The 72089-nt window shown below is 40.2% G+C and overlaps 1 protein-coding gene and 1 pseudogene across 1 annotated transcript; one reads left to right on the plus strand and one right to left on the minus strand.

Moving 5' to 3' along the window:
- Window positions 1-14318: 14318 nt before the first annotated feature.
- PGRMC2 (progesterone receptor membrane component 2) lies at window positions 14319-31025 on the minus strand. Its single transcript, XM_024745182.1, is given in 4 exon segments — window positions 14319-16466; window positions 17878-18033; window positions 30537-30977; window positions 30980-31025. Coding segments are annotated over 4 exon segments (741 nt in total). The 3' UTR covers window positions 14319-16368.
- Window positions 31026-46739: 15714 nt separating this feature from the next.
- LOC112399714 (14-3-3 protein zeta/delta pseudogene) lies at window positions 46740-48458 on the plus strand (annotated as a pseudogene).
- Window positions 48459-72089: the final 23631 nt, after the last annotated feature.

The following is a 72089-nucleotide window of genomic DNA, read 5'->3' on the forward strand; positions in this document are numbered from 1 at the left end:
CATTTATTTTTCTTGCTGAATAACAGTCCATTGTCTAGATATACCACAGTTTATTTGTCCACTCACCTACTGAAGGGCATCTTGTTTGCTTCCACGTCTTGGCAATTATGAATAAAGCTGCTACAAACATCCATGTGCAGGGTTTTGTGTGGACATAAGTTTTCAGCTCCTTTGGTTAAGTACCATAGAGGGTGACTGCTAGATTGTATAACAGTGTATTTATTTTTGTAACTTCCGAACTGTCTTCCAAGGTGAGGTGGCTATATCATTTTGCATTCCCACCACCAGTGAATGAGCATTCTTACTGCTCCACATCCTCACGTGCATTTGGTGTTGTCAGTGTTTTGCATTTGGTCATTCTAACACCACTAAGTGTTTGTGTCTAGAAGGAGTAATTGCAGTTTGACTTATCTGACCAGATTTGGTCAATCCCATTTCCCTTGAGAGGAGGGGCTTTCAAAATGATCTGATTTGTAATAAGATTAAGAACATTCTGGCGTCCTGAGAAGGAGGATTACTATGCTTTTGCAAGAGTGGTCCAGTGAAGTTGGGGGAGGGGCACGGGCCCCTTGGGGAGCAGCTGTCTTCCTTCCCAGCTGCCCCTCAGGTTGCCCCTGAAGGAATGGTTAACAGAGGTTGCAAGAAACACCTGATGTTAAGATGCCTGTCCTCTACCCAGTTGATAGCCTCCAGAGAGCCTGAGACTGGTCAGATAAGTCACTTTTGTGGATAACATTCTTATCCTGAAAACTGAAAAACACTAAATGGAGTGAAAATTATCTGTCAGATATAACTCACCAGCTTGGAAGACCATATGGTTATATTATATGAAGATTACATTCTAGTTCAAGAACTCCCCAAAATATCAATTTTTTTGGTATTTTAAAAATTTATATTTGCCTACTTCATTCTGTAAAGGAATTGAAGTAATTTACAAGAATTTTAACCTTATAATAAATGGAAATTTAAAAAAACAAAGGGTTTAAAGCTAGGATAGCATGAAGATTTATAGATCATAAAGTAGTTTATTGTTCTTAAAATTGGGCTGCCAATATTTTTTTGAGCTGCCTAATAGCCAAGGTAAAACGAGAAACATGATAGGTTAAAACTTCACATTTCACTAAAGCAATAATGATTCAGTTTCTTAGGAGAAAGGAAACTTTTATTGTTTCTTAGGTCCGTAAGACATTTGTGTGGGGTTTCATGTGTTGGCATCAAGTGCCACATGGACATCTTTAACAACATTCCTCAATAAACACAATGGTGGATCCTGTCAGAAGTTTCCTCTACCATTCCTCTGTGTAAACCAAAGATATAACAGTATGCATAATTCAAAAACGTGTTCTGAAGGAAGACAGTAGATTCCATATGCAACTCTGTGATAATCCAGGGAATAAAAGTGAGCCGTCTAAGGGGATGGAGTAACTGTATGTTCTTCAAGATGGATTCCTTACATATTTCCTTCAGTTGGACTTTTGATAACAGTTGAGCAGGAGCCTGGTGGATGTGTTAATTAACTAGATGTGGGAAATCCTTTCACCGTGATGACCATTTTAAATATCTTACAATTTTATATGTCAACTATACCTCAATAAAGGCTGCATTTTTTTTTTAAGTTGAGCAGGAGAGAATTCAATGCATAAAATTTTACATAGCCTGACATTCAAATATTCTCTGTAGTTGTCTAAGAGAAGATCCACAGACTTTCAGAATCAACCAAGAATGGGAGGATGGCAATCTTTATAAAAACTGAGGGCCTGGTGTCGTGAGCGCAATTTTGATTGCAACTTCCAGGAAACCAAAATAGCTTAAAGGCTTAGTTAATTTAATATTTATTTCCTAAAAATTTATTTAAAGTTATAAATTTCCTTTTAGTATTGCAAAGGTGAATCTCATAGATGTTTGGCATATACATAGTGTTTCCATTATAGGGCTATAAGTGTGACTCACATTTAGTAATATTTTTCAGTTTCTAAACACAAGAGATTTTAAAAAAGGTATCCTTTGGTAATTTCTAAGTTTATTATATTATGGCAAGATAATTAAGTCTGCATTGTAATCCTTCAGAATTATTTAGACTTCCATTTGACCTAATGCATGAAATATTTTTGTCAGTTTTTCATGTGTTCTTGAAAGTGTATTCTCTGTTGAATGTAGAGTTTTATATAATAGCTTGAGCTTATCAAATTTGTTCAGGTCTCAGATATAGGATTGTATGGAACTTTACATGCCACTTCAGAGAGAAGGCTGTGGATGAGGAAATTCTGAATTGATTGAATTTAAATCAAACTCACTTTTCTGGAATTGACTACAATTATGGTTTCAACCACCAGGGTTGTATCAGTTATCTATTGCTGCATAACAAGTCACCCCACACGTTAATGGCTTAAAAAGCCATCATTCATTTGCTCACGGTTTCTATGGGTTGGCAATGGACTGGGCTTAGCTGGAGTGGCTCTTTTGCCATTCTTGCCTGAGATCACTCTTGCAGCTGCAGTTATCTGGGGATTGCATGAGGCTGGACCATCCAACATGGCTTCACTCACAGGTGTGGTGCCTCAGATGGGATGGCTGTCTTCTCTCTCCAGTCTCTCTCCAGTCTTCTTCACAGAATGCTGGAAGCTTTCCAAGAGGATAAAAGCAGAAGCTGTGAGGTCTCTTGAGCCTGGGCTCAGAAGTCCCACGGCACTTCTACTACATTCTGTTGGTCAAAGAAAGTCACAGGGCCTTTCCAGATTCAGGGAGTGGGGAAATAGATTTCACCTCAGTGTGAGGTGCTACAAAGAATTTGGGGCTGCTTTACATCCATCACAAAGGGAAATGCAAGTTCCAAATAGAGTTTGAATTGGGTTATAGGGTTGTTGAAAGAGAGAAGTTCTATATATTGTATTCTTGAGTGCACGGTTTGAACATGTCACTGCTCCATATGGTTGCAAAGGGGCTGTGTTGAACAAAGTGTTCATGTCCTTGGGAGGCATGTTTCAACAGGACTGAGAGCTTGCAGAGAGGGTGTCTGCCTGACTCTTTCCAGTGAGTTATTTCTTGGCTGCTTCAGCTCCTGGCGGATGCCCAGGTAAGAAACCCATTTTTAGAGCCCCATAAACTTAGGCCCTGCTTTGTATGAGGTGATATATAAAGAGTATGACTTTTGAAAAGCCTAGGGCCATAATTTATCTAAGGCCTAAACGGGTAAAATTTTTGTGACATTATCTCTTCTTTATGTGAAGTTCACAGTATGTGATTTGTTTTAGCAAGATAAAGCCTGGCTGAAGGTAACTACAAGGGAAATCCTGGTGACTGCCAGGTTAATGTACAGGCATGAAGCTAGTGTAGAGGAAACTGTTGAATGCCCTTATTCTTTTTTTTAAGATTTATTTATTTTATTTATTTATTTGGCTGCACCAGGTCTTAGTTGCAGCTTGTGGAATCTTTAGTTACGGCATGTGAACTCAGTTGCAGCATGGGGGATCTAGCTCCCTGACCAGGGATCAAACCTGGGCCTCTTGCGTTGGGAGCACGGAGCCTTAGCCACTGAACTGCCAGGGAAGTCCCTGAATGCCCCTATTTAAATACCACATCCAGAATGACATGGGGCAGGATGGAATTGGAATTTGTAACATCCTCTGAAGAATCAATGCCAAAGAGTTTGGAATTTATACACTCAGCTCCTGTGATCTCACCAGGAAAGTAAAAGTTTCTGCTCCTAGGAATGAAGGTAGGGGAAGAATTCTTCATTTGAAAAATGCTGTTTTGGCCCTTTTCCTCTCTTTGAGTTGCCTTTCCTTCTACCCCAACAAATCAGATCAGCCCTGTCCTCCCCAGGAGTCTCTGGGAATTCATATCTGGTGTACGAAATGGATCTGGACCATCTAATCTACTGCTGACCTCCTTTCTGCCAACTGAGCTAGACAAATCTGAGCACTGCAAGGTGTGGTAAGCAAAAGAAGCAATCGTTTGCTAGCACACCTATTTAACTTTCATCCCATCTCTTAGCTCTCACATTCACAGTACCATCCGTAAAAGTGAAAAGTTCAGTGTCTTTGCTGGCCCCACTTGAATGTTCTGTCCTATTCCTTTACTGGCTACATTTGGATGAAGAAACATACTATTCATTTGGCCTTGGGATCCACTTGAAAACTCTCACCAGGACTCAGATTTCTGTTCTTCTTCTTTTAAGGCACAGTATATGTCTGTCAACCTCTGAGCACCCTGGCGAGTGTGCTGACGGTGATGTTATTCTCTAAGAGTGCAAACAGTGTTTTCCGCCTGCATGGCTTCACGCTCTGTCTCCCACTGGGGCCTGGTCATGCAAGCTGTGTGTATACTTCTTGAGAAGACTGATTGTTGTGAAAACCTTTGCCACAGAAACAGAAGTAAGGGATTAGGTCTTTCAGATGCGATCCCCAGCAACTTTTCTCTTATAACCTCTGGAACACCATTGCATCAGTTCAGACACGTGACTGGGAAGAAATATCAGCTCAGAGACCATCTGGTTAAAAATGAGGAGTACTTCCCAGCTTGGTGGATGGCAAAACAACAAAATGCCCCAGGTACATCTGCCTTGTTTCCCAATTCCTGCAGGATTCACAGACTGGCTAGTTTTGACCCAGCCTCACAAAGGTGGGTTTGCCTTGGAGGAAGCTGGAGTGACCCTCACCTCAGGTCTTATGCCTTTTGGAGCAGTCTCAGGGGCTTTTGTGTTTCTGGAGTTAACCTAAAGATTACTGTTGCTTTATGACAAACCTAATTTAGCCAGAATCATTCATTCACTTGTTCATTAATATTTATGAGCAGATACTGTCCTACAGCTAGAGACACAAAGATAGATGAGATTCAAGTTCTGCCCCTTAGAGTTCATGCAATAGGGTGAGGATCTAAGAGGGGAAGGGAGGAGAGACATCAAATACAGAATTCTTTCCCCCACCTTTTTAAAATGTGAACCACACTTTGTCCTGCTATGGCAAGTAAAGCTTTAATTGATTCATTTATTTAATCAGCAAACATTTGCCAAATGCCTGGTTTGTGCCAGGAGCTGTACCAGGTGCTGTGTCTACTTAAACAGCAGCCTGAGGATAATGTTAGGAAGATCAAAGCAGAAGCCTCCCTCATCTCCCTTTGCCCCTCTCCCTTGCCCTTTCACCTAGCCCTCTGAGGATGGAACCCAACAGCACCAGATGTGTGGCAGCAGTTCCTAATCCTTTTTTGGGTCGAAAGGAGGAGATGCCCTCAGAAGGGAACTTCAAAAGGAAGCAGAACTGCAGTGTAAACACCACCTCCAACCATGTCAATCATTTGTCCTCCCTTGCTTTTCTTTAAACACACATGCAGCTTCATTCAAGGCAATGAGGCAGCAACCCAACTGGAAGAAGGGAAAAATAGAACAGCCAGAGTATGGTAGCTTTGCCACTGACTGCTTACATCTCTGGTGAGTCACCATCTCTAGTAAATGGAAGCAAGCCTCAAAAATGAATGGAGGCTACCAAGGTTAGTAATGGGTATGACCCAGATAAGGCAGAGTCTTATCTCCTTCCCCATTTGATACCCAGTGAAGACATCTATACAAATATTTCCATAATGCTTTCTAGTTTACCAAACACTTAAAAAGAGAAAAACTATTTGGATAAATAAATGTAGATATTACTTCTAGGTACTGAGGTTGAAATCATTATATGGAAAATGAGACTTGAAATAGCTGAAAAAAGAAGCGGTAGATTTTATTTGTAATATTATGGAAATATTTCCATAATACATGAAGGGGTTAAACAAATTTTCAAAATAACATACAGTAGTAGGATGCCATTTATGATAAATAAAAGAGGTGAAAATGATAATAGCTAAGGGATTTCCCTGGTGGCACAGTGGTTCAGAATCCGCCTGCCAATGCAAGGGACACGGGTTCGATCCCTGGTCTGGGAAGATCCCACATGCCGCAGAGCAACTAAGCCCGTGTGCCACAGCTACTGAGCCTGCGCTCTAGAGCTCATGCTCTGCAACAAGAGAAGCCACTGCAACAAGAAGCCCACTCATGGCAACGAAGAGTAGCCCCCGCTTGCCGCAACTAGAGAAAGCCTGCGAGCAGAAACAAAGACCCAAGGCAGCCAAAAATAAATAAATTTATTTTTTTTAAAAAAGAATCTGCCTTCCAATGCAGGGAACCCAGGTTTGATCCCTGGTTGGGCAATTAAGCCTGCACGCCACAACTAGAGAGCCCGCATGCCGCAACTACTGAGCCTACACACTCTGGAGCCCACGTGTGCCACAACTAGAGAGAAGTCCACGGGCCACAACTAGAGAAGCCTGTGTGCTGCAACGAAGAGCCTGTGTGCCTCAACCAACGATCCCACATGCTGCAACTAAGACCTGAGGCAGCCAAATAAATAAGGTTTTAAAAAATGATAATAGCTAATACTTTATAGTGCATACTATATGCCAGACACTGTTCTCAGTGCTTTACATAGATGAACTCATTTGATCCTCAAAACGTCTCCATGAATTAGGTACTATAATTATCATCCCCGTATTACAGACTTGAAAACTGGGCATGGAGAAGTTGAGTGTCTTGCCCTAGGTCACACAGCTAGGATTTAAACTCAGGCAGTTCGCCTATAGATTCTGGAACCTAAGCTTTGCAGTATTTCCACAGGTACAGCTATATGAATGTAAATGCTTAGAGAAAAGTTTAGAAGGATATACACTAATCTGAAAATCATCGCTGTCTTTGGAGAGCAATCAGGAATTGGAGTTCAGGCAGGTCAAATATTCTAACAGCTGCAATGTGTTTTGTTTTCCCCCAAAGATAGTTCCCCCAAGATAATGATTTCTTGTTACTTCTGTTAAATTAATTAAAAATGATTTTAAAATATTAAAAAAAATCTTGGGGTCAATAGGAGTGATTATTTATTTTTGGCTGTGTTGGGTCTTTGTTTCTGTGTGCGGGCTTTCTCTAGTTGTGAAGAGCGGGGGTTACTCTTCGTTGTAGTGCACGGGCTTCTCATTCCGGTGGCTTCTCTTGTTGCAGACTGCGGGCTCTAGGTGAATGGGCTTCAGTAGTTGTGGCACATGGGCTCAGTAGTTGTGGCTCGTGGGCTCTAGAGCGCAGGCTCAGTAGTTGTGGCACACGGGCTTAGTTGCTCCGCGGCATGGGGGATCTTCTCAGACCAGAACTCGAACCCGTGTCCCCTGCATTGGCAGGCGGATTCTTAACCACTGCGCCACCAGGGAAGACCCAGTAGAAGTGATTTTGAGTCAGATTACTAGATTATGCTCTTCTCCTAAATTTCACATTGACTTTGGTATCTTTGGGAGCAGAAGGATTAATTGTGTTCATCTTTCCTCTTTGTCAGTCTCATGACCTTTGATGACCTCTATTTCAGAGATTAGATAAAATCCTATTTCAGATTTTATCTGGAACAATGGGAGACATATTGATAAAAGTAATATATTTCATGGCTGAAATGTCTTTCAGAATTAGAAACTGAAGCCCAGGTAGCCATGTCAGATCATTATTAAGTACTGAACTAAATCAAGAATGGATTTGTCATTTAATTACAAAAATGAAGTAAAACTTTTAAAGTCTCATATGTACTAATAATTAGAAAATAGTGTATTAGAGTTCTCCAGAGTAACAGACCAATAGGAGATACAAATAGATAGAGATATATGTAATCTTTGAACATAGATCTAAATCTATGGAGATTATGATAGATATTGAGAGAATATTTTATTTATTTGGCTGTGTCGGGCTTAGTTAAGGCACATGGGATCTTCGTTGTGGCACATGGGATCTTTCACTGTGGCATGTGAGCTTCTCACTAGTTGTGGCGTGTGGGCTTCTAGAGCGTGTGGACTCAGTAGTTGTGGCACGTAGGCACTCAAGTTGTGGCGTGCAGGCTCCAGAGCACATGGGCCTGGTAGTTATGGTGTGTGGGCTTAGTTGCCCTGTGGCATGTGAGATCTTAGTACCCCGGCCAGGGATCAAACCTGCGCCCCCTGCATTGGAAGGTGGATTCTTTTTTTTTTTTTTTACTTATTTATTTATTTTTGGCTGTGTTGGGTCTTAGTTGCAGCATGCGGGATCTTTGTTGCGGTGTGTGGGCTTCTCTCTAGTTGTGGCGTGTGGGCTCCGTAGAGCGCAGGCTCAGTATTTGCAGCACACAGGCTCTGGAGTTGTGGCATGCAGGTTCAAGAGCACGTGGGCTCTGTAGTTGTGCCACATGGGTGTGGTGCACAGGCTCAGTATTTGCGGCGTGTGGGCTTAGTTGCCTCGCGGCACATGGGATCTTAGTTCCCCGACCAGGGATCAAACCCACATCCCCTGCACTGGAAGGCAGATTCTTAACCACTGGACCACCAGGGAAGTCCAAGAATAATTTATCTTAAGGAATTAGCTTACACAATTGTGGGGGCTGGTAAGCCTGAAATCTGTATGGCTGCCCAACTGGAAACTCAGGTGAGAGTTGATGTTGACTCTTGAGTCTGAAATCTACAGGACAGGTCAGCAGGTTGAAAACTCAGGCAGGGTTTCTATGTTGCAGTTTTGAGGCAGAACTGCTTCTTTTTTGGAGAAATTAAGTCTTAACTGATTGTATGAGGCCTATCCACATTATGGAGGGTAATCTGTTTAACTTCAAGTCAACTGATTGTAAATGTTAATTACATATACAAATACCTTCACAGCAACATCTAGACTAGTGTTTGACCAAACAACTGGGCATCACAGATTAGCCAAGTTGACACATAGTTAACCATCATGAGTAAAGTCTAATTTGAACTTAATTCTGACTGCTCAAGAATGTACGTTAAGGGGCTTCCCTGGTGGCGCAGTGGTTGAGAGTCCGCCTGCCGATGCAGGGGACACGGGTTCGTGCCCCCGGTCCGGGAAGATCCCACATACCGTGGAGCGGCTGGGCCCGAGAGCCATGGCCGCTGAGCCTGCACGTCCGGAGCCTGTGCTCCGCAACGGGAGAGGCCACAGCAGTGAGAGGCCCGTGGACCGCAAAAAAAAAAAAAAAAGAATGTATGTTAGAGATACATGAGTCTAGTGATTTTTTCATTTAGGATGCCTGAAGTTCTAATTTGCTTTAAGAGATTCAATCATTTGAGGAAAATATTTGAACAGTACATTCACAATATATTTAGCCATTCTAATCACCAGTTTTGCTTAACACAAGCTAGGTTGTGAGATGATTCTGAATTATGTCCCAGCAGTTGAACTATAAGGTTAACTAAATGCACACAAATCTGTGAAGCTAAACAGCAAACACAATGAACTCATTGCTGTAATCTCACACTTTCAAATTTGCTCCTAAAGATAGTTAACTTAGACACAATGTGCATACTGTTGTACAATGAAGCTGGTCAGTAATGAGGTGTTTTCAACTTAACATAATCACTCAGTTCTGTCTCTGACATCTCATCTGCAAGTTACACAAATGGTTAACTAAGTTATGCAAATGATTTCAGGACAATCTCCACCGGAATGTAGATTCTAAATTATGAGCTGGGCATTTGAGAATATTAATAAATGTGGATCTATGACTCCTGGCATTACTGCTTTAGTATTGCCTTGATTCTCTATTACTAAACACATCAATACTTTGTTAATGATAAACTGAGGAAAAACTAGTAATCGTTTTTCAGATTTAGAACTATCTATTTAATTAACAAAAGATTGTTACCTTTAAAGAAGAAAATTATATACCACCGAAAAAGATATCTAAATGTCTTCCTACCACTGCAAAGGAGAGGAAGGAGGGAATAGTGTGTTGTATATGTCAGGGAATTGGTGGCCTTTATCTTATTTCTCACCTGTGTGGTAGGTATTATTAGTCTCTGAAAATTAGGCTCATAGAATTTCAGAAACTTGCTCAAGGTCACCAGAAAGCAGCAGATTCCCTTCAAGGCCTAAACTCTTTCTCTACAGACCCAGCTGAAACACAGAAGGAATTAAAATGCTTGCTCTTGGGACTTCCCTTGTGGTCCAGTGGCTAAGACTCCATGCTCCCAACACAGGCAGCCCAGGTTCGATCCCTGTTTGGGGAAATAGATCCCGCCTGCTTGCTGCAACTAAGAGTCCGTATGTCTCAGCTAAGAGCCCGCCTGCTGCAACTAAGACCTGGCGCAGCCTAAATAAGTATTTTAAGAAGACCGCTTGCTCTTGCATTTCTTATGTAACAAAGGTGATTTATTCCTATCTTATCTTGCTTTTGTCTCCTTTCTCACCATTAGCACAGCTGTAAGGACAAAGGTGTTCCCCCACAAATAAGGCATTTCTTTCCAGGCAAGTGCAGCAGGTGGGGCTGTTTTCATTATGCTTTTATTACATTGCAGTTTGTCTTTGGTAAGATCAAATTTAAACTTGCTTCTCACCTTAACTTGCCTTTTCCTAGTCCACCGGAGTAGACTTGGAACTGCAATCAGTGCCTGTGTGATGGCAGTGGTGGGGATGGAGACCGGGTTGGGGGGGGGGGTGCATAGAGGGAGGGAGCAAACGACTCCTTGGGTGGGATTTCAAAGGCATTGATGAGTGTTTTTAGTTATAAGAAAAAAAAAGAGGGAGTCTTCTCCTTCCCTCCGGTTTTCCTTTGGTCACGCCTTTGATGAAGCCTCTAAGCTGTCATTGCTGCGGAACAGTTTTGTTTAGATAGGCACTCAGGACAAGATTGCACGGTGGTGCTTTCATCTAGTTCTGTCATGAAGATGAATCTATATTTTGCACTCATATAGCATTGCTAGATATAAATAAGACTATATGGTTCTACCCTAGAATTGTATTCATAAACTGAAAGGGTACTAGAGATTATCTAGTCCAGTGGTTTTCCCACATTTTTTTTTTTAAATAGCACAAAACTCTCTTCAAACTTACTTGCAAGCCCAGAACCAAAACCAAGAGGTGCTGGTCCTAAGCTCTCTTCTCAGTTAACCTTTCCTTGGAGCCCTCACTTAAAATCTACTGATATTAGTCTATCCTCTCATTTTATGAACTTAACAAAAAGTTCTGAGCGAATACAATGTGTCTAGCTAGCACCGTACTAAGTTTAGGAAAAGCACTGGGCCTCAAATGCTCTGGTCCCTGGCTTATCAGGAAAGACAGATGATTACAACACAACATAGCGAACTCAGTGATTCAGAATTACCTGTGACCCTATGGAGGCATGGAACTGGGGCTCTCTAATCCAGTCTGGGGACGCTGAGTCTGAGCCTGAGGCTCTAAGACCGAGCAGATTAGCTAGGAGGGCATTTAACTTGGGAAGGTGTGGGGAAGAGTATAATACAGACCAAGAATGGAGAGGCTAAGTAGCTAGGGGTATATTCTGGAAGTTACAAGTCATTTTATGTAGCAGAGAGCTCTGTGGCAACTGGTGAAGAGGCCTAAGCCCTGTCTTGGAATAGGAAGTAGGGTGCCACTAAGGCCTTTAGGTAGGGAGACAAAGAGGTCAAATTTTTCGGATTGCCAACAGCGACTGTGAATTTGATGAGGACGAGAAGGGAGGTGGGAAGACAAGACAGGAGAGTATATAGCAGGCGCTCTCTGACGGAGAACGTGAGAGCAGGAGCAAGTCTGGCAGGAAAATGATGCATTCATGTTGCGCTTCCAGGCAGATGTCCAGCATGATTGGACGGGTATCTCATCTGAAGCCTCAGAGAATACACTATGATCCTACATAGAAAGGGACTCGAGCGAGATGTGGAGCGGGGGAATTCCCTGGCAGTCCAGTGGTTAGGACTCTGTGCTTTCACTGTCGAGGGTGTGGGTTCAATATCTGGTCAGAGAACTAAGATCCCGCACGCCGCGTAGTGTGGCCAGAAAAAGAGATGTGGGAAAAGGTTAACTTTGCTTAACTCTTAATTTGTGGTTAATTCTCACTTTCTTAAACTTTTTCTGTACACGTATATTACTTTTATAAATGGGTAAAAGCATAGTTGTTCTAAAGTCTGCCAACTCATCTTCCAAGCTTTGCTCTCTAACCCAACTGGCATCATACCATATATGCAATATCCTGCGTTTTCACGAACAGTACTATGTCGTCACTAAAAATCATGCTTTCAAAGGAAAAATGCAAATATTTACCCGCCTTCTTAGACAACTTCACAATCTGGTTTAGCTGGGCTCCATGCAGATATAGGAAGACAGAAAAATCTCTTGAGAATAAACCAGTGTTCACAGCACATTAAGTTCTCTCTTGAAGGAATAATCACGGGCAGCCCTAATGTTCTGTCACTAGTGATGGCAGAACAAATGCAAACCTGAAATGTAGCTCAGGGTCTTCTCAAAGTCTGACTCGCAGGACTGTGTGAGGAGGTACGGGCTTTTCTGACATGGCCTGGGGATGATGAGCCCCGCTGAAGAGCGGTAAGGAAAAGCGGGGTGGGTCCACTTGAACTTCCTTCCCACAACAAATGGGCCGTAACCTGTGATTCGCATCATCGACCAGATTGATGGCTGACTTTAATGGAGCACACTCAAAAGCTGTCATTGAGCATTTGCTACTTTTAATTCATTAGAGGAAAAGAACCATCAGTACAATATTCAATAACTTATTTCCACTGTGCTCAAAGCAACTTACACATTTTATAAATTCTTTAGTATAGTATCACCAGCTTATCCTATTTAATTTCTTTAAACCATTAAAAAAAATCAAAGTATAGTTAATTTACAATGTTGTGTTTCAGGTATACGGCAAACTGATTCAGTTATACATATACATGTATATCTATTCTTTCTCAAATTCTTTTCCATTCTAGGTTATTACAAGATATTGAATCTAGTTCCCTGTGCTATACAATAGGTCCTTGATGTTTACCTATTTTATATATGGTAGTATGTATATTGTTAATCTCAAACGCCTATTTAATCCCCCCTCCCTTCCCCTTTGGTAACCATAAGTTTGTTTTCTACGTCTGTGGGTCTATTTGTTTTGTAAATAAGTTCATTTATATCATCTTTTTAGTTTCCACATATGGTATTTTTGTCTGACTTAACTTCACTTAATATTACTGATAATCTCTAGGCATCCATGTTGCTGCAAATGGCATTATTTCATTCTTCTTTTAACTCTCAACCACTGCGCCACCAGGGAAGCCCCCACATCTTTATTCATTCATCTGTTGATAGACACTTAGGTTGCTTCCATGTCTTGGTTATTGTACATACTGCTGCAATGGACACTGGGGTGCATGTATCTTCTCGAATTAAAGTTTTCTCCTTACCAGCTTGTTCTAATCCATATAAACACTGTAAGGCTATACACTGTGTTTACATGCCAATGGCATCTATTTCTAGCAATGTGCTGCACTTCTCAGTTATCAGTAGAGGTAAATGGAATACTTGGGTGACGAGAGTCTGATTTACGCCAAGTTTTCAAGAGAATAATTTTCTCTAGTAATAGTTCAACATATTAACTTTTGCTTTCTAGATTGTAGGTGGGGGTAAAAGTGTCAGATTATGCAGATTTCAAAAAAGGCAGGTGGAATTACTGTCAGGAAAACGTAAGCACCATAGTCAAAGTTTTAAAAACGTGATCTGTAATCTAAATGGGCTCACTCCCTAACAGAGAAACTGGCTAGTACACACAGTATAGACTTTATTTGCGAAACATACTGCCAACTTGGAGAAGTTATCAAAAGACAAAAAAACTGAAGAGAATATTTGATATTAAAAAAAAAATCACATACTAGAATTTTATGTGAAATCTCCTAATTTTTAACTCAGAAATGCTACGGATGTTTAGGGAGTGAAAGAGAAAACCAAATACAGGGAATCAGACCAAAATTATCTAAGGTTAAGGTCCTTTTCAAGTAGATGACTAAGAAAGATAATACAGCTGACCCTTGAACATTATGCAGGGGTTCAGAGGTACCGACCTGTGCTGAGTGAAATTCCCCTTACGGCCCTCTGGATCTGCAGTTCCACATCCACAGATTCAACCAAATGTGGATCATGAAGTACTGTAATACTGAAGAAAATAAAGTGGACCCACACAGTTCAAACCGTTGTTGTTCAAGGGTAAATTGTATAACTTGAAAAGACTGGTGTGGTGTTTCTCACATTTGAAAATTCTGATCATAAGAATTACCCAAGGCACTTCTTACAAATAGAGTCCGAGACTCATTCTCTTTCCATTCTGGCTCAGTGGGTGGTAGGTTTTGACTGGGGACCAAGAATTTGTATTTTAAGCACCTCAAGTGGTTCTAATAATCAGGCAAGTTAGGGAAATAGTGGTTAAGGGAGAAACAACAGCAACAATGCCACCACAGGTCCCGTCCCCTTACTCAATGACTGACTGCCCACCAAACTTCCTGAGAATGAGAACACTCAATTGAAATTGAGGAATTGTCCATAGAACACTTTATTTCAAGTCCAAAGCACAACATTACTCATTTTTCTTAACAGACTACATAATTTTTACTGCATGAATATTTAGGGTTTCTCTATTCACAAGTGTAGATTTACTTCTTAAGTTTAGGCTCAAATGATTCATATATATCAGTTTACTCCAGAGGACACATACTAACAAATCTGTTCAGAAAATATTTTACATAAAAACACACAAACCATTTACCAACACTCTTCAGTTGTTACAACCAGTCTTCAGCAAAGATCTGGCTGAAGTTCATCATTTTCTACAAAACATTCCAAGACTGAACACAATAGAATGTAGTATTTTACATACTTTAGCTTATTACTGCAGTTAAAAGTTCCTCTTTCTTTGATGGCTTCTGCATATATTATACTCGTAAAGCAGGAGAATTCTTTTCTCTAACTGCTGACTTATTAAATAAAATTGTCTTTTTTGGTATAACTTGTCTCCAATTAAGAATCTAAATAGTCATGATGCAATCAAATAATGGACACACATCGGGCTTGTAGTAAGAGCTTTTTCAAACTAACAATAGAAGAATTTAATACCTATCAATCAGTACAATATCCTTTATTGTTTTGTGTTCAATAACTACCACCTGGAGTGCTATTACTTCTAGTATTATCAGTTGGCATCAAAATATAAAGAAAAAATATGTACATTTTAATATATCAATTCTTACCTGAATAATCTCAGATCTCTTGAGAATGTTCCACAAAGTGGAATTTCTTCCTAAAGTTACAGTGAATGTGGTACAATGTGTACAACTTGGTTAACCAGTGCCTGCCTTTCATTTCCAAGATTTTTCCTTATCTTGAATCAAATACACAATCTCAACTCCCATATGATAATGCACTGGCTTACAGTTTGTATATAAAGTCCAACTCAAGCTTATTTTGGTTTATTGTACATGCTTTATTAAAATGGTACGGGTATTTACAGTATCTGCAGATCCCTTCCAAGGCGCTCTCACACACACTCAGACACACCCACACGACATCCATACTACGGCCTCATGCACCCACACCAGTGAGTTGTGAGAGTCAAGACTCCTAAAATTAGGCAGCTGTTAGGGGATAGAGTTGTTGATTTGTTTTTCAATTTTTTTTTTGAAAAGAGAAAAGCATGGGGGAATGCATTTGGCCATGACAATGCTAATTAAGTTTGTGTATATTAACATATATGGCAGTAACACTGAATATTCCTTTTACATTCTATATACACAGAATGACATCAAGGTTTTGCGGTCAACAGAATATTCCAACTTCAGTCTCAATGCTGCTTGTAGTGACTTCTGAATTCACATAGGGGCTTTTCCTAAAAATAATTCAAGTCTATGTAAGTGAAATAAGGCACAATTAATATTGATTTGATCTAGGGGAAGGAAAGGGATAAAAACCAGTTTCAAATGATCTTACTGTTGGGGAATTAGCTTTGACTTAAATACACCTGAAACCCCTTTTTCTAATTTCCAAAAATTTCTTAGAAATAAAAGTTTTTTTCTTTTCTCTGACAAAACCCAAAAAGAAAAACTCGGGGAGTCACATCTTAGTGTTTCAGTAGCCTTAACTACTCAGACTGATGGGCACCAACCCCCCTCCCTCATTGCTAAAACAGACCCAGCGCATGAAGTAGGAATTCCTTGCTGTTTTTTTAAGGAGATCCGTACACTTAAGTAGCAAATACGTATCAGGTTGTCTTTGATTTAAAAAAAAAAGAGAAAAGGAAAAGTAATCTTGTGACTTTCTTGCTCTTTAAAAAAATCCCTGTCTCCTTCTTTTCAGGATGAAGAAGCCCCACCAGACATTACAAACAACTGCAACAAATGAGTCTGGCAGCATAATGTCTAGTATTCGAATCTTCATAGTGAGACTCATTTAGCTTGTACAAACAATCTGTTGAATGTTTTTTTGCAGCAGGTGAACCAAACCCAAAGACGCTGGACATTCTGTGAAAGGGAGTAAGAATTGCAGTTCTGAAGGCCCCTGACTTTGGTTGTTTACAAAGTTCAATCCTGTTTATTGTGATCCTTGGTATCTTCTTCATCTGTATATTCTGATGGTTCTTCCCCTGGTTTTAGGAGTCTGCCTACATAATCATATTTTTCTGAAAGATACATCAAAAGAAAATCAGTAGCGATCAAATTTGTCTCACTATTCCATTATACAGCAGGGAAGGTGTATGCTTCCTTTAGAGTCATATAGAACAAGGTAAGTTTTTCCTATTGTTTACCTTGTCCAGTCTTTGTACTCATGTAACACTTGAACAAAAGAAAACAAGGTCAGGGAACTCATAAAGCTTGGGAATTGTGCTTTTGCAGGAGAGTGTTCCATACAACCAGTTCCTAATCAAGGACACTGCATCAGAATCACTTGGAGACCTTTAAAAAAAATGTATGCACATCCAGGACCCATCTTGGAGTCACCCATGCCAGGCTCTTGGAATAGGTATGAGGACGTGTACTTTGAAACTGGTTTAACTCTAATGTGCACTGTGAGTCTCAGAATAGTTCTTTACATTTTAATAGCCCAAAGGATTGTCATTAGATAGACAATGTAGGGCATTTCCAACAGTTAGAAGACCATAAAAAAGTTAATGGTTACTTTCTTGGGGAGAAAGAGTACATGACGTGGAAAATCACATGGAAAGTAGATCCAACCAGGAAATATTATTGGGGAGAAGATGTGACACATGCTAGTAGTCCCTAAGAAAACAAACCAAATGAGAAGATGAAAATTCACTCGTTACTTATTATCCTGTGTTCTCTGAGTTCCCGATACGTGGTGCCTAGTACATTATTGTTCTTTCTCCTATCAAACTCTCTTCTTAGATCTCGGTTACATTGCTTGTTTTTATGTTACCAGGTGTTTAATTTAGAACATCGTTATGTCCAAGGTGATAACACGTTTAGTCATTTCTTGGTCAAGACTCTGAACCTAGTTTAAGCAAATTAACTGACAAACCGAGAGGATAAGACAGGAGGACTGCTTTGTATAGCAAAACCAGTATAAGTGCCAAGAAGCCAGAAGAAGTATTCCAAGGGATCCACAGGTCACATAAATAGCAGTCCAGAGTGTTCACAGAGGCGGTAAAAATTGATGTCATGAGCATGTAATGAAGGAGAATGACATTTTTCCTTTATGGTTTGAAGGTAAGATCAAGAAAATCATTTTAGAATAAACTAAAATTATAGTATCAATATCACTAATTAATTGTTTTAAATAATTGTTTTAAATTCTATATTTAAAAAACTATACCTTAATGAACAAGCCTTATAAGACTAAAGGTGTCACAATTTTTATAAATTTTATAGTTTGTAACAAGCCAATTTTTAAATATGGATTTTATAAATAATAAGCACATGTAACAATCATTTTGATAGTTAGCTATGTTTATCATCAAATAATGATGGCAGTGAAAACAGACAGCATCCTTAGGCTCTTTAGTAATGAAATAGTATGTACTTTCTTTGGCCATATAGTTAATATTTGCAAAGAACCCAACAAAATGAAGGTACCTTTAAACTGCATTTCCCATTCTCGAACACTCTCCATTTGTACGGCATTCAAATCTGAGAGATCATCATATTCATCTTTAAGTGCATCTTTATCTAGGCAAAATGTCGCCAGTCCTCTGGAGGCATCCCTACCAGCAAATATTCCATATGGACCCGCTGGGAAAAAAAAGAAATTATTTAGATTATCTAACCCTATGTTAGAATGTCTCAAATGAAAAAGTCAAATAAAGGAAACCTCATGACTCTTATGTGGTACACAGCCTTAATTTCAAAACATGCACAGACACTAAATAGGATAATGAGAAGAAATTTCTTAGAATAAGATAACTCTATATGTACAGGCGCAGAAAGAAGTCCATGATATAGTAATTGAAAAAAGCAATTCAGCAAATTATATAGTATGACTCACTTTGAATTTAAAAAAAGATATACATATATGCACATTTCACCCACGTTTGTATATGCACAAGAAAACACCAGGAAGAATACAGACCAAGCACTTTACAGTGGCAACATTTCTGGAGAATGGAGAGGAAAGTTTTACTTCACATATAACAGAATAAAGCATTTTCTAATGAGAAGTACACAAGTAGAAAAAAATGGAAATCCCCTGATTTTTAAATGAGCAAAATAATGATTATAGCCATATTCATATTTGAAATCATTTTCGAAATTGAAGGTTATGTGTCAGAAAAGCATCTATACTTTTAAGAATAGAATTCAAAAATTAAATAGACAAAAATCTAAACATTTATAAACATTAATTTGAATTACAGAAAGCACTGCACCATAAAGTTCATTGGATGTAGGAAAACTCATTTCTTTTTTAATTGCATGGAAAAAGTGGCCTTAATAAATTTAAAAAGTAGCATTATTAGGTATTAATATATTAACATGAAAATAAAGGCAATACTTCCAGTAAAGTACTTTTTCCTGCTTTCCTGTTCTTAAGTACTTTCCATATTGCTGCTTAATATTAGGTGACTATCACAATTATCATTTAAGGGTTATATATTTTCCCACTGAGTGGATACACCTATAATTTATTTAATCATTTCCCTATTAATATAAACTTAGGCTATCATTTTATACTTTTAAATTTGTCTTCTATATAAGAAAATGGGACACTATTTACAACTGGCCAACATTTGTAACTTTCAAACTTTGCCCATTATCTCAACTGACATTCAAAAAGGTATGACAACTGACATTCAAAAAGTGTTTGAGAGAAGGAAATCTAATACTGTTTCTATTTACAAAGTAAAATCTGAAGTTCTTTAATTGGATTTAATTATTTTGGAGAAACATTAACTTTTTTCTTTTTTTAAATTTAAGTCTGTTACAATGCTGTTAGTTTTAAGTGTACAGCAAAGTGATTCAGATATATATATATATTCTTTTTCATTATAGGTTATTACAAGATAATGAGTATAGTTCCCTGTGCTATACAGTAGGTCCTTGCTTACCTATTTTATATATAGTAGTGTGTATATGTTAAGCCCAAGCTACTAACTTATTCCCCGCCATCCTCTTTGGTAACCATAAGTTTGTTTTCTAAGTCCGTGAGTCTATTTGTTTTGTAAAAAAGTTCATTTGTATCATTTTTTAAGATTCCACATACAAGTGATATCATATATTTGTCTTTCTCTGTTTGACTGACTTCACTTATGATAATCTCTAGGTCCATCCATGTTGCTGCAAATGGCATTATTTCATTCTTTTTTATGAGAAACATTTAACTTTTTTTTTTTTTGGCTATGCCACCTGGCTTGCAGGTTCCCGACACCAGGGATTGAGCCCCAGCCCTGGCAGTGAAAGCACCAAGTTCTAACCAATGGATCGCCAGGGAATTCCCAATGTTAACTTTTAAAACTAAGCAAGAACAGTCCCTAGGGAAAGAAAAGCAGTCCACCTTAAAGCAGTTGTGTTTTTTTGTGGTATATAACTCCACATGCTTTGTGGCAATGGCTGTTTTCAGGAGATGGAGAAAAAAAAAAAAAAAAAAAAAAAAAATATATATACACACACACACACACATTTATGTATATACAGAGAGAACTAATGTGATTTTTTTCTTAAGAAGCAACAATGACAAAAAAAAATCTGTGAATAATATATAGGCTCTTTTTTTTTTGCAATACGCGGGCCTCTCACTGTTGCGGAGCACAGGCTCTGGACGCGCAGGCTCAGTGGCCATGGCTCACGGGCCCAGCCGCTCCGTGGCATGTGGGATCCTCCCAGACCGGGGCACTAACCTGTATCCCCTGCATTGGCAGGCGGACCCTCAACCACTGCGCCACCAGGGAAGCCCAATATATAGCCTCTTAATGCTAACTGGACCAATGCGTACAAACTTAAAACAGTGATTAGTCAAACACACAAAAGAAAAAAATAAAATTGATCAAGGCTATAAAAAACTACAAATGTAAAATGAGAATTTCAACTTTTTGGAGAATTTGCTAGCAATCTCACTTTCCTCTCTCATAGTATTGCAAAGTGGAAGGGACAGTTTTTTGCCCTCCCTATTTGGCAGACAAATAGAAACAGAGGCATTCAGTGCCTTGCCTAAAATTACTGACAGAACTGGGAAGTAACATTTCCACTTTTCTGACTACACCAAACACAGCACATCTTGAGAAAACACACAGAGGACCCACAAACCCAAAGATGGAGTGACAATCCTGAAAACTGGAGCATTTCACTAATCACAAAATTTCAGGGAAATGGCTATTTTAGAATACCTGTTAAATCAAAATGGAAGGGCATTAACAAAAGAAGCTTTTTTTTTAGAAATCATCAGCTTTTCTTAGCATTGTGTTATAATATTTACCTCCCTGGCCTACAAAAGTCAATCTACTTCAGGATACGTATCAACCTTAAAACATATCCAAATGGTAAACAGGAGAGAAGAAAAGATGATCACTATAAAAAATAGGAGTCATAAAACCCTCCATCTTTGAGTATATTAACGTATAACAGTGTATTCTTTAGTAAAATTGTCTGCCAACTTCCCTAAGAGGGAATGATGTTCTTTTTTTGGTTTGGCTAACTTAGAGTGAACTTGAGTCAACAGTTAATAACCCAAGCCTAATTCTAGACAAAATGATGTTTTGTTAACTCTTGAAAAGAATGATTCAGTGATTAACATATTTTCCCACTCTTTGTATTGCTGTCCTTTCCACATGTTTCCAATTTCCCCCAAGAAGCATTTAACTTCTGAAAAGGATTTTTTGAAAAGTTTTCTTTACTTTTTCCTGTAAGACCATAAAGAACGTAATATAAAGATTCAGAACTAGAGTTGGAAAAGGATGAGTTGCATAGAAAAAGGAGGATTTGAGGTCCAGTTAAAGTATATTTCTCTGCATCCCTAACACAATCAAAACCATATCTAAGAAGTCAGTAATACCTCCCTTTTCCACTACCTCCTTACATAACAGACCTAAATGTTACTGATTCTAATATTTTGATAACTACTCTTGGCTATCCATAATACAATAATAGCAGAGAGCTACCCAAGGAAAGCAAATTTTAAATGGTATTAGGTCTTCAGTATGGTATAATTTACACACACACACACTCAAATCTCGCTTAAATTAATCAGATTGTTTTGATTAAGGCTCATTTAGATATTAACATTTCAGTAATAACTAAGCAAATTATACTCTTGCTTTATCAAAGACTAAAATATAGTGCTAATACAAAACTAGATTTACAGTTTCAAGAAAATTCTTGCTACAAAAAATGTACCCAATTATTTAGCCAAGACAGATTCTCTTAAATGTACATATATAACAAATATCCTAGGACATCATTTTAATGATAAATCTTATTTCCACAATATTGTTAAATACACCGAAATGACATTATACTAGTTAGAATTCAGATTTCATTAACAGTTTTAAGAGTTAATACCACTTATGATACAGATTTTTAAAGTTCAAAAATCAGTAAATCTACTAGTTATTGTATCCTGAAACTGCTTACTTTAATACAATCAAGTGACAATGGGGTGACATATTTTTGAAGGCAACAACATATGGTCACTGTAAAACAATGTTTTAAAGAATAATTTAATGAATAAACAATTCCAGGAGGAAGTAAATAAAATATCTAAAATATGTAACACATAATTTTGTGACTATTAAGGTGATTATGTATCTACATTAGTATTTATGAAGAAGAGAAAATTCCAGAATGTTTTAGTTATTTCCATGGTATAAAAACCATAGCTCTCAGAGACAAACTTTAATTCATTAAAGTTTATAAACAGCCCAGTTTTCTGGCATGTTCTGACAATAGTCTTCTGTGATTATTAAAGTAAGTTAAAAAAAATCTAATAATACTTGGTATTGAGTAATTTATTCCAAATAAGGTTATAATGTGCCTAGGAACAAATGAAACAATATGTAAAAGTGACTAAATGAAATCCAACTAATAGATATTATTTTTTTATACTTAGCTCTAGGAACTCCCAGGACTTTTAGAGAGAAGGTAGCATGGTAAAACTGAAAGAATACCTCTTAAGAAGTTAAGATACCTGGGTTCGAGGCCGCACCCTACACTTGACCTTGGGCAAATTTTACATGCCTAAAATTGGAGGTCAAACCAGATAATCTCTTGACTACTATAATTCTAAGAGGAACTGAAAACTCAACCTTGCTTCAAAAATTCAAACTAGGAGGCTCTCAGCAATACTGTGGGTTGAGCTAGTGGCCCTGGCCTCAGGGCTCAAGGCTGGGCTGGGGGCAGGGAAGACTTTGAAAAATTAAAACCCCAGGCCTGTGCCGTTTGTGGGGGTGGGGCCTGAGTTCACCTAGCCCAGGTAGAATGAGAACTCTAAGGTGAAAAAAATACAATAGCATGGATTTAAATATCTGTTGGAATTTAACAAACAGTAATGGTAATACAGCAAGTATTGGGAAAAAGAAGTTATTCTATAAATGATGTTGGGATAACTGAACAGCCCTCTGTAAGAAAACAAAAACAAAAGTTGGATGCTTACTTCACTTCTTAAAATAAATTCCAAGTGGAACTAACAAACTAAAACCATAAAAGTATTAAGAAACTACAGATTTTAAAAAATAATCTTTAAGTGCAAAAAAGCTTTAAGTATGATACAAAGCCCAGCAGCAATAAAATAGTCATGATTGAAAAAAATGTGGCAAAAAATATATGAATAGATAATTTGTAGGAAAGGAAACATAAATGACTCAAATTTTTGAGGATGTCCAACCTCACTGAGAAATGTAAATTAAAATAATATTGAAATACTATTTTAACTGCTCAGATTGACAAAGACCAAAAAGTTTAATATCACATTTTTGGCAAAAGGGTGAGAAACAGGCATTTTCGTGTGAGTGTAAATTGGTCCAATGTCTCTGGAGGGCAATTCGGAAATAAGTACCCAAATTAAAAATGTCCATACCCTAAGACTCAGTAATTTTACGTCTAGGAATTTATTTGATAGATAATTATGATTTTACTCACGTTTAAAATGATACATGAATATTTAGAGCAGTACCATGTAATAACAAGAGATTGGAAACAAATGTTCATTAAAAGTGGACTACTGGGCTTCCCTGGTGGCGCAGTGGTTGAGAGTCCGCCTGCCGATGCGGGGGACACGGGTTCGTGCCCCGGTCCGGGAGGAGCCCACATGCCACGGAGCGGCTGGGCCCATGAGCCATGGCCGCTGAGCCTGCGCGTCCGGAGCCTGTGCTCCGCAGCAGGAGAGGCCACAGCAGTGAGAGGCCTGCGTACCGCAAAAAAAAAAAAAAAAAAAAAAAGTGGACTATTATGATATATTCATATAATAGAATTTATGCACACATTCAAAAGAATGAAATGGTTCTCTTTAAACTGATATGAAAGGCTCTCAATATATTAAAATATTGTTAAAGGTTTGTATAGTATGCTACAATTAGTGCATGGGAGGGGTGTACATACCCACATGCCTTCACTTGCAGAGAATAGCTCTGGAACAAGACTCAGATACTCAGACTGGTTCCTCACCTCTAGGGAGGGGAACATGGTGGCTGGGTCGTGGGAAGGAGACTATCTTTTACTATATACCCTTTAAAATTTTTCTATCTTGAGCACGTATTACCTAATAAAAAAATTTTTTTTTCCAGAAACTTCCATTGAGGCATACCCCAAACCACTCCACAGGGAGACTTCCACAACCCAGGGCTCATGGAACAGCACAGAAAATATTCAAGAAACAAAAAGACAGCAATTGCTGAATTTTGTAATAAAAGTTATAACTACATGAAGAAACAAACTACCATGCAGGGGTGAGCACACAGAACAGATATGAGAAATGGTATCCCAAGAATAAGATAACAGAAGCAGATTAAAGAGATATAGTATGTTTACTTAAAATTATTAAGAAATTAAGGGGACTTCCCTGGTGGTCCAGTGGTTAAGAATCCACATTCCAATGTAGGTGATGGTTCGATCCCTGATCAGGGAATTAAGATCCCACATGCCGTGGGGCAAATGAGCCCGCATGCTGCACTACCGAGCCTGCGCACCTCAACTATAAAGCCTGTGTGCTGCAAACTACAGGGCCCACGTGCTCTGGAGCCTGTGCAGCACAACTACAGAGCCCCGTGTACTGCAGCTACTGAGCCTGTGCTCTGGAGCCCACACGCCACAACGAAAGATCCTGCGTGCTGCAGCTAAGACCCAACGCAGCCAAAAAAAAAAAGAAAAAGAAAACAAAAAACTAAAAAAGCCATTATCGAGGATATGAGTTAAAAAAACAGTTAACCCACATTTTATATCCTACATCTATACTATTATTCCTGAGTGAGGGCAGATAGACACAGAATCTTTTTCTATCAATGAAAAAAGCTATAGGATGTACCTCACTAAAATGAAAACTGAACCCTGAACAAAGGAATGAGATGCAAGAAATGACAGTGAATAAAGAAAATGGTAACTATGTTGGTAAATTTAAATGAAGATCGACTCTTAAAAAAGAAGTTAATAATTTAACCAATTTGGGGGTAGAGTTTTAAAAACTGCAGTAAAACTAGAAGTCTAATAGTAATAACATAGAAAAAATGGAATGTGGGAGGGATTAGAGTTAATGCTTTCTAACCAGGGCCACAATATATGGCTATGTACCATATAACTCCAGGGGACACCACTTACATTTGTATACATGATAGTTTTGTATATTTAATATTAAGAAATATTCTGTCAAATGGCAGTGAAGTGTCTTAAAGAGTTCTTTCTAATTCATACAAAAATGTTTGGTTAACATTCTTATATTCTATAGCAAAAACTGAAGGAAAAGAATCTTATCACCAAAAGAATAGAAATAGAATGCATCCAAATCAGTAGGGGGATGTGAAACAGAAACAGACACACAGACCATAGAGAACAGACTTGTGGCTGCCAAGGGGTGGGTGGAGTTGGGGAGGGATGGATTGGGAGTTTGGGGTGAGCAGATGCAAACTAGTATACAGACAACGGATAAACAAGGTCCTACTGTATAGCACAGGGAACTATATTCAATACCCTGTGATAAACCACAGTGGAAAAGGATATAAAAAAGAATGTATATGTATGTATAACTGAAACACTTTGCTGCATAGTACAAATTAATACAACATTGTAAATCAACTATACTTTAATAAAATAAATTTTAAAAAAATCAGTAGGGGAGAAAACGTGGAAGGAATAAAAAAATAAACTAATTAAGTTGTTAAGACAGTATTGATATTAAATTTAATGAAAAAATCAGCTATATGTTATTTATAAGGAAAAAAAAACACAGATTGGTTAAAAGTAAAAGGAGGGAAAAAGAAGCACTGAGGTAACACTAATCAAATGAAGCCTCAAGTCAAATCTGAAAATCAGTAAGGGTGATAAGGATGTTTCTTCCTCTGCCGATTAACACAGTATCAGTTCTAGATCTAGTGCTTAGATAGCTTCAAAACATTGATATACCCAATCTTTGTAAGGCTGGCTCCTTCAGGTTTTTGCTTAGGTATCAATCCTCACTTTCTTGACAAACCAATATAAATAAGGTACCTGTCTTAACCGTTTGATCTAAATAAAGTCCTTTGTTAACCTCTATTACATATCCTATTCATTTATTTCACATCATATTTAATTACAGACTATAATCATGTATTGAATGCTTGTTTATCATCTGTCTTCCTCAACAGACCATAAACTCCATGAGGGTAGGGAGGCAAATGTTTTGAAGACTCAGAGAACTCTCATTTCTCAAAACATCTTATCTAGGCAACAATGTAATGAAATCCAGGCAATTCCTTCTTAGAGTTTAAAAGTGGAGATGAAATCCTATATTAAAGATCTTGAGACAAGATGCTGGCTCTAAGAGTACAGCAGTTATTTAGTGATGTCTGTCACAAGTACGTGGGGGAGGAGTGATCTATGTTACACTGTTGAAAGAACTATTATAAAAGAACTTGAATGGCTAACTCCAGATGTTACTAAATGTACTCCTTTCCTCCAACCTGAATAACATCTTCTGGTCTTATACATGCTTTAAGCTATCCTATTATACTTTGTGTTAGTATTTAATACAAATACAATTCCCTCTTAGATTAAAAACACTGGAATGATGTTGAACTCAGAAGAGCCAAACAAGAAGGTACTGTAGAAATTACTAGTATAAATTTGAGCAGAGTATCAAAATTCATCAGAAGACTTAGCTGATCCCTTTATCTGATTGGCAGGTAATGAATAGTAGGTAATGAATGTGTATGGGCATTAGACCTAACACAGACCCAGTTGGCTTCAAAGAAGCTAGGATGAGAGCTGGGTAGTGTCAGTAGGACATTGATGAAGGAATAGGTTTGTCTATATGCCTAAACTGTTGCTTCACCTGCAATTCTTCAAACTACAAATAAAACTCACATATTGAACATAAAGTTAAAAAAGGAGGAAAGACACATGAAAGGTAAATGTGCTCCTTTCCCCCACCTCCTAAATATTAGGCATCTCATGGGGTACTTTGTATATACTTCTTTCCTTTCCAGTGGAATTTAAATGGTATGTTGGAGAAAATACAGCTTTGGTATATGTCAAAGAATACATGGAATAATGGGGGAAGCTATATATCTAAATATCAGAAACGCAGATAAACTATTAGAAAGGTCAATTGTATAATTTCTTGCCATTCTAAAGAATAAAAAACACTGTTTTAATTCCACTGCAGTAATATTACATCAAATTATTTAAAATTATACTATCTGTTGGAGTCTTCCTCATCTATTATGACTATGGAAACGTGAAATTATATTATGTTGTGATACAGTGGGAGGGGATAGCCTATGAAGCCTGTTAGACTGGGTTTGATTTCTAGCTTGGCTACTTACTAGATATGTGACTTGGGGCAAAATCTCTCTGAGTTTCAGTTTCCACGTTTGTAAAATGGGAACATTACTTATTTCCTAGGGCTGTCTGAAAATTAAATGAGATAATAAGCCCCAAATGGAGTTTCCTACTCCTTCTACCCTGACCTCTAGAATCAATGCTGTTGAACAGAACTCAATGGGAAGACGGAAATGCTCTATAAACTGCACTGTATAGTACGGTAGCCATGTGGGTACTGAGCACTTGAAATATGGCTAGTGCAACTGAGGAACTCAATTTTTAATTATATTTAATTTTAATTAATTTAAATTTAAAAAGCTACATGTGGCTTGCGGCTACCATATCAAACAGCACAACATAAAGCCATGAAGTGTGTTTCTTTGAGGCTTTAAATCGTTATGGAACTAGGAGAGGGTATAAAAAATAACAGCAGTGAGATTCTCTTTAAGTTTATCCCAGAATGCAGTATACCTGAAATAGAACAGATAGGCTTTGCGGTCAAATATGTCTGGATTTGAATACCACGTCTGTGTGACCCAAGCCAATTTACCTCAAATTCCTAAACCTCAGGCTCCCCATCTGAAAGACAGAATACTCACTAATCTCACTGAAGCATTGTGGAGATGACAAATTAATGGATTTGATGTAGTAGGTGCTTAACAAATCTGGTTCCTTTCTCCTCCCACATTCACTGTTTCTTACATGACCACTTTCCTCACATGCTGGCCAACTGCCTGAACTGTTACTAAATTTAATATTGACAAATGTAGTTAATGACAACTGTTTGCCAATATGTGTTTACTCCACTAAATTAAACTGCCAATATTTAATTTTTTAACAACCCAAACTTTAAAAATGTATGGCTAAAAATATCTTCAACACAGAAAAAGCCTCACAAAACAATCTAACTCTAAAACCATTACTGATAAATGGGAGTAGATATTGATTAGGCACAGAAACTAGGTTTTCTAGCTCCCTTAGCTCATTCTTTCAGCTACTAAGAGTCTCAGGTAAGGATTTTTACTTCTGAATTATTCTGCTACAAAACTGCTTAATTGATTTGAGGATGAAAATAAAAAATTAAAACCAAAACCGAACTTATGTCTGTTTCATAGCCAGAAATTTGGCTTCAAGACTTTTGGGAAGTGTTTTATCTTCTCTTAATGTGAAATATATTCTCAGCCCCTAAGATGATCTGGCTACCTTTAAGGTTCCTTTCAATAATAAAATATTCCAAATATCTCTGTTAGGTTGTTAATTGATAAGTACTTAGAATAAAATAACTGAATATCACTCTTAGCCTGTTCATTAGAACCTGGAAATCAGTGGAAGCTAACCTAAAGCTGACTCCTCTGTTGTTACCAGGAACCCCCTCACTGGCTCAAGCCACACAAAGGCTATCTACATTACAACTATGACTCAATTTTAAAATTTCTGTTGCAGAACATTTGCCACTGGATCCTGCCAAACTGTGTCTAAGGCTGTTTCTCCTAGCTATTTTCAGATAGTGGCAAGGCATAATGTGTGAGGACCGATATGCTTCTTTGTACTAATACTTTGGTTGCTTCACTGTCAGTTTAGATAGGGGTACAAAGGCAGAGTTTTTAGTTTGGTTAAGCTCTGTATTAAAAATCTAAACCTGTACACAATTTCTAATCATCGAACACACATACTGTGTAAATCCTTGACTAAAAAAAAAAAAAACTATTTAATTTGGTCTGTCCGTTTAAATATTGTACTTTGGCCCTATTGTCTTATCCCCCATGCTCATAAGTAAACAAAAAAAGTATTAACTATTTCAGCTGATATGAGTAGGCAGACATCTGGTTTTCATTTTTATACAACGAGAAGCAAGTACTTAATAAGCTATCTGTGACTTGGTTGGATTGAATGTACTATAAATATATACAGAAAATACAAGGCACTAAGAAATAAATAGTTCAACATGTAGAATCTCCAATTTCTTACCTCTAATTAACAACAAACCAAAGCACTTCTAAAATACCTTCCAGCCACTAAGCACAGAAATCGTAAGTATATATTTGCAAGTATCAATAAATCTCATGGACTAACAGATTACAGAGGAAACCAACTTGTTTTTAGACTTGCCAACCCCCTTGACTTTAAGACTTGGATGTACTCTTTCGAATAACAGGTCACTCTAGGTCTCTAATTTTATTTACTTTTATTGTAGTCACTTTTTTAAAGCTCAGAATAACTACACAACCAGCATGTACAATGTTGATCAGTTTTATGGTATACCAACAGGTTCCATGAGTCTGAACTGAAGTTTATTAACATAATCTGAAATGTATGCTATAACTACATTGTAAAGGAAGGGTTTCTAAACCAAACACCCTACACACACACAGTTCTCTGAAAGCAAAGTTTTAAAAATCTTTAACTTGCAGCACTGGTGCCTGGGGGGTATGAATTTATAGCTGTTTTAAGTTTTTGCTCCTCAGTGAAAACACAGTAAATCATAATCAACGTGTAGTTGAATACTTGCCTTCCTACTAAAAAAAAAAAAAAAGATAAAAGAGAGAAACCCGACAGGCACGCCTGCTGGGTATATGAGCTCCACCCCCAAAACTCTGGGCGAAGATCCTTGCCAGTATTTATTAGGATCTGCATTCAGGTTTGCCTCATCCCACATATATTGTTAATCTTGGAAAGCATCTTCGTACCAAAACCCGTTTTTAAAAAAAAAAAAAAGAGTCGAGGTGTTGCTTATATGACAGGAGTTTACAGAGGGCTAGGACTTGGAACTCCGTGTACCTAAATGTGGCCTTATGGGGAGTAGTAGAGGGAAAAGGAAGCTCAGTGGCGCGTGCACACACACGCGCACACACACAGAGTAAAGAAAGGAAAGCTATGAATTACAGCGCCTAAAACTTTAGGTCCCTACTTTAGAAATCTTTCTTCTCTCCCGCCCCCAACGATCCCAGGAATCAGAAAACTCAGGAAAGGCTGAGGGCCAGCGTGACTGGCGACAACTAACAGGATTTTGAAAAATTCAGCACAAGAAAAGGCTGCGAGGAGAAATGGGATAGGAGAAAAATGAAAGATGAGAGCTGGCTCCTGGGGCGACACTGGGACCCCGACTTCGGGGGAGTAAACGCCGGAGGGGCCCGCGGCCGAGGCGTGTGGGGGGCGGGCCGTCTCAGGTGCGGGAGACAAGGCGCGGGGATCCAGATGTCGAGAAGGATGGCAAGCTAACCCTTTGCCCAGGGGCCTCCCCATAATAAGATGGTCACGCTTGAGCTGCAGGGGGTCCTCCCCCTCCCCGTTCAACTCCTCACCGGGGCCGTAGAACTTGCTGCCTTTGGTCACGTCGAAGACTTTCCCATTGACCGCAAGCAGGATGCGCGGGGTGCGTGACCCGTCGTACTGGCGCAGCTGCTCCAAGCTGAAGTCCCGCTTCTTCATACGAGGAAGAGAGGCAGCGGGGCTCTCCTCGCCCGCCCCGGCCCCAGCCCCCAAACCCCGCCGCCCCCAACGCACCCACAGCCGGTAGGCCCCCAGCAGCACCAGCGCCACCAGCGCCACGTTCAGCAGCATCTCCCCGCCCCCCGTCAGAAGGGCCAGCGCAGCAGCCGACCAGCCGCCCCCTTCTGCTGCCGCTCCCGCGCCGCTCGGGCTCTCGCTGCTACCGTCGCTGCTGCTCTCGCTGCCACTCCCCAGGGTGCCTAAATTCACGTCCCCATCACCCGCCGCCATCACTGCCCGCCAGCGCCTTCCTCTCCTCCCCGCCCCCTGCCCTCCCCAACCCCACGGTCGGCCCCGCCCATGTGGGGCCTCCCAGCCAATAGCGTGAGGGTAGGGGGCGGGGTCAGGCCGGCTCCCGACTGGGTGTTAACGCGGTAACGTTGTCTTGGATCTCTCCCTCCGTCCCCCTCCCTCCTTTTGCAGGCCGCGCGCGCGTGCGACGCCCCGCCCACCTCGCCCCACACTTCCCTGCTCTCGTTCTTCGCCTCTAGTTGAAGTAGAAGAGGGGGGCGGGTCTGAAGAAAACACGGTGCGCCGGCCGCGCGCGCGGGCGGGGCGAGACTACGGCGCGTGCGCGTGCGCCGCGGCGCCACGCGCTCTCCTTTCCTCTGCAAGCCCTCTGGGAGACACGCTCCTCCCAGTCCCCTCGCTGTGCGCGTGCGCCCAGGGGTCGCTTTTCTTCCCAGGCCAGGGTTCGCGTCCGCATACTCCCGCCTCTTCGCTTTGGCTCCGCCCGAGAGCTTCACGTGCGCTGAGGCGGCCGCTGAGGCGGGACCCTCCCTGACGCCTTCCCGAGGGGGCGGGCTGGTGGCTAGTGGGAGGCCGCGGCATAGTTATAACTGCTTTCGCACACTGAAGAGGGGTGTCTCTTTCTCCCCCGGGCGCTGTCGCGCCTGTCCGGAAGCCCGGACCGTGGGCGCGCAGGCAAAGCTACAGCCTAGAAGTTTTGGCGAGGAGCTGGAGTCGCCTGGCGCGGAGAGCGCGCGCGGAGCTCGCCCAGGGATTGTTTGGCAAAAGGAATCTACGTGCTGTCTGCGCCATTCCCCAGTGGTTTTAGCCAAGGCTGCTCTTGTAGAATTTTCTTTCAGATATTGTACTAAAGGTGTCGTTTTTCCTTGAAACGTTCTCATTGGTGCGAGAGGCAAGTGAATAGGATGAGGTGGTCCTTTTTTTCGCGCATTTAGCTTTATTTACAGTTTCTTTTCATCTTCCTGGGTCTTGTAGAGTCTTTTAGCCTCTCGAGTCCTTAAAATTCCTGTGTAAATGTCACCCCTGAAGCCTCATTCTGAACCCCTCACCTCACGCTCTCAAGTCATCTGATGTGCTCCTTCTCGCCCCAGTCTGTTTTGTGTCGCTAGTCCCCGCCCGCGTGTGAACTACCCTTGTGGCGAATGAAGGTTTATCAAGGGAGTAACAGTTTTCGTTTTATCTTGAGGAACTGATGGGATGGAGGAGAGACGTGGGCAAGCAGTGGGGGCGTATGGTATGCTAATTAGGGAAACAGCAAGTGGTCCATTTTGGCTTTAAGTAGTGAAGAGGAACAGTCTGGAAGACTTGAGGTTGGAGTCTTAAGTATCGAGGGTTAGGCTTGGACTTCATATTGCCGGTTTTGGAGGAGCCTCTGAAGATATGGAAGAGGCAAGTGACAGGATCAAAACTCTTCTGTAGAGAGTTCTCTACTAGAATTGGTATGAAAGATTGGAGTGGGGAAAAGAATGGGAAACCAGTTGTAGGCTACCATATTGGTGCAAGGAGTAAGGGAAGTGAGGGAACGCAGGACTAATGACAGCATTAGAGCAGGGGTCTGCAAGCTTTTCTTCAAAGGGCCAAACATTAATATTTTAAGTGTTCTCTATCATAATTACTCAACTCTGTCTTGTAGTGAGAAAGCAGCCATAGACAATACTTCAAGGAATGAGCTTGGCTGTGTTCCAATAAAACTTTATTTTTGGACACTGAAATTTTAATTTGATATAATTTTAGATATCATGAAATATTCTTTTAACTTTTTAAAAAAATTTTATTTTGGCTGTGCTGCCCAGCATGCAGGATCTTAGTTCCCCAACCAGGGGTTGAACTCATGCTCCCTGCATTGGTAGTGTGGAGTCTTAACCACTGGACCACCAGGGAAGTCCCGTTAACTTTTTTTCAATCATTTAAACATGTAAAAAACTTTTTTTTTTTTCCCCACTTTCCAGAGGTACAAAAACAGCCTATAGGCCATAGTTTGCTGACCCCTGCTTTAGAGGTATTTTCTTGAGGCAGAGTGAACAAGATTTAATTGGGGGTAATGACCATGTATAGTCTGTACTCCTCCAATCTAGAATACTTTCCGAAGTTAAAGGGGGCACTGTTAATTACACTGGGAGAATAGGAGTAAAATTAGACTGTCCTAAGCCAACCTCAAGTGGTCATCCTAAGGTTAATGGTTAAGAGAAGTCAAAATTGCTTCAGGACCTGGTAAAAGGAAATGGAAGTGGCAATAATGGAAACAGGGAGCTTGGGAAGACACTGGTTTTAGGGAGAAGATGGCTGTAGCAGTCCCAGGTGTCATATGGTTGGGACAACATCGATAGGCAGGAAGAAACCACCCCAGAGGCTTCATAGCTGGCCACTCCTTATATCTTATTTACCAGAATTGGGTTGCTAGCTAGTCCCTAAAACAGTGACTGACAAGGAGCATGGGATTACCATGATTGGTTAGTGTTTATCTGGCTTTTGACAGTTATTATACAGGACTGTGGCATGCGTTGCAGGTCATTTAGCATCTCTGGTGCCTTTCTACTAAATTTAATAGCAACCCAAGGCATTGTGACACCAAAAAAAGAAAAAAAAAAAACCCTCTTCCCCTCCATTCCACACACACTCCCTAGAGAAATGGTGCTGGTTAAGAACCACTGGCTTAGACCAGTTGGGATTTACCTTGGTACTGAATTATGTGTGTATAGTTTTCTTTTTCCTGATTGGTTTGGAGGGAAGAGAGGAACTAAGCAGTACTGAAGTTCTGTTGTCAGGGGAGTAGGGTGGGAAATGGTGGGTAGGTAATTAACATTCTGCCATGAGAATTAAACATTTTCTTTCTTTCTTTTTTTTTTTTGCAGTACGCGGGACTCACTGTTGTGGCCTCTCCCACTGTGGAGCACAGGCTCCGGACGCGCAGGCTCAGCGGCCATGGCTCACGGACCCAGTAAACATTTTCTTTTATATCCTTGATAAAATAAGCATCTCAACTTCACACTTGAAGCCCCCCCCACTCCCCACAGGAAAAGTCTCTCCCAGTAGGATACTCTTGTTTTGAATACTGTAGTAACTTTCAGACTGGTGGCCTGCTCTGTCTTTCCCTCCTTCATTACTACATGAAGGGACTAGTCCTGTATACTGATTTCCTTTACTCAGATACCTATCTCCAGTGGTCCTCAGCTATCTCAGAAACTCAGTTGGCACTCAAAGGCCTCCATAAATCCACAGATGACTTCCCTGCCTTTCCCTTACAAATGTAATCCGCTGCTTACTGATTGACTTGTCATCTCTATGGAAGATGTACCTCTCTAGGCCTGACCCCTCTCTGGAGGTATCCATACTACCCAACAAATTTTTCCATTTCTTTTCTTTTTTTAATAAATTTATTTATTTTATTTATTTATTTTTGGCTGCGTGGGGTCTTCGTTGCTGCATGCGGGCTTTCTCTAGTTTCAGCGAGCAGGGCCTACTCTTCATCGCGGTGCGTGGACTTCTCATTACGGTGGCTTCTCATTGCAGAGCACGGGCTCTAGAGCGTAGGCTCAGTAGTTGTGGTGTGTGGGGGCTTAGTTGCTCTGTGGCATGTGGAATCTTCCCAGACCAGGGCTCAAACCCGTGTCCCCTGCCTTGGCAGGCGGATTCCTAACCACTGTGCCACCAGGAAAGTCCCTACGGTGGCTTCTTTTGTTGTGGAGCACAGGCTCTAGGCACACAGGCTTCAGCACTTGTGGCTCGCAGGCTCTAGAGCCCAGGCTCAGTAGTTGTGGTGCACGGGCTTAGTTGCTCCGCAGCATGTGGGATCTTCCCGGACCAGGGCTCGAACCCGTGTCCCCTACGTTGGCAGGCGGATTCTTAACCACTGCACCACCAGGGAAGCCCTCTTTTCCATTTCTTTTCTCACGTAGCCAACTTGCATTTCCCTCCTTTCAACTGAGCATGGCCATTGAAGTGTGATTGAAGTGATCTGTGTCACTTGCGAGCAAAAGCTTTAAGAACCCGTGCACAGTTTCTCATGCTCTTTCCTTCTGGCACAGTGACAGAAAGTTTTAGTTACCTATTGCTGCATAACAAACTATCCCAAATCTTAGTGACTTAAAACCGTAACCATTTTATTATCATCAATGGTTTTGTGGGTTGAATGGGCTCATGGGCAGTTGTGTAATCTTGCTTGGTGTCTCTCATGTGGTTCCAGCCAGGTATTGTTGGACTGGAGTAATCTGGAGGCTCGATGGGGATGCTAGAATGGCTGAGCCTTTCTTTTTCCAGTGTTATTGCAGGGCCTCAGTTTAAATGGCTTCTCCTGCAGAGTAGCCTGACTTCTTACATGGTGGCTCAGGACTCTTCAAAAAGCAAAAGCTTCCAGGTGTTTGTAAGACTTAGGCTTGGAAATAACACATTCTATTGGTTAAAGCAGTCACATGGGCAACTCAGTTTCAAGGGGAGGGTAAATAAACTCCACCTCTTGATGGGGATTGGGGGGAAGAGTGACAAAGAACTTGTGGCCTTATTTAATCTACCACCCCAACAATGTTCCACATGGTGGCTGCTTCCATCAGCCAGGGTCCTAGGGTCAGTACAAAGTGGAAAAGAGTCCTTAGCTAATACACATGGTTGTATGAGTGAGAAATACGTTTCTGCTGTTCTAAGTCACTGAGATATTTGTGGTTGTTTGGTAGCAAATAAAGCCTGATCGATAGTAATAGAAAAATTGGTACTGGAAGTAGGGCACTGCTGTAACAGAAACCTAAAATATATGGATTGACATATATGACTATGTTACAAATGTTAGTGGTTGGTTGTTAGGCGGCATCCAGCTCTGATTCACTTAGGAATCTCTCAGCAAATGTAGCTTAGAAATTTGAGCTCAATAAATATTTCTTAAATAAGATAGACTGTTTCTTGTAATTCTGTTCTATTTCTCTATTTTAGGGGAAAACACTTCTTTCCCACATCAGATGTTTCTTAAAGTATGGAGGGGGTGCCACTAACATAACACTCGATACCTCATTCCAGCGCTTCTAACAAGTTTCCTGATGTGTAAGTTTGGCGTGTGCAGCCCACCTTCTTCCTCTCTCCTTTCTCATGAGAGCCAGGCCGCCCACAGAAAGTGTGCTTTCTACTCTGCTGCTTCATACCACAAGTTTCACAGGTGTCTGCCCATGCCAGGGGGGCCTGCCCAGGACAAGGGAGGCTTGGGGTAAGCTTAACAGGATAGGCGCTCTGCGGGAAGGGGAGCTTCAGGCTTGGGAGCTAAGCTCACTGCCATGGAGTGAAAAAACCTGTTGTTTGAACTTTAATCCACAAGCGCAAGAGTGTTAACAAGTTGGAAGTTAATAATTTTGGACTTTAACATGAAGTCGGTACTGATTACTTTGGGCTGTAATTCAGAAGAATAAGATAATGTAATGTCTGAACTTTTCATTTCTTGCTGGAAAATTCATATTGGAAAGGGGTCATAATCAGATTGAGGATGTCTTTTTGGCTTTTAGTTTTTAGAGTATTTTTATGTTATCATTTGATCTTCTTTTAGAACTTCTGGTAATGTTGAACAAGGTAGTGAGATATAATTTGACGTGGCAATAGAACAGGTTGTGAATTATAGCCTTGCGTACAGAATAGCATGGGAGCTGATTTAATTGATGTATTGTTCTGACCCATTCAGGGCATTCTGGGAACAACACCTACCCTTTACCAGTGGCCCCCTGAGATTCCACAAAAGAGCTGAAATCAGTATTGAAGTGGCCTTATGAAGATGGGAGCAGGACTACGCTAACTGACTGCTGACTTCTTACCCAAGGGGGATAACCATGTCCTAAGGTGATCTCAGTGGGTAAGCTGAAAGGGTCAAAGCAATGGTCTTCATACATTTTTAATGACATACCACCCAAAATAATTTTTAGGTTCACATGTAAAATTTTTTGACCTTAGTTGCAAAAGATGTAATTTCTGGTGTAATCTAAATATGAATATTTTAAAGTATAAAGGGTTATAGCACTTAAAAATGCATTTAGTGAAATTAAATCCCATAGAAATTGAATACTCACCATCATCCATATTTACAGAAATTTTACATTGCTCTTTTTTTCTCTTTGAATTTGTGTTTTTATTCTACTTCCCCACAGAAGTCTTAAAAATATATTTTATGCTCAAATGTATTTTATTGCTTACCCTATCAGTCTTTGTGGCAGTCAAAAAATTGTTTATAATTTTAAAAAATTTCTACCACCAAAAGGTTCTAAATGCCAAAAATTTCTTTTGGATTGAGTTATTTTTACAATTATTAGTAGTAATACATAATTAATCTTAAGTACATTACAAATTTTTCCAAATAATTGCTAAAGAGAACTAAAATTTTCCTGGAAATATGTCTCTTAATGAAATGGATGAAGCTCCTCTTCTCCAGTTAGTTCATGAATGTAATTTCCTGCTAGGACACAATAAGAAAACAAGTTGGGGGACTGTTAGGTGCAGGGCTTACAAAAGATGAATAAATGATGTTCAATGCATTATTTACAATAGAAAATTATATATCTAAATCTAAGTTTATTACATAAAAGATAGGAATGAATAACGAGGTGAGAAGTGGTTAACAAATAATAAGCAGAAGTGTTTGGGTAAGAAAACAAGTATAGACTTACTATATTCAATAATCTTCAGGTAAAAACTAGTGAAAATATTTTCTCCCATGAGTCTGAATAATTGTTCAAAAAGCACTACAAAACATTAATGTATCTGTGATATATGTTCCTTTTACATGTAATGTAATGATCTGTTAGAAGGAAATTTGGAATTTTTTTAACATCCTTTTCCTTGAAATCATCTGAAATATGCAGTTGAGACACAGGAGGATGGCACCAAGTTCTCTCTCATTACTGAGCACATGTGCCTTGTAACTGGTATTTCCCAGAATGTTTTCTACATATATTCCATCTTTGAATTCTGAGAGAGATATCTGGAGCATGAAACTTTGCTGTGGGTTTGTTACCCACATGAAATAGGGCTCAACCTCCTTCAGAATTTCTTTTTGCTATCTCAACAGTATTGTTTGACACCATCAGGAAATGGCATTAGACAAAAATGATCGTAACTCTTGCCACCCTGCTCTACAATTATCTGAACTCAGAACATTCCCGTACAGACCAGAATATCCAATTTCTAGCACCATGCTTTTCTCTTAATAGAAATATATTTAAGATAAGGAAAGCCAGGAAATCCTCCTGCTACTTATAATGCATTGATTAAATTAAATATTGACATCAATATTTAGAATTGTTCCTTTGTACGGTGCCTTAGAGGCTTTTTGCACATGGGAGCAAATTGTCATAGTAATATCTGGGATGGGTGAGAGGATGCCTGTCTTTTATAAGTGAGAAAAGACTGATTTTAAAATAGAATTGGAAAAATTGAATTGTTGTGAAATCTCAACCTCAGTCATATTTTAGACAGCTCAACTTTAGGAAGGAGTAGGTGAAAGTTGAATAAATGGAATTGATTTCCTTAAAATTATCTGTGCTTGTATTCCTCTTAGAAAGTAGAATCCCAGGGTAGGTTTATTCCAGTTTGGAGATTACTAGGTTAAGAGAATAAAATTATATGGGGAATGTGGTGTAAGTTGCAGGGGGTTTTATTAACATTCCTGGTGTCTTGGGCCAGCCTTTCCTCTTCCCCATTGAGTAAGATACTACATAGTGAGAAGCTGCATGAGAAAGCTCAGCCCTTTGGCCAGTCTTACCCTTGGGGCCAGGCTGCCATCAGGAATCATGACTTCTAGTCTATTCCTTTATGCTGCAGAATTTACAGGGACAAGTCTTTGGAGTAGGTGGAGGGGAGAGTTTCTGTAATCCCGTTCTGCCAGTCAGCAACCCAGTGGTAAGTCTGCCTTGTCCTAGGGTTCAGTGTTGGGAGGCCCACTGGCGCCATCTCGCCTCCAGCGTCAGCTTTATCAGGAAGAGCGACAGTTCTCAGCTGTCTACTTTTTTCCTGTTTTTCAGTTGGCTCACAACTTGGTAGGAAGAGGGATGTGGTTTACTGAGTCCCCTAAACGTTCTCAGTCCTTAACAGTGCTGTGCCTATTAACACCACAAATACTGTGAATTTTCCTATGTTTTTTTAGCCATGAAATTACATTCAATCCTACCTGTTATTTTTCTAATAATATTTTGTGTATATTTCATAGATTTGTACATCCTAATGAGTGTAGTTTGTTTTCAAAATGTTATTTTCTAAAGGACTGTTACTGGGCAATATATGAAACATCAGCATAGTTAAGTTCAGGAGAAAGAGAATTGCTCTGTAGCCTTAAACAGCTAGTTCTTCAAGACACATTGTTGCCAGACTTTCATAGAAGGTGAATGAATACATTAGGGGTTGATTGTAAGGAGATCAGGCGTGCCATTCTGTTTCTTCCTGTTCTGTAAGTTACTTGGCCTGCTAAGCCTTTTAACATTCATAAAACAATGATATAAAATATGGCCCTCATATGAGACAATAAGATTATAAAGCACGAATCTTTGTTTTGTAAGCAACTTGGGTCTTTAGAAAATGAGCTGCTTTTTAGATTACAAAAAAAAAAAATCAGGAGCTTAAAGCTTAAGTTTAATGAAGAATAAACTGTTCTTGAATCCTCTGTCATAAATTGGCATGCATAATTCAAATATTGTCATACACTAGCGGAAATTTTGACTGGCTTTGACTTTGTTATGGTTACTGAAAGGAGGTTCTCCGGCAGAACATAAATTTTTATTGGCAAGCAGGTGCAGGAATTCCTGATGAGAAGAACCAAAAGATCACAACTTTGATTCTTCTTTTTTCTCTTGCCTGCAACATCCAATCGAAGATCAAGTCCTGTTGATCCTACCTCCAAAATATGATCCCAAATTTGATGGACCACTTCTCACTATGTCTACTGCTACCATCCTGGTACAAGCCATCAGCAGCTCTCATTTAGACCATGACAATAGCCTCTTGTCTGGCTCCTGGGTTTCCACTCTTGCCTTCCTAGAATTCATTCTCAATCATTAGCCATTTAACAATATAAATCAGACTATCACTTCCCTAACGTCTTTCCCTTGCAATTAGAATAAAATCCAAGCTCCTCATCATGGCCCTTATGATCTGTTGTACATCTACCCTCTGATTGCTCTTAACTCACATTCCTTGTTCATTATGTTCTAGCCAAATTGGTTTTCTATCTTTCTTTGAATGCACCAAGCTCATTTCTACCTTTGAGATTTTGCATTTGCTCTTTTTCCAGCCCGGAATTCTCTGCTCCCAGATTTTCTCATGGCTGATTCATTCTCATTACTTAGGTTGCAGCTCAAATGTCCATCCCTCAGAGAAGCCTTTTATCCTGACCACACATCTAAAGAGCTGTCATCCCTTCTCCCCAACTTTAATCATTTCCTATCCTGCTTAATTGTTTTCACAGTATTTAGTACTGCCTGAAACTCTCTAATTTTTCACATGTTTATTATTTGGCCCTCTGCTAACCCCCACTAGAATGTGACTCCATGGTGGGTAGGGCTCGTCTGTCTTGTTCCCTGCTATATCCTCAGTGCTTGGAATGAAGGTTGCCATTTAGTGGGGGTTTATTACATATTTGAATGAGTGAATGACTCAAGGTCCAGATGTAGCCAGAGAAGGCCTCCCAAGAGGTCTTTACCTTAGTAATTTACCATAGTTCAGAGTTGTGGCCCTTTTGTTTTAAATGCTCAGATGTCAGCTTTTGCCAGCACATGGAGGTTTTTTCCTCCAGGGCAGAACTTACGTTAATGAAAGTATAAGACTGTAAAATCCCTATACTAATTTATTAGTTTTCAGTGAGCAATATAGCTGTCACATGGACCCAGACTCGTAGTAATATGATCTGTTGTGGATTTTCTGCCTGTGGGCTAGCACACATAGGATAGGGCATTAAGTGAGAAACTTTTTGGGAAAACATGGAATACAAAAATGGGGAAAGAGTAAGATGCCTTGTATGTTTCAAGACATTTGTTTATTTAACAAATATTTATAGATTTCTGACTTTGTTTTGTGTTCTGTGCTAGGTACTGAAGAATCAACAAGTAATACTATTAAGCACCAGCAGTTTAGTTGGAGAGGCAGACAATAAACTGACAATTACAGATCAATGTCAAAAGTTTTCTTTCTAGGTTCATGCCAGGGTGATGTAGGAGGACCTAGAAGGGAAACTGAGCCTCGGGGGATCAAGGTGAGCTTCCCAGGAGTTAGGATTATTTGAGCTGAACTCTGAAGAGTTAGCCAGGCAGAACAAGGAAAGGTGTGGGGGGCACTGCTGGCAGAAGCTGCAGCCTGAGCAAAGGTCAGCTGGAGAGAGCAGAACCTTCTAAGAACTACAAGTAGCTCAGTAAGGTTGGGGAAAGGTGGAATGAGAAGCCTGGCTATCAGACTCACAGACCTAAACTAAGTAGGTCTGGACTTTATCCCTATGAGAGGGAGCTACTGAAAGTTTTTGTTTTGGTGAAGGGGCAGAGTACGTCTTTCAGACTGCCCTAGTACAGCCAATACTTTGCATTCCTTTCTTCCAAAGAACTTTCCATGAATATCTGGAGAAAGTCCACGCTCCTCCTCCGAGAACACGCAGTCCTTCCTTTACTACCCCCAGCCTTATACCTGCTATACCTGCTGCCTCCACAGCGCCCTCTGCGCTCCAGACCCACCAAACTTCCCAGCTTCCAGACTCACTTCCCGATCTTTAATTATGCTTTCATAGCCTCCACCCCTGCTAGCACTCTCAGCAGGCCACTTTCAAAAAGTGTTACAGGATTAGTCTTCCAACCTATAAAGGCAATACATGTTCCTTGCAACACAGAGACATGCAGAGGAAGAGCTAAAACCTTCTCCTTTCCTCTCACCACCACACACACATACATAGTGTGCTTTAAAACATATATACACTTTTAACTAAAATATATCTATGCTATACAATTTGTACAGTTCTTCCCTGCTCCCCCAACAGAATATCCAGTATTTGCTGGATGCCAGGCCCTATGCTTTATCTCATTGACCCCACAACTACCATACAAGGTAGGTACTGTGATCCCCAGTGGATAGACAAGCAACTGAGATGTGACTAATTTGCCCAAGGTTGCCCAGTTAATGGGAGCAGCAATTTGAACTAGGACAATGTGGCTCTCAAGTCCACTGCCTCTTGCTATCTTCCAAATAATGCTATTTTTGTTCTTTTCAATAACTACAATATTTATATGGAGGTCCAGAATTTATTCAATTATTCCTCTGTTGATGAATGTTGAGGCTGTTTTTTGCCACTTAAAATGCCTCAATATGTAATTCTCCAAAGCGGGATTTGAGGTCAGAGGTCATACTTATTTTTAAATCAGTACATGACCAAATAATGTTCCAAGGATTGTGTAGCATTTTCATATCCCCAAGAATCATGGGACAGCATCTGTTTCCCTATACCCTCATTAGTTCTAATACTGATATTTTTAGGTTTTGGGTTTTTTTTTTTGGCACTTTGGTCAGTAGAAACAGTGCAACTTTGTTTTGATTTGCATGTTTCCTGACTACAGGTGCAGTTGAGAATTTTTCTGTGTGTTTTTGAGATATTTACATTTCCTGTTCCATGATTTGTCTATTCATTTCCTCTCCTGTTCATTTTTTCTGTTGGATTGTTTTTCCTTGATCATTTTTTGGCGGGAGGGAGCATGTTTATAGTAGTAGTAATATTAACCCTTTTTCTGACATGTGTTCAAATATCTCCTCCTCTTCTATGTTCATTCACCTTTTGACTTTTATAAGGCATCCTTTAATTTAATTTGTATGTGCTCAAATCTACTGGTCTTTCCCGTCATGGCTTTTGGGCTTCTTGACATTGACAGGTTTTGGGCATCTCCCTTTATTAAGGATTGGACCAGCCAGCCAGGACTGTCCTTGGAGGCTGCTTGATGGGCTTTGATGACTTTTCTCAGACTCTTATACCTTTGCTGCTACCTCGCAATCTCCTTCTGAGGGATCTGTTTTCTTGAGATTTGTTATTACATTCAAGCAAAGCCTTTCTAGTCTGGGAATCATTTGTCACTTATAAAAATGCGTTTGCATATCTTTGCTCTGATTCACTGTGTGCTCATTTTGTTTCTCTCTTCTAGTTTTAAGAAGCAATTACCACGGGGTCTTCTATTTTATGTATTGAGTTTGGGGCCATCTTTAGCCTCTGAGTTCTTAAGCGTTTTAGAGACAGTTTAGAGGGAAGATGTGCCCTTGGTATAAGACGTATGGATGGTGAAGATAAATTGGTAATGGGGATGTTGTGGGCTTGAGAGTGAGTTTGATTCTGTCTTTGATTACAGCTGTATAATCCTGGGGAGCTTGTTATAAGTCTCAGGGCCCTTTTTCATAAAATGGAAGTGATAATAATACTGCTTTGAGGCCACTTTTTGACATAGGATAGGCCTCCAACAGTTTGCTTAGATGTTTCTTCCTTTTTGGTCACATTTCAAGAATATTTTAATGAGGTCAGGTCTTCACAAATTACCTTGGTATCCCTTTTGGTGAAACAAACTCTTTTCATTTGCTGTCAGCTTGTAAAAGAAGGATAAAAGTTCTTGGCCTTAAAGACTGACACTCTTTACAGCTCTCTGGAATGAACTGCCCATATTTCATTATTGAAGAGAGAAACATTTAAACTCTAAGTGGAAATTAAATTTGAGGCCATTTTACACAAACCATGGCTTAGGGCCAAGGCTACAAGACAGAGCATGTGTGGGTTGGGGGTAGACACTAGGGAGGAGTCTGGCCTGCATTTTGGTGGATTTCAAAATGTGTACCAGAATTTGTTCCAAGTCGTCATTAATGGGCTCATAGAAAAGAAAGTTAGAGGGAATCTAGATTTATCACCCAGGCCTCTTCCCCTGCCCTCAAGCTGATGATCGTGAAACCACTTAGCGAAGGCAGTTGGTTGAATTGCTCAACTGATAGTATTCCTGAATGATAACTAATTTTAGAGGATTTGGGGCTGAGTACTGATTCTGAGAAGCTAAAAAGGAGAAATGGGTCTCAGGAGAGCTTACGCTTCATCCTGTGTAATGATCTTTGTTCTTTGTCTCCCACCTCCACATTTGAGGCAGCATTGACCTGCTCTTTCATCAGGATCCAATAGACAAAGAGAAGGAGGCCTAAACCAGTTCCTAGCTTAAAAGGCTTGCTGTCCTTCAAGCTCAGGCCTTGAAGGATTCAGACTTTATGCAGGTACTCAAATCAACTAACATAGTTGAGCGCTATGTGTAAGATACTGTGTAAGATGGTGAGTGTGTATGTTTGAGAGAGGCAGAGAGACAGGGGTTGGAGAGGGAGAAGGAGGTGTATAAGGCAGGTTTCTTGCCCTCAAGTAGCAGAGGTTGCTAGTAACTCGAATGCTTAAGAGGTCAGGCATATTAGGTTAGTTAAGTGACTTTGCATGTGTAAGAGAAACAAGAGAGTAAGCATGATAGTTGACAACAGATACTTGTGTCACTGACCATAGGATGTGGTGTGGGCTATGTTAAACTGGAGTGTGCATCCCTATTGAACAGGAACAGCCCATGCAAGGATCTAGCACAGTGGTTCTCAAAGTATGGTCTCTTGACCAGCAGCATCAAAATCACCTGAAGCTTGTTAGAAATGCTGTTTGTTCGGTCCTATCCCAGACCTAAGGAATCAGAAACTCTGAGGATGGGGTCTTGCAGCTTATGTTTTAATGATCTCTTGCTGTGATTCTTATGCTCCCTAAAGTTTGTGTTGCCTTGTGGGAATTTGGGCCCAGTGTTGCTAGATCTTTTGGTTTTTCAAGAGAAGTTAGAAAACTAAACTTTTTATGGGAATTTCGTGATTTTTAAATATATATATATATTTAAATATATAAATATATAGAGAGCATATATCTAATTTTTGTTGGGGAGGGAGCAGAGGTACCCTTTGTAGGCCAAACAGCAGGCCAAGGAAAGCACATCTTTGGACCTTGGGGTCTCCATGCCTCCAGTTTCAACTACAATAAAGTAGTCATATATTTGACAACAGAATAATTGAAAATACTATTGGGCTAGAGGAATGACTCTCAGTGTGTGTTTGTGAGGGTGTGGTGGGGTGCAGCAGGACATTGGAGTTTGGCAGGAGGAGGCTTTTTTTTTTTATTTTTTGCGGTACGCGGGCCTCTCACTGTTGTGGCCTCTCCCGTTGCGGAGCACAGGCTCCAGACGCACAGGCTCAGCGGCCACGGCTCACGGGCCCAGCCGCTCCGCGGCACATGGGATCTTCCCGGGCCTGGGCACGAACCCGTGTCCCCTGCATCGGCAGGCGGACTCACAACCACTGTGCCACCAGGGAAGCCCCAGGAGGAGGCTTTTAAGAGCTGCACAGATTCTGATACTTTCCCAGTCCAGGTGCTTCCCCACTTCCTACCATGGTGAAAGTCCTAACATTGTCAGCCACTCTTCCTCTTGCAAGTCCAGAGCATCCCTTGGATATGCAGCAAAGGAGGAAAGAAGCCATGTCACAAGTCTAGAGCACTGTGGTTTATAAACTGCTTTCACATCTGTCCTTTCATCAGATCCTTACAACCCTGTGTAATAGGTGTGATGGTTATTGTCTCCATTTAAAGCAGCTAAACTAGGCTGAGAGAGGTCAAGTGATTTGTTGATGGTCACTTAATTTGTAAGGGGAAAACATGAGACTAGATACCTAATCTTATAATTTTTAAACTAGAGTTTTCCTCCCATGTATAGTTTTATGTGTTTATCCATACCGTCACTAATGTTTTCTTTTCTTTTTTTTTTGGCTGTGCTGAGGCATGAGGGGTCTTAGTTCCCTGAACAGGGATCGAACCCACGCCTGCTGCAGTGGAAGCAGAGTCTTAACCACTGGACCACCAGGGAAGTCCCTACCATCACTAATTCTTGAAAGGATCTGATGTGGCTCATTTCACTATAACTGGTGACTAGTTTTTTGCCATTCCCATGACCAGGCCTCAGATGGTCCCCTCCCTGGCTTGGTGTGCTGCCTGGGACCCCAGATCTTCTTCTGTGGGCTGGGAAAGTATCAGCTTTTAAAAGTCCCCTCCTGTCAGACTCTAACGCCCTGCTGTTCCCCCTACCCCTGCAGACACACACACAGTCATTCCTCTAGTCCAACAGTACTTTCAGTTACTCTGTTGTAAACAAGACATTGAATCGTCCAGACCAGTCGTCCCTTTTGGGACCCTTCTCCATCACCAGCTTTCCCCCTGGGCTCTATTTGTGGGGTTCTGGGTCTCCTTGTTCTGGCCTATCTTGTCACCTACTAAGCCTCAGGGGGACACTCTGAGTCCAGAGCTGTCCCCAGTACAGGTGATACGTGACATGCACATCAGTTGTCTGGAACTGGACTAAGCACCGGGACTCAGAGGGCAAATTTGGATGATAGACAAAGGACATTATTAGGGGAGCTAGAATTTAGGATTCTTCAAGTATTCTCCCCAGTCTAGCTTAAAATGCAACAGTCATGCATCTGGGTAGCACTAACAGAAAAATTTTAGTAGTTTGATATTTCCGGGGTTTGTTAAATGCTACAGTTGACCCTTCAACAATGGCGGGAGGGGGCTGGTGGAATTGGGGGACCCTCCTGGTGGAATCAAAAGTCTATGTATGGCTGCCTCTCCCGCCCGCTCCTCGGCGCAGCCTCTGCGCCCTGCGCTGTGGCAGCGGCACCCAGCTTTCCCTGACCCGGATGGCGGCACAGCGGGCAGGCCGGGCCCAGGCACCGGGCTGCGAGCCGAGGCGGCCCGGAAGCGCCCGCCAGAACACCCAGTCATGGATAAAAATGAGTGGTGCAGAAGGCCAAAGTGGCCGAGCAGGCTGAGCGAGATGATGACATGGCAGCCCGCATGAAGTCTGTAACTGAGCAAGGAGCTGAATTATCCAATGAGGAGAGGAATCTTCTCTCAGTTGCTTATAAAAATGTTGTAGGAGCCTGTAGGTCACCTTGGAGGGTCCTCTCAAGTACTGAGAAAAAGACGGAAGGTGCTGAAAAAAACAGCAGATGGCTGGAGAAGACAGAGAAAATTGAGACCGAGCTAAGAGGTATCTGCAATGATGTACTGTCTCATTTGGAAAAGTTCTTGATCCCCAGTGCTTCACAAGCAGAGAGCAAAGTCTTCTATTTGAAAATGAAAGGAGGCTACTACCGTTATTTGGCTGAGGTTGTTGCTGGCGATGAGAAGAAAGGGATTGTGGATCAATCACAGCAAGCATACCAAGATGCTTTTGAAATCAGCAAAAAGGAAATGCAACCAACACATCCTATCAGATTGGGTCTGGCCCTTAACTTCTCTGTGTTCTATTATGAGATTCTGAACTCCCCTGAGAAAGCCTGCTCTCTTGCAAAGACAGCATTTGATGAAGCCATTGCTGAACTTGATACATTAAGTGAAGAGTCATACAAAGACAGCACACTAATAATGCAGTTACTGAGAGACACCTTGACATTGTGGACATCGGATACCCAAGGAGACAAAGCTGAAGCAGGAGGAGAGGAAAATTAACCTGCCTTCCAACTTTCGTCTGCCTCGTTCTAAAATTGACACAGTAGACCGTTTGTCATCCATGCTGTCCCACAACTAGTTTTTGTTTATGATTTATGACAGGTTTATGTTACTTCTATTTGAATTTCTATATTTCCCATGTGGTTTTTATGTTTAATATTAGGGGAGTAGAGCCAGTTAACATTTAGGGAGTTATCTGTTTTCATCTTGAGGTGGCCAATATGGGGATGTGGAATTTTTATACAAGTTATAAATGTTTGGCATAGTACTTTGGGTACATTTTGGCTTCAGAAGGGCCAGTGTTAAAACTGCTTCCATGTCTAAGCAAAGAAAACTGACTACATATTGGTTTGTCCTGGTGGGGAATAAAAGGGATAATTGGTTCTAGTCACAGGTGTAGCTATGGGTACTTCAAGGTTTGGAGCACTTACAAGGCTATAGTAGAAATAGATATCCCATGGATATTACATGTTAAACCATGTGTTATCTGTGGAATACTCAGTCTCAGTGTGCACACCACTGACTACAGCTACTGAAGTGTTCCTTTAGTTGTGACCCAATTTACTCTGGATAAGGGCGGAAACGGTTCACATTCCATTATTTGTAAAGTTACCTGCTGTTTTCTTTCATTATTTTTGCTACACTCATTTTATTTGTATTTAAATGTTTTAGGCAACCTAAGAACAAATGTACAAGTAAAGATGCAGTAAAAATGAATTGCTTGATATTCATTACTTCATATATATCAAGCGCAGCAGTAAAACAAAAAACCCATGTATTTAACATTTTTTAGCTTTTTGTTTTGTTTTTTGTTTTGTTTTTGATACTTGCCTAACATGCATGTGCTGCAAAAATAGTTAACGGAAATAACTTGAGATGATGGCTAGCTTTGTTTAATGTCTTATGAGATTTTCATGAACAATCCAAGCATAATTGTTAAGAACACATGTATTAAGTTCATGTAAGTGGAATAAAAGTTTTATGAACGGACTTTTCAAAAGAAAAAGTCTATGTATGACTTAAAGTCGGTGCTCCCTATATGTGTCCACTTCCTCTGTATCAGCGGTTCTGGATCTGTGGTTTGAACCAACTGTGGATCGTGTTACACTGCAGTATTTACTACTATTAAAAATCCGTATATAAGTGGGCCCATGCATTTCAAACCTGTGTTGTTCAAGGGTCAACTGTACTCTGAAGAATTCTGGAGCGTGCAGGATTGGGTGGACATTGTGGCTTCCTCCCTCCCTTCCTTCCTTCCTCCCTTCCTTCCTCCCTCCCTTCCTTCCTCCCTCCCTTCCTTTCTCCCTCCCTTCCTTCCTCCCTCCCTCCTTTCCTCCCTTTCTTTTTGTGGCTGTCTTCGACATAATCTTTTGAAGGGGTTGTTTCCTTCATATCTGGAAACTGGCCAGGGAGGGATGGTGAGGAGAACTGGTTACTGCTGGGTATCTAGGTACTTACAGCAGGCCTCTGCATGTCAATTGTATGAAAAGCTGTTGTCTTCTCTTTCTTATCTTCACTCCAAACCATCACTGTGACTGACGCTGTGTGTGTTTGAGAGGGAGAGAGATAGAGACAGAGAGACACAGAGAGTGAGAGACAGAGACAGAGAGACAAACGGGGAGAGAAAGAGAGAGAGAAATACTTAGTGACCAAGAAAGCACTACAGTGCCGAAATGTCTTGGTACAACCCTGCTGTGAATATTTGTAGAAAGACATGGAACATTTTGCCAGGACCTTGCTTTGCCCAGGATTGGCTTCAATTACAGTTTTTTATCAGGGGTGGCAGATCACCAGTAGGAAGGGTGTGTTTCAGCCTTATCTTGGATGCTTCCTTACTTTACTTGACTTAATTCAGAAACTAGAGAACAATTTAGTGTGTAGCTTGTACCATTTCCTTTGCATAAAATGAAAGTTTTATTTAAAGTCCTTATAATCATTTCCACTGTTTTTCAGCAGTGAGAATAATCAAATGAGAATTGTAAACACTTTTGAGACCATTTTTATTTGACAAAACAGTTCTCCTAAGCTAGATCTTTCCCTTTCACTGTCTCTGAAATACTTAGGGGCAGGAGAATCAGACTTTTATAGGAAGACTATGAATTCTTGTGCATTGTCACATACTGCTCAAGGCATTTTCAGTTTAATAATAAATATTTTAAAACCAGAAAGGGACTTATCAATATGCTGGTCTCCAACTTCTTCCAAAAGACATACAGAGCAAAGTATTTCTCAGATTATTTGAAAAATATAACAAGATATTTTAAATTTCCTTCAGTGACCACATAGAATGTCATTTATCTGTCTACTTCAACACAGAGGTGTTGGGTAGCAAGTGAAGGCTGAAGCTAATTTATACAGTTATGTGCCAGACCTGTTCATATATGTTTGTGTATAAATTCATACACACACACACACACACACACGCACGTTCACTTAATCCTCGCAATAATGTATGGGTCAGGTACTATTATTATCACTACTTTACACATGTGCAAACTGAGCTACAGTGAGGTTAAGCAACTGTCCCAAGTCACACAGCTAAAAACTGATCACTTGCACCCAGGCGGTCTGTACTGCATGGACCCCCCTGACATGTTATTGCAGGGCTCAGTTGAGGACCAAGATTCCCCAGTGCTGGCACCTGTGCCAGAGTTGGCCCACAGGCCAGTTCTCCAGTGGGACATGGCTGCTATCACTCAGCAATCCCCATAGGCTGCAATAGCTGACACCTACTGAGTCCTTACCATGTGTCAGCTAATGCAGGAAGTGTTTTACCTACATTTTCTCACCAGTTCTCCCAACAGCCTTATGAAGTAGGAGCAGTTTCACCTCCATTTTACGTAGGAGGAAACTGAGACCTAGAAAAGTTAAGTCACTTGTTCAAGATCAACAGCCAGTAGGGCCAAGATTTATCATTGTGCTATCCTACTCTCCTGCTTAGGAGCCAGGCTCCTAACTTCTTTGTGTTCCTAGGGAGTCTCCACCAGCACACATTTTCTATATGTTATGACTGTTTTGCTAGGAACTTCCTGAAATTAAGGGCTAAGAGTACTTTCAGAAAGAGAAAGCCCAGTGTAACAGGGAATGTGGAAGAGAGGAGGTGACAGGGACTCTTCCCTTTAGGGGGATGTGTGCAAGCACATTACAGTGTGTTCCTGTTGGGGAAGGAGAGCACTGACTATGAAAATGGGAGCTCTCAAAATATTCACTGTGGGCGGTAACATCTTGGCCTTCATCCTTAGTCAACAATTAGCATTTGGTTCCACTTTATTTAATATACAATGTATCCTTTTCTTTTATTCTTTCATTTGGACACTGTTGATGCCTTAAATATTATAGCTGCCTACCTCAGCTGTAAAGCTCTAGCAGAATTACTTGAAAATAGAATCAACTCATCTACAGACATACCTCAGAGATATTTCAGGTTCAGTTCCAGACCACCACAATAAAGTAAATATCTCAGTAAAGCCAGTTACACGAATTTTTTGCTTTTGTAGTATATATGCAAAAGTTATGTTTACGCTATAGTCTATTAAGTGTGCAATAGTATTATGTCTAAAAAAACAATGTACACACCTTAATTAAAAAATACTTTACTGCTGGGACTTCCCTGGTGGCACAGTGGTTGAGAATCCACCTGTCAAAGCAGGGGACATGGGTTCAATCCCTGGTCCGGGAAGACTCCACATGCTGTGGAGCAACTAAACCCGTGTGCCACACCTACCGAGCCTGCGCTCTAGAGCCCATGAGCCACAACTACTGAAGCCTGTGTGCTGCAACTGCGGAAGCCCAAGCATTCTAGAGCCTGCATACTGCAACTACTGAGCCCATGCGCCACAACTACTGAAGCCCGTGTGCTGCAACTACTGAAGCCTGCGCACCGCAACGAAGAGTAGCCCCCACTCGCTGCAACTAGAGAAAGCCCGCGCACAGCAATGAAGACCCAATGCAGCCAAAAAAAACCCCACAAAACTTTATTGCTAAAAAATGCAACCATCATCCGACAATGCAGGGTTGCCACAAATCTTCAACTTGTGAAAAACGTGGTATCTGCAAAGTAGAATAAAATGAAGCACGATGAAATGAGGTATACCTATATATAAACTATCAATATTATATTATAAAAAAGAATAATTGTAGTAATGCCAATTATTGTAAAATGAAATTATAAATATTAGATTTTACCTGAGAATAATAAATGTTTAATTCTGGCATCTTCCCTAGATACCTCTTATTTCAACATCCTGTAAGCCCTTACTCTCTCTCCGCCTCCCTGGTAGGTGCTGGGGCTATAAAGATAATAAGCCATGGACCTTGTCTTCAAGGAATGTTCAGTCCCTATTGGGACACAACTGATAAAGGGTTTTGAAAACACAAAGGGCGGGATGCAATTCAGAGCAGAGGAGTTGGGGTGCAGATGCTGGCTGGGAAGCGTACTGGAAGAGACAATCCTGGAGTGTCTAGTGTTTCACACTGATGGGGCAGGGTTCGTTGCTGAGCAAGTAGGCTCTGGTGTCAAGGGGATTCAAATCCTGACTCTGCCACTTACTAGCTCTGTGGCCTTGGGCCTTGATCTGGTCTCTCTAGGCCTTTGTTTCCTTAAGTGTAAGACGGGGTGACACTATGACGTTTACAGGTGGTTATGGGAATCGGGGGATGAAGCACTTAGAATACTTACAGAGTTAGGCTTAGCACAACGTAAGCATTCAGTATATGAGAGCTGTTGTTTTATAATGTGTAACAACATGAAAGCATTCTACATTTTCAAGTTTATGGACTTAGATTCTGCTTATCTCCTCAAATACTAACCACTTATCTAGATTTTCTAGTTTCTAGAATTCTTCTACAGTGCCTCCATTTCTAAAACTACTGCCTACCATACTAAGGCAACTCTAGGGAAATACAGCCAGGGGAGGTGGTATTTGGGCTAAGGTGTGATATCAGTGATAACCTTACCCCAAAATGTCAAGAGTCTCTCATTTAAGACTTGAAGGATGTATTCTGGTCGAGGGTTTGGACAAATCTGACTGACTCTTGGGTAAGGGTAGATTCTAGAATTAAAATAGATCTTGTTCTTTTCTTTTCATTAGGTGTAAAGGTAAAACCCAATAATTATCCTCAAAATAAGGAGAACACCAAACCTCAAACCAAAGTATAAAAAGAGAAATTCCTAATTGTTTCCAACTTAATTCTTTTAGTGAAAATATTAATGAGAAAAGTTGTCATCTAGGATCCCTGCCATTCTTTGGAAAATTAAGTTTAAAAAAAAGTCATCTTGGATTTCAGTACAGATTCCAAATGTCATATTTTTAAACTTTGAAAGAGATGTGTGAGTTCAGTTTTTCCCATTGGCCTGGACTCGAGCACCTGTCTTTTGGACAGATATATCACCATTAACAAATGCTCTGGGAGCTAAGATCCTTTGATAGTCAGCTGTGGTCATACAAGAAAATCCTCATGAGACATGCCAGACAGGATAGCATGAGCTCAGCCAGGCTGAGAACAGCCTCACTGAGAACCCTCAGGCAGCAGCATCTGTCTCTCTGTCTGCAGAGCAGCAAGGCTGCAAGTCCTCACAGTTTTTCTTTGGGGTCTATATCTTTTCCTTTCTCTGCCATTTCCCTCTCTTGGTCATGATTCTCCCCACTGACACAGGGCTGGTCTCTAGCCCTTCCCTCTGATAACAGTTGTTTCCACCCATTCTCAGCCCCCAGACTATTTTTTCAGAAGCCTGGGATCCTCTTTGTGATAATTCTCCCTGCCCCACCTTTAGTCACTACTTTCCTTCTCTCTCTATCAAAATGTGAAAGAATCATGAGGCCCAGATCAGGGCAGTGGGCGGGGGTGTGTGTGTGTGTGTGTGTGTGTTCCATTTGTACATTCTGCCACAGAGCTCTGCTGTCCTTGGGAGAAGGTGCCTGGGACTAACCACAGTGCACTTTCTGGAGGCCCAGGCCCCCCAGGCTGAGGTAGTGAAGACAGCAGCAAAGACCCTGGCCACTGGCACCAGTAGATTCCCACATAGCAGGTCCTGCCCACTTCTCTCTCTTGCATCTTCACCCGCTCAGATTTAACCTCTCCCTTCCTTCTGCCTCAGAGACTTCTGTTGCATATTTCATGTTTTTCAGAATGCCCAGTGCATTCTGATTTATTAAAATAAATAAACATTTAATTCTGTTTTCATACTATATTAAATACTTTGCCTGAAATTGGGATGTGACTCTCAATGCTTCATGTTATTTCTATGTCTGCAAATGAAGTTTTTTTTTTTTTTTTTTTTTGCTGTACGCGGGCCTCTCACTGTTGTGGCCTCTCCCGTTGCGGAGCACAGGCTCCGGACGTGCAGGCCCAGCGGCCATGGCTCACGGGCCCAGCCGCTCCAAGGCATGTGGGATCTTCCCAGACCGGGGCATGAACCCATGTCCCCTGTATCAGCAGGCGGACTCCCAACCACTGCGCCACCAGGGAAGCCCCCAAATGAAGTTTTTGACCAAGAAATATGTTGGTAAAGTATAATATCTCCATCAATAGAAGCAGTTAATACTGACTCAGTTGTCATTAAGGAATATTTAAATTTGCTTTTTGACAAAATAGTGATTTATTAATAGTGATTAGAGAAGATAAACAGTAACGCATCAACAATTGTTTATTTATCACATCTACATTAAAATAACAATGAGGGAAATAAATATAGAAAGATTTCACTTATAATTCTCCCACTCCATATAATTACTATTTTTATCCTCTTGTGTTCTCTTCTAGGCCTAGGCCATGTGTTTGTGAAGCTGCCAAATGGGGTTCCTATTGCAGTTCTGTGGTAGAGGAATTCTTGTGAAAAACTGTGTTCCATTTGAGGGTTGTACTTCAAACTATCTCTAGTAGTACCCACATTCTAACTTGCTGTATTAGCCAGCTGTAGTCTGTTATATAGAACTCTGGCTGCACCATTATGGTATTGAGATGCATCTTTGTTTTTTTTTTTTTTTTTTTTTTTGGTGGTGGCAGTGGAGCTATGACTTTACCACCAGTACGTGGAAGAATAGTTGCATGACACTAGGTTTTCATTGTATATATTGAGTTTGTGGGTATTAATAGGCCTTTACACATAAGAGTTGAATTCCCTCTTTATCTTGGATTCCTGTGTACTGTTTACATCATGAAAAGTTCTCAGCTCAAGGTAGGCAGTGGATAGGGCCTAAAGTAATAATCTACCTTATCCTCCAAAAGGGATAGCAGCATGTATTCCCAAGCTCAGTAGAGAAACAACTCCCTCTGGCCTCTCCCTTTTCCTAGTTTTCTTTCTGAAATTGTGGATTTCTTATCTTAGTATTTATAAAACTTGCCTGATTATAAAAATCATCTGAAGTGCTGGTGAAAAACACAATTTTCTGGATCCTTTCCAGACCTATTGAATCAGAATTCTGAGGAACTGCTTGGTTTAAACAAGCACCCTGGATAATTTTTACAATCCAGGCAGATTTGAGAAACAAGTTTATTTGAAGTAAATTCGTAGCTGCTGGCTCACACATTTGCTTAGCCCAAGTTTGAAGAGAGATGGACAGTAATTCCATCCTCAGGAGAATAGCAGCTGGGCAGGTGCTGTCCTTATTCTATTCCAAATATGGATGTGGTCATGGCTGTATGAATTGTAGCACAGGAGGTCAGACCAGTGTGGGAAGATCATCTTCCCCACCCACCGTCATCATACAGAAGACTGCCACAGCCTTCACTTTGCCTCAGTGAAGAGGGAGAAATGTACGGATGAGGTTATTTTCTCTGTGTCACTTGCAACTTCAGAATTCCATTTCTCAGTGAAATTATAGTTATGTATATGATGGGATGTGTGTACATTTAGAATTTTTACTTACGCTTTCTTCATGTGGTTATTGGGTCATTTAAAATTCAGTTTATGCACAGAAAAATTGCTCCCTCATTAAGCCCAGTGGAACTAATTTGAAAGATAAGCAGAGTTTATGCAATTCTAGGTCATTGCCCAGATCTGAAGTAGTATTCCCTGAAGTAGGCTTGTCCCAAAGTTGGGAAATATTGGGGCTTTTTGAGTTTGAACTCACTTGCTGGGTTCCTCTCCTCACCCTGGGGCATCAGGGCTCTCCTGCTGTCCTCCAGCTGCCCCTTCCTTCTATGGCTGTACCCCATGCTCCAAAATCACCCTTCCCTCCCTTTTAAGTTCTTCTCCTGAGTCAAAAGATAAAATAGAACGTGAACAATAAAGTGTAACCCAATAACTCTCATCTCACCCAAACACTCTAGATTTGGTGATTTCAGCCAGTTGGTAGAAAGAAAGGAATGGATGAAATGAACACATGCCATAGTAGGAATGACTGATTGATGACTTAATGCATTAACAAACTGTCCCACATTGAGAATAGACTGATGGTTGCCAAGGGGGAGGCACATGGGAGAGGGTTGGATTGGGAGTTTGGGATTAGCAGATACAAACTGGTATATAAAGAATGGATAAACAACAAGGTTCTACTGTATAGCACACGGAACTATATTCAATACCCTGTGATAAGCCTTAATGGAAAAGAATATGAAAAAGAATGTATATTTACATAAAACTGAGTCACTTTGCTATATAGCAGTAATTAACACAGCATTGTAATTCAACTGTACTTCAATAAAAAATTAAAAAAAACTGTCCCAAGGATATTGGCATTCTAAGACAATGCATATTAAACTAAAGGAATAAGTCTCAAATACAGGCTATCAGGCAGTTTCAAAGGAGAGTGAGAGGAAATTTGGGGCAGAGGGATCTTTAAATCACACCACAAGGGCCATAGTTCACTCTGCTACCTGAGGTCAGCCGTTGTTCTTGGAAACATGGTGATATGGTGTTCAGCCAAGAAGGACAGGGAAACATGCTTGGGTCTGGTTAAAGGGCAAGTCCAGACCTTTCTCCCCACCTTCTTGATCTCTCTCATCTCTAGTAGGGCATTGCATGGGTGCACTCTCTGCAGGGTGGGTTGTTACAGGGAGCAGATAGTTCCACAGAGCCCGGAACTATGCAAATCCACACTCAGGTCCTCACATTTTTGATATTTAAGGCTGTTGACTTGTGGACTAAATGATTGTCAGTTAGAGCCCTTTCACGTAGATAGAATCAAGAACCTTTGGCACAGGTGCTTATCACTGTGTGTAAAGGTGAAAAATTGATTGGAAGAAAACGTGGTACTTTATTCTACCTCGTGTCAGTTGAAAGTTTAGTCTCCATGTCTTTCTGTATCACTGAAATAATAAATTCAAATCCAACCAGGCAGGCTTTTTTTCTTCACTAAAGGATTCTGCATTAGGAAATGAAAACATTTGACAGAGTAAATGCAGTGTGAATAATAGAGTAAAGCACATTGTATCCCCCTCCCCTAAGCCTAGATACAAAGCTCATTCATCAGGCTGTGTGTTGCAGCATTTTATGCTCTCCTTGGGTCCTTAGGTATCATGACTGCTTGGTGATTTTCAGTGATGGGGCAGACCTACAGAGACAAGACTGGATGTGGCTCTATTGAGTTTCATTTTTCACCCCACCCTCACCCATTTAATGCTTTTCATATTAAATAAAAATCTGAAATGTCGATAACAGCACTTTGATGGGCCTGGTTTCCATCTACAAGGTGTACTGAATGATACTGAAGAAATTTTTTGGCTCAATACCAATGATTAAATATTCCAAGAGACCTATTTCCCTGAGTGCCTTTGTATTTAATGTAGTGTTTTGAGTGACTTTGAGTTACAGTAAGTGTTTCAATTACTTATTCTTCAACTGCATTGAAAGAAGCAAGCGTAGATATTTTATTATGAAAGAGTGAAGAGTTTATCAGTAATGAGTGACAATTCCTGGGTGCCAGGCTCTGTTCTAAGGGTTTTATGTGTATCATGTGTTATTCTCACAATAACCTCATGAATGGTTGCCATTTTTGCCGCTCTTTTTAGGTGGGGAAACTGAAGCACAGGGATTTTGGATGACTTCAACAAGGTCTACCCTGGCTAGTGGTGCTGCTGGGCTATGGACCTGGCAGCACGAGTCCACAGTCCTCATGCTTAGCCAGAGAGCCATACTGCCTCTGCAGCAACAGCAATGAAAAAACCTAGAAGAACACACTGAAACCTGGCAGGACAAGTCCCCTCTAGGATTATGAGAAAAGGGCCATAACTTCTGTTTATGTTGATAATGGATTCGTGTGTTAATGTACTTGAAACTTGTAAAGTTAAAATTGTCAAAGTCCTAAGTCAGATTATTAATTTCCATAAGTTTGTTGCAACTTTAAAAATTGTCAGTTAGACTTTTAAAGCTGGTAAAGAATTTAGGGATTGTGTTAAAGATGGTTAAACACAATCCCCTTGTTTTTCAGATAAGGAAGCTGAGGTTATATGACTTGCTTAAGCACATAGAACTAGTTAGTGACAGAGCGGGTCTGCTGATTTGGTGTGCTTTCTATTGCATTTTTAAAAATTTATTTATTTATTTATTTATGGCTGCGTTGGGTCTTCATTGCTGTGCATGGGCTTTCTCTAGTTGTGGCGAGTGGGGGCTACTCTTCGTTGAGGTGCGCAGGCTTCTCATGGCGGTGGCTTCTCTTTTTGTGGAGCACGGGCTCTAGGTGCTCTACTGAAGCATGGGCTTCAGTAGTTGTGGTGCGCAGGCTCAGTATTTGTGGCTCGTGGGCTCTAGAACACAGGCTCAGTAGTTGTGGCTCATGGGCTTTGTTGCTCCGCGGCAATGTGGGATCTTCCCAGACTAGGGCTCGAATCCGTGTTCCCTGCATTGGCAGGCAGATTCTTAACCTCTGCGCCACCAGGGAAGTCCCTCTATTGCATTTTTGAGACATATGTTACAGGGAGTAATTTACAGGTCTTAAGTTAATAGTCTGAGAATTTCATCAAATGTAATGTAACCAATTTCAAAGCCATATAGATCATTTAGATCCTGTGATATAGATCATTTCCATCACTCCTGAACATTCCCTTGTGCTAGGCAACTCTTTGAAAACTTTACCCTTGTTCATTAGTGTGTATTAGTAAGAATCAAGTACTTACATTTTATATGTATCCATACATTTTATATTTCTCAGCAAAGATAGACCTTAGTGTGTATGTGTGTGCATACTTCCTTAAAGACAGAATAGGGTTTTCACAAAGTCCCATGCTCTTCTTATCCTTTTACAGACCAGATCCTAACTGATGAAATTGCTAATTGGTGTTCCTTGTTTACAATCATCGCTGAAGTTGGTCTTTAGCCTGACATAATAATTATCATTACATACAAGATTATTCTTCAGTTATTTGATGCTCAAGCTCCCCAGACACATTTAGAGTCAAAGTACATGGTTTTTTTGGGTTTTTTTAAACTCAGCAGTTTCTATATTAAAACCTTGGAAGTTTTGTAAGAATAAGACATATTGACTAAAACCAGTGCATCTGAGCATGGGCAAGTTTGGTCTGCTGTGCTTTGTGTTAACTAGAAAAGCTTTCCAGCCGAGTTGGTGGTAAATCAACATAGCGATAGTCTGTCAACTTGGCTCCTTGAGTATCCTTTTCTTTCTCTCTTTGTTTGCTCTTCAGACTTGGTGAATGGTGTGTGTGTGAGAGAGAGCTGTTGTCTGGCAATGGTACCAGTGTGTTGATGAGTAATTTTCAGAACTGCCTCCATATTCGAAAGTATGGAAAATGTCCTCTGGTATGAGTGGATCTCAATCCATATAAGTTTGACATCTAAAATGGTATAGTCTTCTTTTTGATCTTCTTCTACAGAATTATTCTAAAATCCCTAGGAAATATTCCCAAAGGAAATAATTTTTATAGCTATGTTCATAGCAGTGATACTGTAATTGAGAAAATTGGAGATAACAGAAATGTTCAATAGAAGAATGATTATATCATAGTGAATATGTAGTTACTAAAAATGATTGAAATGTAACCAAGTTGATACATGGAAATGTTTAAATAAGACAATATTAAGAGAAATAGAAGATCCTAAAGTTTCAAGTACTATAAATAGTAATTTATACTTTTGTAAAAAGCTTATATCTTAAAAGAAATTGGTTGTGAAACTTTTATGCATGAAAATAATTTTGACTTTAATGTTTTATAGGGTTTTTAAAAGAGTTTTTATTTTGAAATAATTTCAAACTAAAGAAAAGTGCAAGAATGATGCCAAGAACTCCCCTGACCCTATATCCTTTACTTGTAGTCACGAATTTTTAACATTTTGCTACATTTGTTTTATTACTCGCTTTCTCTCTTTCTGTATATATGTACATATTTGTTTCTGAATCATTTGTGGGTAGGTGGCATACATCATCCCCATTTACTCCCTTAATCTTCAGTGCATTTTTCCTAAAAACATGGATGTTCTCTTATGTTCCTACAGTAGAGTTATTAAATTCAGGAAGTTTAACGTGGATATAATACTTTAAACAATGTACAGTATGCAGTTCAATTGTCCATTGTCCCAGCATTGTCCTTTTCTAGCATTTCCCCCCTCCAGTTCAGGATCCAGTCCAAGATCATGTACTGTATTTAGTCATGTTGTCTCTTTAGTTTCCTTTAACCTGGAAGAATTCCTCACCTTTCTTTGTCTTTTATGACATTGACATATTTGAAGAACATGGACCAGTTATTTTATATCATATTCCTCAGTTTGGATTTGTGTGATGTTTCTTCAAGATTAGGTTCGGATTTCTTCATGAGGAAATGAGATGTCTGACTAGAAAGCTACAAAAGAAATATGTCCTTCTCAGCGTATGGCATCTGGAGTCATGTGATATCTGTCTGCTCCTCTTTGGGCATGTTCATATTGATCATTTGATTAAAGTGTTATATGATTTCTCCACAGTATAGTTGTGATTTTCCCCCTTACAGCTGATAAGCATTCTGAGGGGAGATTTGTCCTACTCTTCCCTCTAGACTTAGCATCTCTCTTGGTTCCTTTATAAAGCCACATTTCCCAAGACTCACATATAGCCTAGGTAAAGAGGAAAGCTTGAGTGATTTTGCTGAGGTTGTATATTTGCCTGTAATACCCCCATTCAAACCTGTCTGGTTTGTACCACAATTTAAGGCTATCTCAAAATGCTATCTACTTCCCTATTTGTAACTAGATTTAATGTCTTCCTCTTTGACCTCCAGGAGCACTTTGTACTTTTCTTGGGGGACATATTAACTTCTACTTTGTGCTTGTAACTAATGGTATACTTCCTTTATCCCAGTTACCAGACAGCAAGTGTCTTGAGGGCATGGACTGTGTCCTAATCGTTTCTGCAAATTTTGCTGGGCTCAGAAGAGGCAATCAGTGGGAGACATGTGACCAGTGTTTATTCATGAAATGTTTATTTACTCCTACTACTCACTGCTTCTGATGTGCTAGTTGAATACCCAACTGCATATTTCAAAAACTCAATTTCATCCGTTGGACATCTCTACACCTCCTGTTTAACATGTTGCTATTTTGCCCCTGAAGGTAGAATGGAAACCCTTCAGTGTCGGTCATTTCTGTATTCTTAGCTCAGGTGTTAAGAAAAGTGTTGTTGAGTCAATGAGTTGCTTCCATACTGTGAGGATTTGTGTTTCATGTTTCCATCTAAATCTCTTATTAGGGCACTGGGCCAGCTTCTCATGGCTTTGACAAGAATGTATGATGAGGTCTGCTCTTCCTCTAGGGTATTCTTCTAACACTCGTTAAGAATAACTCTGTGAGAGAGTGGCATGGACATATATACACTACCAAATGTAAAATAGATAGCTAGTGGGAAGCAGCCACATAGCACAGGGAGATCAGCTCAGTGCTTTGTGACCGCCTGGAGGGGTGGGATAAGGAGGGTGGGAGTGAGACACAAGAGGGAGGAGATATGGGAATATATATATACTTCTGTGTATAGCCTTTAGAAACTGAAAGTATAACCTGCCAAAATCACAGGAGTTAGGAGCCAAGGTTATTAATTTGTTCAGATAGTATTAATTTGTTCTGCCAAGACATGTAAGAACAAGCATTAATTTAGTTTGTAAGTTTAATGAATGATTAGAAGAACCAAAATTCTAAGTAGGTCAATCAAGTCTTATGGTACTGATGCTGAGCAGGGCCCTGTGGGGTTCCCAGGCACGGAGGCTTTTTTAATCTCCCATTTCTTGTAGGCAAGACTCCATGACCTTCCCTGAGTTCCAAAGGGCAGATTCAAGAACAGTTGCTAATCAAGGGAGGAGCAGCCAGGAAACCACCTGAGGCAAGATTAAAGGGACCAGAGAAGGTCCACCTGAGACCTGCACACACTGTAATGTTGTCAGCAGCCCCACCCTTTTGAAACTCTGCAGAAGAAAGAAGAATGCAGGACTGTTACTGCCCTGATCCTTATTGCATACCCCTGACCACTATAAGACCCGCCTATAAGACTTCTCCCTATTCCCCAGGGAGTGGGCACAGTTCTTAAGGCACTAGCCTGCTGTGTTCCCCTCTTCGCCTGGCAAAGATTAATGCCACCCTTTCTTTCTCCTCCAAAACCCTGTCTCCGTATCTCATTTTGGCATCGGGGTACAGGGAGCCAATATTTTGGCAGCAGTACAACTAACTTGCAATTATACTGGGAAAAGTTGTCCAGACAGATGACACTAGACTGCTTGTTACTTTATATAGAAAATGTATAAAATACGTAAAATCCATCTTTTCTAAAGTGTATTTTTTTATGTTAAGTTTTTGAAATGGTTGAAGCCGTATCTTTCTTCATAGTGAGGCTTTCCTTTAGAATATGAACTGGTCTATTATTTTAAAGATAATTTAAAAATTTTTAATAGTTTTAGATTTACAGAAGAGTTGCACAGATAGTACAGAAACTCCCATATACACCTCACCCAGTATTGATGCTGAAAGCTCAACTTCTCTGTATACTGGTGCTGAATCAAATCTCAGAGACGGAGTTTTGGGTGAAGTAGAAAATGATAGCTTTATTACTTTGCCAGGCACATGGGGACACAGCAGCCTTCTGCCTCGAAAAACTGTGTCCCCACTTGGAGAAGATAGTGAGAAGTTTTATAGTAATTGTTCAAAGAGGACATGATCAGCTCATGGACATTCTTCTGATGGGTGGTGGTGAGGTAAGTAGGAGTCAACAGCATCAACCTTCAGGTCCAACTGGTTGGGGGTCTGCATGCTTGTGTGCAGCATACCATCGTTAATTGTTAACTTTTCCCACCTGGAGGGGGTTTCAGTATCTGCAAAATAGCTCAAAGATATTGTTGTGTATCTGTTGTTGGGGAAACAGGACCTTGCCCCAGGGCTGCTCTTGACTGTTTGTTTCTCCCTGGTCTGGCATCGCCTCCCTTCCCTAATTAACAACTGCTTGGATCTGCCCATTGGAATTCAGGGAAAGTCATGGGGGCTGAATGAAGGCTGTTTCCCATAATCAAAGAAATGGGGGACACAGAAAGACTTTGTGCCCAGGAGCCCCACAGGGCCCTGCTTGGTATCAGTATCCTCTACTGTTAACATCTCATTTCACTATGTACATTTGTCACAAGTTAGAAATAAACATTGGTACATTAACTAAGCTTAATACTTCATTCAAATTTCACCAATTTTTTTTTCTCTAATGTCCTTTTCTTTGTTTTGGGATCCCACCTAGGATATCACATTCTGTTTAGTTAATATGTCTCCCTAGCCTCCTCTGGTCTGTGACAGTTTCTCAGACTTTTCTTGTCTTTGATGGCATTGACAGTTTTAGAAGTGCTAGTCAGGTTTTTTTGTAGAATGTCCCTCAATTTGGATTTCTTCAATATTTTTCTCATGGTTAGACAAGGGTTTTGGGGAAGAAGACCACAGAGGTGTAGTGCCATTCTTTTTACATCATATCAAGGTTACATACTATCAGCATGACTCATCATGTTGTTGTTAACGTTGCCAAGGTGGTCAGGTTTCTCTACTGCAAAGTTACTTTTTCCTCCTGTTCCATACTCTACTTTTTGGAAGCCAGTCACTATGGCCAACCTACTCTCAAGGGAGTAATGGGGTGGAAAATTAAGTTTCACCTCTTGGAAGGGGGAGTATCATCATGAATTCTTCTGTAAAGATTTGTCTCTTCTTCTTTTTTTTCTTTTGGCTGCACCGCACACCATGTGGGATCTTAGTTCCCCAACCAGGGATCAAGCCCGCACCCCCTGTCTCTTCTTATTTATTAATTCAATCATTTATTTATATCAGTATGAACGCATTAATATTTATTTTATACTTTGGGTTATAATAAAATACTTTGTTATTTATTTTGTTGCTCAAACTGTTCCAGATTTGGCCATTGGGAACTCTTTCAGTTGATCCCTGTGTCTCTTTGATATGTGCCCATCATTTTTGTTTTTTGAGCACTTCTTTGCTTTCTAGTAGTACAAGATGCTCCAGGCTATCTTGTATATTGTCTGCTCCAGCCTTAGAATCAGCCATTTCTCCAAGGAGCCATGGTTCATTTTGTAGGAGAATGGTATTAGAAATAAAGATCTGGTCCATTTTTTGATAATATAATAGTGAATTTTGGAATGGAAAGAAATGTGAAGAGGTAGAGAGCATAGGCTTTGATAACAAGTTTGAATGATTTTGAATCATAACTCTGCCATGAATAGGTTGATCAGCCATCCCAGTTTGCCTGAAACTGAGAGGTTTCCAGGGATGTGGGACTTCCAGTGAGAAAACAAAGATGAGTTGGCCACTCTAGTCATGGAATTGGTTATGTCTCTTGGTTGCAAGGGACAAAAACCCAAATAAAGCTACCTCAGTTAAAAAAGGGAATTCAATGACTCATTTAACTGGGAAATTTAAGGATGAAGGATTTCAGGAAGAGCTGAATCTAGGGATCAAATTATGTAATTAGGGCTCCCTCTGACTTCATGTTTCAGCTCCACTTCTCTCTGTGTGTTGGTTCTTTCTTAGACTTTCTGTATGTGGTGGGAAAAGTGTGAGCTTTCTTTAATGGAGATGAACAGCTGTCCTCATCCCCTAGGACAGGGATCAAAACTGAAATGCCTAGAGGGGTGAGGCATCTAGTGTAAATGAGTGGAGCAGGCTGGGTGGAGAACAATAGGGAGAAGCTCTAGTTATAGAAACTGTGCAGGAATGAAAGTTCACTATTGCCAGATACTTCAATTTTTCAAAAGAAGCCAGAAGTGAGAAAACCTGATTTTTAAATGTTGGCAACTAATTCAATTAAATAATGACAACAACAGCACTATTTATATCAAGAAAATATACTTGTGGGGCAAATACTTGTAGGCTACCAGTTTATAACCTCTGCCTTCAGGAGTTCAGGGCCACTTCCTGGCTGCCTGAGGACACACTTGGGCATATACCTGTGGAAGGTGGTTCACTTCGTGTTCTCAGGATACATTTACTACTTTTGAAAATAGACCTCATTTAACTTAATAGTCACTAAATTCATCAAACACTTGCCATGTGCCAGACATTGTGCTAAGCAATTTACACATCTCTTTTAATCCTTAAAATAACCTATGAAAGAGTTACTATTATTTTTATTATTATTATTTGGCTGTGCCGCACAGCTTGTGGGATCTTAGTTCCCTGACCAGGGATGGAACCTGTGCCCTCAGCAGTGAAAGCACAGAGTCCTAACCACTGGACCACCGGGGAATTCCCCAATAGTTACTATTATTACCATCATAGCCTTCCTACAGATGATGAAACTGGGAACAGAGAGGTTGTGTATTTTCCTTGATGTTCACAGATGGAGGTGCCAAGGCAGGATTTAAATCCCTGCTAGATGTGACTCTAGTGCTCAGATTCTTTGCTCCTTTGCTGTATTGTTTCAGATGGCTGCAGAGAAGAGGCATCTTATCCCTCAGGGGCAGAGAAAGTCTGGGATGGAAAGAACCTTGGAGATTACCCAGTGTGTTAACCTCCTTATTTTATAGATGGGGAAATTGAGGCCAAAAACAAGCAGTGACTTTGACAAGGTCTCATAGCCTATCAGTGGCTGATCTGGGATAAGTCTAAAGCCCTTCTGCTGCATCATGTAGCTTTTGGGATTTGCTAACCGCAAGGACTAAGTCCGTGGTGGGTTTTACGAAGCATTCTGAAGCCTTGATAGATTATCCCTGCTATTGCTGTTTCTGAATTGACACATTCTTCATCTCTCCATACATTAGGCTCTTCAGAGGGGTGAATATTTTCTTGCCTTTTTAACCGGGAAAGAAGATTAAAACAATTATTTTTCTCTAAGTTGATAATTTAACCTATAAGCTCAGCCATCACTATAATTTGAGTGCAAGGCCAGAGTGAGACGGAGAAGAAATCTCACAGCTATGATAAATATCTGTCTTTTAAGGCCTTTCTGTCAATTCCTAAGAGATATGTCACCAAGAAGCCATGAAAGCTACATTTTGTCTACACAGAAATGATCATAATATTCAGTTTCAAAAATATTAAATTCCAATGTGTGATTTCTTAAAGGTATATACATGTGAATTTAATAGATATTTAAAGACAGGCATTTCTTTTTCTTTAAATTGGAGTATAGTTGATTTACAATGTTGTGTTAGTTTCAGGTGTAAAGCACAGTGATTCAGATGTATGTGTGTGTGTATATATATATATACATATATATATATATATATATATATATATATATTCTTTTCCCTTATAGCGTATTACAAAATATTGAGTATAGTTCCCTGTGCTGTACAGAAGGTCCTTGTTGGTTATCTGTTTTCTATATTGGAGTGTATAATACATGTTAATCCCAAACTCCCTCCCCCACCAACTTTCCCCTTTGGTAACCATAAGTTTTCTATGTCTGTGGGTCTATTTCTGTCTTGTATATAAGTCTGTATCTTTTTTATTTTAGATTCCACATATAAGTGATATCATATGATATTTGTTTTTCTCTGTCTGACTTGCTTCACTTAGTATGATAATCACCAAGTCCATCCATGTTGCTGCAAATGGCATTATTTCATTCTTTTTTATGGCTAAGCTAGAGTTTTGCTAGTTTTTTGTGGGATATAAAAATAAGGCATGATCCCTGTCTTCAAGGAGCTTATTACATAGTAGAAAAGGAAGATATATAAGCCCTTAATTACAATAGGATAAAGTAATAGTCACTAAAATAAAACCATTGAGGAAGTACTGAAAAAAGAACCATCAAATCCAACTCAAAAGATCAGGGAAGACTTCCCAAAAGATCTGAGCCACATTTTGAAGGCTAGTCAGATTTCAGCAGCTATAGTCGGGGATGAAAGCCCTATAGGCAAAAGGAAGCGCATGAGTAAAGACATAAAGGTGAGAAACGTAGGGTGCATTAAGAAAATATTTAGTAACAAGTTTGGTCATATGTGCAAGGCTCTGTTTGCCAGGCTAATGAGTCTGCTTCACTTGGTAAGCATGAGGGATCTATTATAGACTTTTGAACAGGGAAATGGGATGATTAGGGATTTTTATAGGAAAGTGGACTTTTTGGGATTGAAGTGGGAAGAATGAAGGTGAATAGACTACTAAAGAAGCTATTGTGGAGCTTTCAACAAGAGCCAGTACAGGTCTTGTGAGAGGCTTGGCAGTGGGAATAGAAAGAACATTGAAGGACATTGTGGAAATAGTTTTTGGACTTGGTAGTAGGCTATGGGAAGGGCGTAAAAGAATTAAAGATGATTTCTTTGGTTTGAAGCTTCAGTAACTGGGAGATGGTAGCATTATTATAGAAATAGGGAAGAGGGAGAGGAACTGGTTTGGAATAGAAGATGGGGTAGTTTCAAATTGTTGAGATTGACGGGCCACCTGGCTATCAAGGGAGATATGTACATTTGCATCTGGAGTTCTGGTGTGAGTATAGTTTACAGATTTAGGTCTGGGAGTCATTTACATGGGAAATAGAGAACACATTAGCTGTTTATATTATACTATATGCCTATTATTTTCTTTTTTAATTTTTCTTTTTTTTTAAATTGAAGTTACTCGATTTACAACATTCTGTTAGTTTCAGGTATACAGCAAAGTGATTCAGTTACATATATTTTTTTTTCCCAGATTATTTTCCATTACAGGTTATTACAGGATATTGAATATTGTTCCTTGTGTTACACAGTAAATCTTCTTTATTATTATTTTGTGTATAGTAGTTTGTATCTGTTAATCCCATACTCCTAATTTATCCTTCCGCATGCCCCTTTGGTAACCATAAAATTTTTTTCTATGTCTGTAAGTCTGTTTCTATTTTGTATATGATTCATTTGTATTATTTTTAGATTCCACATATAAGTGATATCATATAATATTTATCTTTCTCTGTATGACTTACTTCACTTAGTATGATATTCTTTAGGTCTATCCTTGTTGCTGCAGATGGCAATATTTCATTCTTTTTTATGGCTGAATAATATTCCATTGCATATATATACCACATCTTCTTAAACCAGTCATCTGTTAATGGGCATTTGGGTTGCTTCCATGTCTTGGCTATTGTAAATAGTGCTGCTGTGAACATTGGAGTGCAAGTAACTTTTCAAATTAGAGTTTTCATCTTTTCCAGATATATGACCAGGAGTGGGATTGCTGGATCATATGGTAGCTCTGTCTTTAGTTTTTTAAGGAACCTCCATGTTATTTTCCATAATGGCTGCACCAATTTACATTCCCACAAACAGTGTAGGAGGGTTCCCTTTCCTCCACACCCTCTCCAGCATTTATTACTTATGGCAGTTAGGTTTTGAACCACTTTTGGGTACACAGAGAGCTGTAATCTAGCCAGAATTCCAATTAGGTGTGTGGGCTTCTCATTGTGAAAGCTTCTGTTTGTTTTGGAGCACGGGCTCTAGGTGCACGGGCTTAGGTAGTTGTGGCGCACAGGCTCAGTAGTTGTGACTCATGGGCTCTAGAACACAGGATCAGTAGTTGTGGCGCATGGGCTTAGTTGCTCTGCAGCATGTGGGATCTTCCTGGATCAGGGATAGAACCCGTGTCCCCTGCATTGGCAGGTGGATTCTTAACCACTGTGCCCCCAGGGAAGGCCCTCATTTTGGTTTTGATTTACATTTCTCTAATAATTAGCAATGTTAAGCATATTTTCATGTGCTTTTTGGCCATCTGTATGTCTTCTTTGGAGAAATGTCTATTTAGGTCTTCTGCCCATTTTTTTATTGGGTTGTTTGTTTTTTGGATATTGAGTTGTATGAGCTGTTTGTGTATTTTGGAAATTAAGCCATTGCTGGTTGCATCATTTGGAAATATTTTCTCCCCTTCTGTAGGCTGTCCTTTCATTTTGCTGATGGTTTCCTTTGCTGTGAAAAAGCTTTTAAGTTTGATTAGGTCTCTTTTGTTTATTTTTGCTTTCTTTTTTTTTTTTTTGCCTGGGGAGAAGAAAATATTGCTGTGATTTATGCCTGAAAATGTTTTGCCTGTGTTCTCTCTAGGAGTCTTATGGTGTCATGTCCTATATTTATGTCTTTAAACCATTTAGAGTTTATCTTTTTATATGGTATGAGGGAGTGTCCTAATTTCATTTGATTTACATGAGGCTGTCCTCCACAACACCACTTGCTGAAGAGACTGTCTTTTCTCCATTGTATATTTCTGCCTCCTTTGTTGTATGTTAATTGAGTGTAGGTGTATGGGTTTATTTCTGGGCTCTCTATTCTGTTCCATTGATCTATATGTCTGTTTTTGTGCCAATACCACGCTGTTTTGATTACTGTAGCTTTGTAGTATCATCTGAAGTCTGGTTGGTTTATGCTTCCAGCTTTGTTCTTTTTCCTCAAGACTACTTTGGCAATTCTGGGTCTTTTCTGTTTCCATATGAATTTTCAGATTATTTGTTCTAGTTCTGTGAAAAATGTCATGAATATTTTCATAGGGATTGCATTAAATCTGTAGATTGCTTTGGGTAGTATGGCCATTTTAACAATATTAATTCTTCTAATTCAAGAGCATGGGATATCTTTTCATTTCTTTGAATCATCTTCAATTTCCTTTATCAATATTTTATAGTTTTCAGTGTATAGGTCTTTCACATCCTTGGTTAGGTTTATTCCTAGGTTGTTTTTTTTTTATGTGATTTGAAGCAGAATTTTTTTTTTACTTCCTCTTTCTGATATTTCATTGTTAGTGTAAATAAATGCAACAGAATTCTGTGTATTAATCTTGTATCCTTATGCCTGTTATTTTCTAGCCCCTAGATAAGTTTTTTTATATATTGTAACATTCAGTTCACATAACAACACCATGAAACTGAGATCCAGAGAGATTGATTGGTTTGCTCATGTTCTCACATTTAATTCATCTCATCACTATTGAAGACTTACTATGTGCCAGAACCTGTTCTAGAAAGAGGCAAAACTTGAAGTCTTACTGCATGAGGAAATGAAGGATAGATTAGATCCATATATGAAGAAATAGGGTGAAAATAACATGAAGATACATCGAGAGGAACACCAAGCTTTGCAGAGTTAGGGGAAGAGGAGAAGGGCTCAGAAGAAGACATATAAGGTGCAGGTAGAAGGAGGAAGGGAAGCAGGATAACATCATGTCTCAGAAGAGGAGAGAGAGCTAGAACTAGAAGGAAGAGATATTTACCCAGCCAACAATGTCAAATGCTGTAGAATGAGCAAAGATATGAAAAATGAGCAAAAGTCTCAATTTGGTGATGAGTTGGTTAGATGAACTCCAGAAAAATGAGAAGAAAGTAGCACCAGCATAACAATTTGTATTGAAGCCAGATTTTATAGAATTAAGGAGTAAGTAGGTGAAGAAATGGAGGCAATAGACAGAGATAGTTTGGTAAACAAGGGGAAAGAGAGATAGTGATTGACAAAGTGGGAAGGGTAGGAGACCAAAGGGCAGAGATTCTAGGGAGGTAGTGAATTATCTGACTGTTGGACAAGGCTGGATAGGAAAGCAAATCAAGCTGAACTGAAATAGATTATGGGATTTGGGGCCATTATGAAGCTCAAAGGGCAGTGGTTGAAAGAATAGGAAAGTTGGGGAGATGGCAGGTTATGGTCTTAAAGGGTGAATTAAATTTCAGTTTAAGAGCTTAGAAATGGGGTAGTATGAATGACAAAGCTAAGGTTTGGGACTTCCCTGCTGGTACAGTGGTTAAGAATCCTCCTGCCAAAGCAGAGGACATGGGTTCAATCCCTGGTCCAGGAAGATCCCACATGCCGTGGAGAAACTAAGCTCGTGCACCACAACTACTGAGCCTGCACTCTAGAGCCTGTGCTCTAGAGCCTGCGAGCCACAACTACTGAAGCCCACATGCCCTAGAGTCCACGTGCTGCAACTACTGAGCCCACACACCACAACTACTGAAGCCCACATGCCCTAGAGCCTGTGTGCCGCAACTGCTGAGCCTGCATGCTGCAACTACTGAAGCCCATGTGCCTAGAACCCGTGCTCCACAACTAGAGAAGCCACTGCAATGAGAAACCCGCGCACCACAATGAAGAGTAACCTCCACTTGCCACAACTAGAGAAAGCCCACACAGAGCAATGCAGACCCAATGCAGCAAAAATAAATAAATAATTGATTTTTAAAAATAAAAGAAAGCTAAGGTTTGACTATATTGAAAGGAGGCTGAGATGGAGTGAAGACAGAATTTGCTGGGATTATGGAGGAGGGAGGCCATTGTCCTGACAGGGTCATCAATAGGTATGGATCTTCCCAAGTGCAGAGGAAGAGCCAAGGATGTTGATGGAGGACTGGGTATGAAAGAAGACATGGATCCTGATTCTAAAGCAATTGGGGAGGATCCTTTAGGTCTACAGTCAACCATGAAGAGGGATGGCAGATAGTGGGGAAATCAGATGACCTTCACCTGAGGTTAGGAGAGATTATTAAGTAAAGATTTTGGAAAACAGGACGGTCAGTGTGAGAGGTGTGTGAAGAAAGCATAAAGAATTCTTATTTACATTGGAAGGGAGATCTATAGAAGACACATTAAAGAAGTAGACTAAGTGAAATAAGGTGGTTGATAGCTAGAGTACAATTGGATGGGGATGAGAATGCTGGTGGCTACTAGAAAGGAGAGGAAAAGGGATGACAGAAACATTTGAGAGGAGGCTGGAGGGGTGGAGAGTTCTGAAAAAGCCTAAGTGGAATGCTGGCTAGATTACAGTTCTCTGTGTACTCAAAAGTGGTTCAAAACCTAACTGCCATAAGTAAATATAGCTCAAGTGTGTCATACTATATAAATATTTTGGAATACAGAATGGAGCTGTTGTACAACAATGCCTGGAATGCTTACTTTGGATTGACTAATCAAGGAACAATCAACCTGAAAAGGTCAGGAGAGTTCTCTCTCTCTCTCTTTTTAATGGAACAAATGGCACCATACATCAGCATTGTTTTAAAACTTGTGGTAGCTACATAAATAATTCTGTGCTTGGGAGGAATAATTCTCACACTTTTTGGGGGGTAATTTTACTTTCTTTGAAATACTGTAGAATTTTAAACAAGTTCCCATTTTTTAAAAAAAATTTTTTTTGGCTGCACTGTGTGCTTGAGGGATCTTAGTTCCCCAGCCAGGGATTGAACTCAGGACCCCGGCAGTGAAAGCACCGAGTCCTAACCACTGGACCACCAGGGAATTCTCGTGTTCCCATGTT

Source organism: Neophocaena asiaeorientalis, unplaced genomic scaffold (genome assembly GCF_003031525.2).
Source record: "Neophocaena asiaeorientalis asiaeorientalis breed wild unplaced genomic scaffold, Neophocaena_asiaeorientalis_V1.1 scaffold65, whole genome shotgun sequence".
Lineage (NCBI taxonomy): Eukaryota > Metazoa > Chordata > Mammalia > Artiodactyla > Phocoenidae > Neophocaena > Neophocaena asiaeorientalis.